This window comes from Urtica dioica, chromosome 7 (genome assembly GCF_054948205.1).
Source record: "Urtica dioica subsp. dioica isolate 48M chromosome 7, U.dioica_male_clone48M_v1_H2, whole genome shotgun sequence".
Classification (NCBI taxonomy): Eukaryota; Viridiplantae; Streptophyta; class Magnoliopsida; order Rosales; family Urticaceae; genus Urtica; species Urtica dioica.
Genome location: NC_142762.1, coordinates 24871857 through 24943399, shown reverse-complemented (window position 1 = coordinate 24943399; position 71543 = coordinate 24871857). Strand labels below are relative to the sequence as shown.

Here is a 71543-nt window from a genome sequence, read left to right as displayed (position 1 = left end):
AATGGTTTTGTTGAATACTGTTGGGTCCATGGTATGAAAATAAGTTTTTTATTTGTTTTTTTTTTATGGTTTTAGTGTTTGCGTAGGTTTTTGTCCCCTTTTAATATACAGTGGGTCCTTAGTGTCGGTAGATTAAATGTATGCTTAGTCTTGGTTGGTTGGTTGGCTATATTTAATAGGAAGCCGGGTTTGTGTTGTTGTTCTTTTTTTTATATTTTTTTTTTTGCAGTTGAAATATTGAACTGCTTTATCTTGAATGTTCATCATGGAGGTACGCTCTTGTTTGCAACAGCTGATTGCGATTGGAGCTATGAAGGTGGAGCTGTAGAGCGCATCGAGAGTGCAGACATAGATAGGATTTCGATGGTTTGTTTGGACAAGCTATTGACGGTGACGCTTGGATACACTACGGAGCCGCTATACTTCATGAAGTCCACCTTGTGTGACAAACTAGAGTGCATATGCTCTGATGAGTTGCTCTTAGAAGTATTGTCAAAGACTCTCAAAACGAAATGGGAAGTGAACATCTATTGTGATCACCCCAATGGTTCTCACCCAACTGGATCGGCAACGGTGGAGGAGGACGATCGACAAGTACAATCCGACCAGTTTGATGTTCAAGTTGATGCAGTGGACTTGATTCACATGAATGAGCTGATCCAACTAGAGAAATATCACAATGAAGATGTTGGAGTGAATCAAGTCCGTGAACTAGATCAAGATGGTGAGCCACATGAATCTGCTGAGCCACATCAGCTTGAAGAATTTGAAGAGTTTGAAGGCTTTGACGACTTTGAAGATGCTGAGGGTGACGTTGAAGATGCCGAGGGTGACGTTGAAGATGCTGGTTTTGAAGCAAGCGAAGACGATGTAGAAGTTGATGGTGATGCTGTTGACCTTGGCCTGGCAGACAATATAGGTAAAGGAATTAACGTCGTTAGTGATGAAGATGATGACTCGGAGGACAGTGATTTCGACATGGATGCGTACATCGGAATTGAAGATTCATCGTCTGAAGAGGAGGTCAGTCCACCCAGTGAAAGCTCTAGTGCCCCGAGGAATTTCAAAAAGAAACTCACCAACTTCGTGGAGTTTAAAGAATCTGAATTAAAAAAACCCGGTCTTTAAGCTGGGTATGACATTCCAAACCGGAAAGCTCTTCAAGGAAGCCATAAGGGAGTACTCAATACACAGTGGTAAAGCCATTCATTTTAAGAAGAACGACCCCAATAGAGCAGAGTGTGAGCATCCGAACTGCAATTGGACGTGTTTTGCGTCATTGTCGAGGCGAACAGGTATGTTCATAGTATGATTGAGAATAGTATAGTCTTTTGATTTGAATTAGAAGAATGTTAGTTAGTTACTGACCTATTGTTGGTTCAAACAGGTTTTTTTCCAAATCAAGACGTACAGGAGTGAACATACATGCCCAAGGGTTAATGTGAATAGGTTTACGACAGCAAAATGGATGTCACGTACGTACATGCAACAATTCAAAGACTGTGATTCATGGTCAGCATCGGATGTGATGAACCAGCTGCAGAGAGACTTTTTAATTGAGTGTAATCGGGATAAAGCCTATAGGGCAAAGAAGCTTGCTCTGATGGAAATTGAAGGGAGCTACAAACAGCAACATGCCAAGCTATGGGACTACAGGGCAGAGTTAGTGGCTACAAATCCCGGTTTAACTGTCAAGTTTCAGACTGAAAATGGTGAGAACGATAAACCGGTATTTAAAAGGATGTACGTGTGTTTCAAAGACTGAAAAGAAGGATTTAAACATTGTAGGCATGTTATTGGGTTTGATGGCTGCCACATAAAGGGTCATCATACCGGTCAACTATTGACGGCCATCAGAATTGATGCAAACAACGACATATTTCCGATCGCGTATGCTGTTGTCGTGTCTGAATGCAAATCCTCTTGGGCGTGGTTCTTGGACTTTCTCAAAGATGACTTGCATATTGTGAATGGCCATCATTGGACATTCATATCCGATAAGCAAAAAGGGCTATAAGAAGCTTTATCAGGGATGTGGGAAGAAGGCTCTGTTCAAGCGGAGCACAGACATTGTGCACGACATTTGCAGAAAAACTTCACAAAGGTAATTTTCTTCTCTTTCTCGTACACATTGAATACACTAAATGTATTTGCATTTGGATACACTAAATACACTTAATCATCCTAGGTACATAAAGGGTTGTTTCTGAAAACAAAGATGATGTATACGGCGTTGTCTTATTCCACGGCTCGTTTCGAAGTCGAAATGGGTGTAATCAAAGACGAGGAACCTGAGGCCTTTGAGTGGCTTATGAGCAAAGGAATTGACCACTGGACTAGAAGTCATTTCAGAACCGGACTTAAGTGCGAGATCGCACTCAACAACTTGTGTGAGAGTTTCAACGGCACGCAAGCAACTCTGTTGGCTAGACAGAAGCCAATACTCTCTATTCTTGAGCGTATTAGACTGTATATACTTCGCAGGTTCACCAAGCAACGACTTGCCAGTGATAAGTGGAAGTCAGAGGTTGGACCACGCATTTTCAAGGTTATTGAAGCCAACAAAGTACTAAGTGCAGAAAATATTGCACATTGTGCGGGTGATTTGGATTATCAAGTGTCTAACATGTAGGGAACCATGTATAAAGTGGATCTTGGTCACTGAACATGCTCGTGTAGACACTGGGATTTGTCTGATACACTAGTCATTCATTTGCTGTAAACCCGGTCTTCCATTTATATTCCTACTATTTCCTTATCAAGCTTAGCGATTGCATTTGCTGCAGGTATACCATGCTCACACGCCATTAGCTACATATGGAAAAGTCATGAAGAACCATTGAATTATGTCTCCCATTGGTACACAAAAGAGTGTTACCGAGAGACATACAAGCACAAGATTTTTCCAATCAATCCTCTAGAACAGTGGCCCAAAACAACATCCACACCCATGGAGATGCTAGAAGACAGGGTCAAGCCCGGTAGACCCAAAAAATTGAGGAGGGTTGATCACGATGAGGTTATTCCTCGCGGTGGAACAAAGATGAGAAGACGCTACGTCGCAACAACATGCAACCAACACATAGTCAAGGTAGAAGAAACAATGATGAAGGACCTCCACTACCATCTCAGCCAACACAACCAACACCCAGTCAACCAAGTCAAAGGATTGGCATCAGGGTAAGCAAATTAGGACCATTTCATTTCAATTGAAAATATGGTCAAATATGTATTTGGTGGCAAATTCTTCTTACTCATTGTTTTTGGATATTTCAGATGAGCCCTCAACTTAGGAATCTCAGGACGGTCAACACCAACAATGAAGCTCAATGCGGGCGTAGAAGATTGTTCACCGAGTAATTTGTAGTGTGTATGAATATGTAAAGTCCTAACCCACTTTTGGAACATTTTAGAACCGTGTAAAATAGCTTTGTAAAGCTAAGTATGGGTTCATATTTTGAAGCATTGGAATTGATCTATAATTTACCTAGATGTTTCAGTTTGATGTATGGGTTCATATCCGCAACCTGGATCATTTTTATTCCGAGAAACCAAACAATTCCCACACAATCAACAATATTACCATAGTTTACCCACGTTACCCAAATTACGACATCATATACCAATTCTCCAGTTCTTACCCAAATACACAAATTTAAGAAGAAAAAAAAAAACAACACTAACCTTATACAGAGCACAACCCAAAAAACATCTTGCTGGGTTACAACCTGTCCTTGACGTCCTCTCCACAGTCTTCTTTGGTCAATTCAGTACCTTCAGAAGATACCTAGAAAGAACTACAGAGTCTTCAACTCTCAATGTCCCATAACCAGACATCATAGATTCTCCTAACAATCATATTGAGATCAATTGTCCTTTGATCTTTAGATTGTGAATATACTGTTTTCAGCAAACCATGAAGAGTTTGTTCATGCAAATCTATATTTGACTCTTCATTTGTTGTTAGATTTGTTTAAGGACTAAAGACTATAGTTTATCATAAAGCTTCAAAAAGACAATGAAGAATGAATGAACGTTTCAACTTTTATTAATTGTTCAGTAGTTACAAGCAAGAGTCTTCGTAAGACTTTATTACATCAAATATACATAAGTAAAGACTACTACTCTTCTTGTGGGAACCATTGACAACACCTTCGATGGCAAAACTCTCGATAGATGAGTCAATTGCTAGTCACCTCCGCGGCCGACCGATCGACTAGCTTGAGATACGACTTGAGAAGCTTGGCATACCGGATTGGGGGTCAAGGGCCTCATGACAACAAGAGCTTGCCCCTCGGACCAACCGTCCACGAACCAGCCGGCGACGCTCTATGTGAAGACACGGCCCGAAGACTCCCTGAACTCCTCAAGCGGCCGGGAGTGAATGGCGCAGTCATCGTCGACCTCCTCGGCTATGCCATCGAAAAGACCCCGACTACATGGCTAAATAAAAAACCAACGGCCCAAACCTCGACCACGCTGTTCACGAAAGTGAACGCGCATGCGCGCCTTCGCGGGGACACCCTCAGGCAACCGTATCAAAGCATCTAGCATCGAGCGAGTACACACATGCACCCTCGAGGGGACACCCTCGGGCGATCACCTCAATCTCAAGGTCCCAAGAGGGACGATCCAAGTTCACCATCCGCGTCTAAAACTCATGGGGAGAAGATGACATCGATGGTCGCGGCATCCGTCGAGGACATCGCACGAATGACATACCTTCAGCAAGGGTGATAGGAACGGCCAAAAGAGACTTGAAAGACCGCCTCAGTTCCCGAAGGGAATCTCATGGGAATGACTTGAGAGAAAGACTCAACACCCGACGCGAGACCGCACGGGGGGTCACTTTGGGACACCAACTGCCCAACGTTGTCCATCAAGCATCCAACAAAAAACGTGTTGCCACACCCGTGGTCTCGGCCATCGGCCCCAAGTCGCGAAGGAAAAGGCGCAGGGCCAAGTCCCCAACGGCCGTCCTTCCCCGACTATAAGGCGATCCTTCGTCCCCCTCAACATGACGCCCGACCGGATCCTGAGCTTGCACAAAAAAAGTTAAGATCGCCGGCTCCACTAAAGAGAGACCTCGCAATACGGGACAAGAGCAAACAATGCGAATATCACCAAGATCACGGACACATGACGGCCGAATGCTACCAGCTTAGGAGGCAAATTGATTCCTTGATCAGGACGGGAATCTCAAAGAGTTCGTCACGTGCGCTAGCAGGGTGACAACCCCGATTGAGCGCCCGACTCAACAAGGGGAAAAAATGCCATCGTCGCTATAGCAACTCCCACGACAAGCAACGACTCAAAAAGCTCGAGCATGAAAATAATGAGATGGTGAGCGCGGTTCATCGACTAAATAATGAGCTCTCATCAACGACAACCACGACCGACACAGCTTTCGTCGTTGAATTCACGCCCGAACTTACTCGACTCGACTCTGTGATCGTTTTATTTCAAACGTGTTATTTTATCATTCCTAAAAGGCCAAATGCCAAGACAACCTGTAACAACCTTCTTCTTACAATAAAAAGTTGTTCTCCCCCTTTTGACGTATTATTGTATATCTCATACACGATACGGATTGCAGGATGTCGAATCGTTTCCTCAAGCACTCGAAGCTGGCCAGCAGAGTGAGCTCGGGATATCGACGTCGGAGCAGTCAACGCCGTCACGAATCACCGACTTCTCGACAGGGAAGGCCAAGGCCCGTTCCTCTTCTCGGGCGATCAGGGTATACACTGTGACCGTCGAAGAACGAAGGAAAGAAGACTCACCTGAGCCCTCGGGGTTTGGCGCGTCATCTGGACCAGTCGGGGCGTCCGCTGCACGCTCCATCGGACCGGCCGAGCCTATCTCACGGCGCGCGCCCGGGCCGGTCAAACGGGCTCCCTCACGCGCGCCCTGCCCGACCGGGCCCGCCTCTAGCGTGCCTGACCCGGCAAGAGCCTCCTCATGCATGCCTACCCCGATCGGGCCCAAGTCCCACGCGCCTGGCCCCGTGCTCACTTCACCGGACGAGCCTCCACCGGGGTCGCGCACCTCTCCAGCTCCATCGGAGCCCAGCCAAACAGGCCCCTCGACGCATGAGTCACTCGGTCCGGCCACACCCAAGTCCCGTGATGCCCCCCGGTGCTCTTCTCGGCCAGGAGCCCCTCACCCAGGCCACGCGGGACTCCCCCGGTGCTCGTCCCGCCCGGGCGCTCCTCGTTCGGGTCGCGCGGGAGATCCCCGGCGCGCGCCTTGTCCGAAACCGGCCTTGCACCACTAAGGCCCCCTCCGGCCAACACCTCCAACACTGCGGCCTCGCCGATCGCTGAATGGTCATCTTCGCCGGCCGACCAAGCTCGTCGCCGCCCGACCAGAGAAATCCAATCCCATGGTGGGGAGTGCATGATGATCGATTGGGGGCAATGAGAATTGATCCCAAAGCTCGTCCAAACTCCCATAAGAGTCAACAAGAAAAACAAAAAAGTCGCCGTCAGGAGACCCACTTGCTGACAGGTGGCCAGGGGACCCCATTGACACGTGGAACACGGGAAAACGTGTCGAGATGTTGTCAATGGTGCCCACAAGAAGAGTAGTAGTCATTATTTATGTACATTTGATGTAATAAAGTCACGAAAACTCTTGCTTGTAACTGCTGAATAATTAATAAAAGTTGAAATGTTCATTCACTCTTCCTTGTCTGTTTGAAGCTTTATGATAAACTATAGTCTTTGGTCCTTAAACAAACTTAACAACAAATGAAGAGTCAAATATAGATTTGCATGAACAAACTCTTCATGGTTTGCTTAAAACAGTATATTCACAATCTAAGGATCAAAGGGCTATTGATCTCAGTATGATTGTTAGGAGATTCTATGATGTCTGATTATGAGGCATAGAGAGTTGGAGACTCTATAGTTCATCCTAAGTATCTTTTGATGGTACTGAATTGACCAGTGCACTTCTAGAGACATTGTAAACAAACCATTTAACCTCTTCTGTCTCGGAGTCATTATATGAATTACATCATGCTTACCTCAATCCTGAAATGAGACATGTCATTTAATAGCTTACGTATTCTCATTTGAGAAAGTCAGAGTTCTAGATTCACTATGTGATATAGACAAGACTTATTGGTGAAGTACTAAGTTATGAAGATGTCATGAACAACTTTGTGAAGATCTCATAGATTTGGAAATCATGTACAAGATTGCTGAAATGCAATGTATATCACCTCATGCTTTCTTCCTTAGAATGTGAATACATGAATTGTCCAGTGTCCAAATTGAGTCGTGACTCTTTATTGGAGTCAGTTGACATTAAGCTAGAACTTGAAAAAGGTTTGTGAACTTTTGAGTAGGATTAGTTCAACAAGAAAGCTAAGTCAAAACAAGTTCAAATGTTGAACTAGACAAGTTTTACGAAAATGATCTAAAGGGTAATTTTGTCCTTTTGGACATAGGATGGTATGAATGTCAATAAATAAGTTTTTTGACATTGTCATATGATTACAATGAAATATGTCACACGGCGACATTAATGTATTGGGCCTTGAGGATTGGGTTTCATTTCATGGAATTTTATGTGAAAATTCTGAATGGGCTTTTTCTTATGTTGTCATGAAAAAATAAAGAAACATCTAGAAGCATGTTCTAGAAGCCTCATTTTCGTCCAACATAGCAAGAGAAAAAGATTTATTTTGTGCATTGATGTATGGAGATACTTGCCAAAAGAAAAAGAGGAAACAAATTTGCTTCTAGATGCAATGGGATTATCGGCCAAGAGAGAAGCAAGCAAATGAGGAAACAAATCCAAGGCCGAGATGGCTCAAGTTGGACGTGCAAGAGGGAAAAAGAGGAAACACACTAAATCCTAACCATACTCAAAAGACTCTAGCGGTAGAAACTTTCTTGGTTACTCACATGTTCAAGAAGACTAGTGGAAGGCGAGCTAAGTGGGGAGACGAGCGTTTTAACCTTCATAAGGCTTCTCAACGTTCAAGCTCCATTCAAGGTTGGTACCGAGTGAAAACTCAAAGTAGTTTTAAAATTTCAAATTATACGCTCATGCAACTTGTCTAGGTTGTAAAAACGTTTTACGAGTTTTAAAGAAATTTTTATATTCCGCCGCTTGTTAGAAGCGATAATCTTTTCTTAAACCCTAGATCTATTCCAACACGGGAAATACCAATAAGATAATAATAAAAGGAGAAGGGCCTACCTATTCGGCGACAAAACGCTCCGACAAGTCAAGAAGCAGCGAATGGCAGTTGAGTTTACCACACGGGCTACGCCCGATGGCTAACTCGGGGGCTAATGTTATCGGTCCGTCCCGAACCGGCAGCGCTGTCGGCCTCGTTGGCCGACCGGAAGGCTCGCCCGACCAATGGCCGGCCCTAATTTTACCTCGGTCATTGGCCGGCCTAGCCTTCACCCGGTCAATGGTCGACCGAACATGTTCCCTCGGCCATTGGCCGGCCCAGCCTTCACCCGGCCAATGCCCGGCCCAGCATGTTCCCTCGGCCATTGGCCGGCCCGGCCTTCGCCCGACCAATGGCCGGCCCAGCATGTTCCTCCGGCCTTCGCCCGGGCAATGGCCGGCCCATCACCTTCCCTCGGCCATTGGCCGGCCCAGCGTTCGCTCGGCCAATGGCCGGTCCACATCCTCTCTCGGCCATTTGCTGGCCAAGTCTCTTCCGGCCAATGGCCGACCCACTTTCACTCGACCAAGGAGTCTTCAAACCACTCCTTCGAATCTGGTAATCCAACTTTGAACACTGAAATGCTGTCGAACTCATACTTCACTCGTTTCACTCATCTTTGACCTCTAAACACTCAAACCCTCCTATCCACCTCAACCCCACTAATGTTGAGCGTCGAAGAGGTAAACAAAGGCAACCCCTCTGTTTCTCTTTGATAGCCTCTTGTTTATCCCATTTTCAGGTACGACGAAGGCAGATACCACCACCACAGCTGCTAAAGTAGACTTGGGATACCAAGTTTAAGACGCTCGAAACCCGAACGCGATCACTTGGTCCGGCTTTGGGTCGAACCGTTGCGGGTGATAAATAGTTGTCCGAAAACGAGCGACAACACGTCTAGTAAAAAATTATTTTTGATAAGAGAGAGAGAGTCGGTCGAGTGAAAGGGAGAAAAGAGAGGGAGAGATAAAGGTTTTGTTTGGTAGTTAACTCAAAAAGTTTTTGTTTTTTATTTTCTAATTTTTGTAATTGTACTGAAAAATTATTTTGCAGTTGTTTTCAAAAAGCTATTTGGTACAGTTTTCATTTTTGTTTTTGAGAAATTGAAAAAACTGAAAAAACTGTTTGGTACAGTTTTCATTTTTGTTTTAGAAAAAATGAAAAAAATGAAAACTATTTAGTACACCTTTTGAAAAAATGAAAAAAATTGAAAACTATTTGGCGGCGATAGTGAAGCTCAGTGGTGATTGAAGAAGATGGTCGGATTTTTTTTTTATTTTTTTCAAGTCTTGAGCGCGGGTGAGGAGAAAGAGGAGAGAAGAGAAGAAAAAAAATTCCAAAAACACTTTTTATTTGTTTTCAATTTTCTTTACTATTTTACAAAACAACTTCAAAATTTTTTAAAAAATTTTTCCGAAAAATTTAACCAAACGCAACTTTCGTTTTTTGTTTCCAATTTTTTTAATCTTGAAAAGTCAAAAACTTTTTTTGAAATGAATACCAAACACAACAAATTTTTTTAAAAATTTGGTCTGAGGGGCTTTTTTTTTATCCATTTATGATCTAAAAGTTTATTTTTGGATATTTTCAAAAATTATGTTCTAATCTTGATAGTTTATTAATTTTTAGGTGCGGGTAAATCATTAACTCTTCCCCCTTTCCCCTACTTGCTGCATCAAAGACTAAATAACAACTCGGCGGGAGTTCGGGAAATAATAAATTCAAAATTGGATAACAACTCGGCGGGAGTTCGAAAAGTGGTTTTGGCAATATCTGCAGAATCGAACACTGATCATTATTTTATTCAAAACGAAAGGGGGTATTATTTCTGTGTACAATTGCAGGAGAAGTAAACATGCCTACAGTCAAAACTCGCTCCAAACGGCATCTAAGGTTTCGGCATCTTTCGCGAACCCTAATTTCCGTAATTCGAGCTTCAGAGGTATTTTTTTCGTTTCTTGTGTCTATATTATTCATTTATGTATTCGCAATTAGGCGTTATTGTTCTGCTTGTAAATTCCTGTTGGTGGAATTTCAGGGTTCAAAGCTTCCATTTTTGAAAAATTTATACGGTGTTCTGGTACATCTGTCTTACGAGTCAGTTCTTGGTTCGAACTGTGAAGATAAGTCGAACGGCTATGGCACTCGGTTTGAGCTCCGTGAATTCGTCATGAAATCGGATGGTCGAGAAAATCTAGGCGAGCTTTTGTTCAAGGAGCTTGAGCGCCGGTTTGGGACGTTCTTCTCTTATCTGCGTAATGTCTCTTCAAGTAGTGATGACGAGCGTGGTCATTCGAATTCTGAAGTGTCTGATTGCATCGACGAACTAGCTCCTCTGTTGAGATGTTGTATGCTGCTATTGACATTGGCCGACCCAGACGTGGCGTTAGAGAAAACTCAGATTCTTCTCGGCATTCTCGAGAGACTGATTCGGCTCGTCCCTCGAGGCGATAAAAACAAATCCGTAACTTTTGAGAAGCGGGTTTCTCGTGAGTTCTTGTCCCGTGATGCCGACTGTACCGCCTCTATTTCCGAAGACTACGTCGCTTTTCTGTCTATAACGGAACCACCTGACCCATGCTCTCCCTTTCTATCTACACTGCTCGAGGTAAAAAGGTTTCATTGTTAGCCAGATAAAAAAATCACTTGTTTATGTTTGCTTGCTTTTTCATCATCTCGAATTAAGCCAGAAGCTTGAAGCATTTTCACTCGCTGATAATGGAAGATAAAAACCATAGTATAGCGATTTCATTCAAATTGTTCTTATTGTTTGTATTGTCATGATTACTAACTGCTCAAACGGTTTGACAATGAAAAAATAAAATGCCATCATTTGATTTTAGGAACTGTTCCTCAGGTATTTGTAGATGAGCTTTTGATGCATAGACATCTAAGAGAGCTTTTTACTCACCTCGCTGCAAGAAGTTCACTCTTTGAGTGCCATTTTCCTAATGACGCAATGGGAAATGTGATGGAGCTAATTTCACTTCAGTTCATTCTTTTACTCTCAGATAAAGATGGGTCTGAGAATTTCCTGAAAAGACTGAGTTGCAGAGTGTGTAATGATCTCCGAGTTTGTGAAATAAGCCTGACTTCGTCTTTATCTCTACTTATCAACCCAACAATTCTATCGGCACCAAAGGTTCTTCAAGCGCATATGATTTTGTTGGTTTCAGAAACAATTGGTGATTCCATGTCTGAGAATAAAAAATGCAATATGAACCTCATGGGAGCCTCATACTTCACAACATTCGAAAGATGTATCAGCCTGTACAATAGATTTATGTCTACATTTCTAATGGAAGGTCATCCGATTGGTGGGAAGGCTGCGTGTACAAGTCAAACTTTACTTGATAGAAGTTTTGCCCCTTTTGAATGTCATATTCAAGAAGAAACTCGAGCAACACTTGATGATGTAACTGCGAGATTCGTCTATTTATGGAATCTACAGAGTCACAAAGTGTACGACCAACAAAGACCCAATATTCTGGCTGACTCAATCGCATATGTTCACGAGTGCCGATTAGACGAGTCATGTAAAGATGATATCTTTGCAAGAATTTTAGATAGCATTGTACTTGGAGCTTTTTCAGACAGTGTGACAGATACTCTATTGTATAAAAACGATGAATCAAGTCCCGAAGATGTGTATCTACTGACAGCTTTGCTAAAGCTGATGCATGTTTCTATGTTAGCAGTTATTCGATGTTTAAGGGTTAGTAATGAAAATTCTGTTTGTATAGGAGAGGCTTCACTTCATAAATACTATGATTCTGTTGTGAATGTCATTGGGACATTTCAACATTTTAGTGTATCCTTATCGAATCAGAAGAAGTTGTTTGACGTCATTGAAGCTAACCCGACCAAGCACAAGACAACCAAGTGGATGCTTTTGCATATATCTGGCATGCTGTCATTTAGTTTTGCAAGCGGATTCGATTTCTTAGTGAAAAATTGTGTCCATCTACTGGCGGCAGTGATGAATCTTCATGCTTTTGGAGGGGGCAATCTTGAGGCATTGCAATCAGTACTCATTCCCAGTACTCCTGATAAACCTGGGGAGGTTAATATGTATACTCTTTTTTGGTGCCGTTTTTCTCTTCACTCCCTCTTTTCCAAACCTGTTTAGTACGATTTACGAGCTGTTGTTTTACGTGGCAGGTTCTAGTATGCCCTAAGATATGTAAAAAAATTGCATCGAGGATTCAGGAGATGCGATCTGGGTTCATGAGGTACCTCTTGCTAGAATGCCAGATAGTCTTTATTTACATTACATTCGATAAACTCAGATTCATCTAAGGCTACTATTAGTTGTTTGGTTGGATGAGAGAATGGATAGATTGAACTTATTAGTGAATTCTCCCGTCGGGCCCATAATCCATCAAAACTCAATCCTTCCCTCTTATCGAAGAAGACCTTAAGATAGAAAATAGAGAAATATAGTACAGGCTGAAGATATGGATGTATCAATAAAATTACATCCCAGCTCTTTGGCCCTGATTCTATGCTTAAGAAGCAAACTTAGTCATGAGGTTCTCCTATAATCTTTTCAGATACATGATTAGGATCTGATCATTACACAACTCCGAACAAATTCTAAACAATTTTTTATTTTTTTTTTTATTTTTTTTTTACGATATAACAGTTCAGAATCTCGTTCAAGCTTCCCCGAAGAAGATGAAAGAGTTCAAACTTCCCATGGTGCTTCTATCCGAAAATGCCGAAGGGAATCTCATGCACGCATTGAAGAAGAAACCGAAGAGACCTGCGATGGGAAGATGTTCCTCGATTGCCTTCTTGAAAGCTCAAGCGGTGTTCCAGATTATGATGACCTGGCAGACTTCATCGAGTGTAAGGCCGGGAAGGATTATTCGAGATGGTTGAATGATAAAGAAAGACATCGGAGGTGGAGATCTAAGAAAATGGCGGTTCTCCGGTGGAGGTCGAGGAGAAAGACCTGGCAACTTGTGAAAGGTTAGGTAGGTAATCCTTAGTTGTTCCAATGTTACCCGGGATTTTGATCTCGTGTGCTTTACTGCTAACAAGTATTTTTAAAAATACTCGAGAATGGAAAGCTCCACCTGAATCTGATATCTTTTTTGTTTTGAGAGCCATTAAGGTATTTGGTTGGAGGCTACTCCACTAATATAAGAGAAATCCATTTACAAAAAATTAAAAAGAGAAAATAATAAATAATCTTGTTAGTCTATAGCTAGTGTTTTACAATTAATGAAAAAAAGGCTGGTATTATTCTAAGTTGCAGAACATTGTGTAAATCTTGTTAGGAGTCCCTTGGTTTTGTAATGAGAAATTGCTTCAACTATCGTCATTTGATAAGTTTTTTTTTTTTTCCAATTTCCCACCGAAAGATTAAATTGGTCAAAAATATTACTACACCACTTGTACAAATACAATTTTACCCTCAACAATTGATGTTAACAATTTATGTCAATTGTTGACATGGATAATAATAGATGTCGATTGTTGACATCTATGTTAACAAACAGAGAACCAAAACTCACAGATATCAACAATAAATGTCAATTGTTGATATCTAAAGTTTTTTTTTCCAATTTCCCACCAAAAGATTAATTTGATAAAAAATATTATTACACCACTTGTACAAATACAATTTTACTCTCAACAATTGATGTCAACAATTTATGTCAATTGCTGATATAGATGTTTAACAGATGTCGATTGTTGACATTTATGTCAATAAACAGAGAACCAAAACTCACAGATATCAACAATAAATGTCAATTGTTGACATATAAATTTTTTTTTTTTTTTTTTAATATCCCACCAAAAGATTAATTTGGTAAAAAATATTACTACACCACTTGTACAAATACAATTTTACCATCAACAATTGATGTCAATTGTTGACATAGATGTTAAACCGATGTCGATTGTTGACATCTATGTCAACAAACAGAGAATCAAAACTCACAGATATCAACAATAAATGTCAATTGTTGACATCTATATCAACAATAGATGTCAATTGATGACATCATGTTAATGATAAAATTATATTTTTACAAGTGATTTACTAGTATTTTTGACAAAATTAAGCTTTGGGTGGAAAATTTGAAAAACTTATCAAATGGTGGTAGTTGAAGCAATTTCTATTTTGTAATTCCAACTACTATATACAACAGATAATCTGTTAGATGTTTATGTTCTGTTTGCTATCCGTGTTATTTATTTACAAACCGGCGTACATATAATATAATATATTTTTTATTCTTGAATAGAGAAATTGAAGAATTCTAAAGGGAGATTTTATTTAATCCTGTTGTAATACAGCATGTTAATTAAAACAAAGTGTAGAGTGAGCAAATTAGTATTGATTTTATGATTGTTGTCCTAAAACTAAAATTTTGATTTTCAGAGTCAGAATCTGGCAAATCCAACATAGTTGGCTTGAAGGTCCTGTAGCAAACTAGGACATAGAAGAGTCAAAATAAAGGCATACCTAGCAAGTAGTTGGCAAGTATAAGGATTTTAGAGAGAGAGAGAGAGAGAGAGAATTGGGCGGTACTCAATATATTTGAATCAAGCTAATTGATACATTGAGATGCAGAGTATTTATAGTCTACTGAACTATAGTAAAACACAATAACCAATACGAGAAATACACGTGGCTAACTAAACTAAGACTGCTCCTTAATAGCCCCCCTCAAGCTCAAGTTGGAGAGACTTTCAACTTTGAGATTGCTGCGCAGAATCGGAAACTTGGAGCTTGAAATAGCCTTCGTCAGTACATCAGCCACTTGATCACAGGATGGAACATGCTTGACTCGAAGCAATCCCTGTGACACCTTTTCTCGAACAAAATACAAGTCCATCTCAACATGCTTAGTACGCGCATGGAGAACTGGGTTCGCAGACAACATCACTGTGCTGAGATTATCACACCACACATCAGGAACACGTGATTGTGGCAGGCGAAGCTCAGAGATGAGAGCAGACAACCACGTGACCTCAGCAACCACTCCAGCTAGACTACGAAACTCAGCTTCAGCTGACGAACAAGAAATAGTGTGCTGCTTCTTGGACTTCCATGACACCAGATTACCCCCAAGAAAAACACAATGACCTGAAACTGATCTTCTATCCTCAGTGTCCGAGCCCCAATCAGCATCACTGAATGCTGTGACATCAAAATGCGAAGTTTTTGTGATATGTAGACCATAATCCAACGTGCCTGCAAGATATCGCAAAATCCTCTTCACAGCCACCCAGTGAGACTGAAGAGGAGCGTGCATGAATTGACACACTTTGTGGACTGAATAGGCAAGTTCAGGCCTGGTGATAGTGACATACTGCAGTGCCCCAACAATACTGCGATACAACTGAGTATCATCCACACTGTCACTACCAAAATTTGTCAGTTTGAGGCCACTCGTCATAGGAGTATTACAGGACCTGGCAAATTGCATCTTGGCTCGCCCAAGCAGGTCTTGAATATACTTGGTTTGACATAGAAGAAGCCCCGAGTCAGTGGAGATGACTTGAATCCCAAGGAAGTAGTCAAGTAGTCCCAAATCCTTCAGTGAGAACGCATCACTCAACTGACGAATTACCAACTCGACCGCAGATGAATCACTCCCAGTCACAAGAATATCATCAACATATACCACAATGAAAATCTGAGATATAGCTGAAGACTTGATAAACAGTGACGGGTCAGGTTTAGAAGCCACAAAGCCCATAGTGGACAGAGCTGAACTCAACTTTCCAAACCATGCACGAGGGGCCTGTTTCAAACCATAGATTGCCTTCTTTAAACGACACACACGAGTTGGATATTGAGGATCAACAAATCCCTGAGGTTGAACCATATAAACCTCCTCATCCAGCTCGCCGTTTAAAAATGCATTATTCACATCAACTTGTCTAACCGGCCATGACTTTGACAAGGCTAGAGTGAGAATCACCCTAATTGTGACATGCTTGGCTACCGGACTGAAGGTTTCATTATAGTCAAAACCTGGAGTTTGACCATATCCCTGAGCCACTAAACGAGCCTTGTACCTGTTAAGTGTCCCATCTGCATTTTGCTTCAGTTTGAATATCCACTTACTTCCTATTGCTCTTCTATCAGCAGGAAGATCAGTCAAGTACCAAGTATCATTCCTCATAAGCGCCAGATACTCATCAGACATCGCACCTATCCATTGACTACTAGACAGCGCCTCTGACACACTTGCTGGCTCCACAGCCACAGCAAACACTTTGGGCTTAAAAATACCAGACTTGGCTCTAGTGGTCATGGAATGAATGTTTGGACCAGGTTGAGAACTCAAATTCCCAGCAAGTATAGCATCCACCTCAGAGTCTGGTCTGGTTTCAACCACCAGAGGACTTGGTACCCCTGAAGAAGAAGAAGACTGAGGTAGAGAGTCAACAACATCAGTGCATGGTAAATTTGGAGAGCAAGTTGACTTAACACATTGGTCATGACTCACTACCGAAGAGACAACAGGAATGGACAAGGATGGACCAAGAGAACAATTAACCGGCTGAGATGAGGATTGTGACTGAGGGTTAAACATTGTGGAATAAGGGAAAAAGGACTCATCAAATATCACATCTCTGGAAATATAAACCCTTCCAGTTTTGTCTATACACTTATAACCCTTATGATTTTGACTGACACCTAGGAAAACACACAAAGTTGACCGGAAAGCCAGTTTATGTTGATTGTAAGGACGGGTGTTTGGATAGCAAGCACAGCCAAAAACTCTGAGATGAGTGTACTCAGGTGTTTTGTGAAAAAGAGACTCATGAGGTGTGGATCCACTGAGTACTGTTGTTGGGAGTCTATTGTACAGATAGACAGCGGTTTTGAAAGCTTCATCCCAGTATTTAAAAGGCATAGATGAGTGAGCCAATAAGGTCAAACCATTTTCCACAATGTGTCTATGTCTTCTCTCAACCATACCATTTTGTTCATGAGTATGAGGACACGGTTTTCTATGAATAACCCCAAGAGACTCAAGAAATTTTGTGAATGGTCTATACTCCCCTCCCCAATCAGACTGTAAACATTTGATTTTGGCAGAATGTTGCAACTCAGCCTGGACTTTGAAGTTTTTGAATATCTCAAATGCATCAGATTTGTTTTTAAGAAAATAAATCCAGGTGTATCTAGTATAGGCATCAACAAATGTCATGTAATACCTAAAACCATTTTTTGAGACAATAGGAGAGGGACCCCAAAGATCTGTAAACACCAGTTCAAGAGGAGCAGTATACACAGTATCAGATGGAAAATAAGGAAATTTGTGTATCTTTCCAAAGCAACAAGCAGAACATTTTTCAACTGACAAATTGTTTGTAGAGACTGGAATATTACACTGAGACATGACTTTGTGTACAACTTTACTGGCAGGATGGCCTAGTCTGAAATGCCAAAGTTTGAACAACTCAGATTTAGGTACAGACGCAGAAATAAATGCTCTACACTTTGGACTGGTTTTATTACAAGTATGAGCAGAAATTGAAGGAGTTGACGAGATTTGTGAGGAGAGCTGAGACTGAGACTTGGTAGACTCTGAGACTTGAGGACTGCTAAGACGAACTTGAGTCTTGTCAAACACATATAAACCATCCTTAAGCTGTCCCTCCAATAGAATATTCTTGGAAATCTGATCCTTAACACAACAATGAAAAGAATGAAACTCAAAAAACACATTGTTGTCACGACAAAACTTAGAGACACTTAGGAGGTTTTTAGTAATTTCTGGCACATGTAATAAGGACCTAAGATCAAGAGAATGATGTTGATAAGGAGACTTAAACTTAGAATGACCAATATGTTTAATCAACAAGCCCTTACCATCACCAACATGCAGTTGCTCAGGTCCAAAGTACTCTGACTTTAGCTCCAGATTGTGCAGATCAGCAGTGACATGGTTCGTTGCACCTGAATCTGGATACCAGTCTGAGTCTGTAGAGTACCACTGCTGCTCTTGATTGAACCAATCAGAATTTTGAACATCTTGAGGAGACACAGCAGCTAGGTAACCCTGTGCGTGACCACTGGACTGACTTGGAGCAGATTGCTGAAGTTGAGCTGGTCCTTTGAAAGACTCATCAAACCTGTAAAAGCATCCAAGAGCCAGGTGACCTAATTTGCCACACACTTGACATTGAGGTCTGGTTGAGGCTGATCTTCCATAGCCACGACCACGACTACGGAACGATCCATTTCCACGAGAATAGCCAGATCCTCTGTATCCTCCAGAGTTAGGTTGAGACTGGAAATGCTGAGGCTGATTGTAACCATAACTCTGATTATGAGACATGTAACCAGGTTGACTTCCTCTGCCTCCTCCTCTGCGACGATCTTGAAAGGAGTTGACCGACGAGTAGTTCGCCGTCATCAATGACGAGCTCTTCTGCCTTGGAAGATCAAGATCATCATTCTTTCGTTCAATTCGAGCTTCATGAGACAGAAGAAGAGCCTCAATTTCTTCAACAGTAAACTCGTCATTTCTAGCAATTGTAGACACTACAAAAGTCTCATACTCCTCTGAAAGACCTTCACAGATAGCTTCGACATGGTCCTTGACAGAGATTTCATTTCCAACCAGGTTAAGTAGATCTACGAGCTTTCTAACCTTCAGCAGGTACTCGTTCATAGTGAGGTCATTTTTCTTTGTTCGCTGAAGTTGAGACTTGAACTGCGAAACCTTAGCTCGAATTTGAGCAGCAAAGTAGATCTGGATTGTACTCCACACTTGAGAAGCTGATTCACATTTCACCATTCGCGCTAGAACTCCTTCAGTCATTGAAGAGAACAGCCATGAAACAAGAAGCTGATCTTGTCGCTGCCAGAGTTTATACTCAGGATTAATCCTCTCGAGTTCTTCATCGCCGAGCTCAGCATACTTCATCGGAACACCAGTGCCTAGAAGAAAATCTTCTAGATCGTGTCCTCTGACAGTCGCGAGCACTTGCTTACGCCACACTAGGAAATTGTTGATGTCGAGCTTGATTCCGATGGAATTGTTGAAGACAACTGGTGCATTTCTGGTCTGATTCATCATAAGAGACGAATCGCCGAGATCTGTGACTGAATCCGCCGCCATGATCGAGATTCCCTTTCCGAAGCCGGACTTAGGGCTCTGATACCATATAAGGATTTTAGAGAGAGAGAGAGAGAGAGAGAATTGGGCGGTACTCAATATATTTGAATCAAGCTAATTGATACATTGAGATGCAGAGTATTTATAGTCTACTGAACTATAGTAAAACACAATAACCAATACGAGAAATACACGTGGCTAACTAAACTAAGACTGCTCCTTAATAGCAAGTTTGTTACAAATTCTAGGTTAAAATGAATGTTATTGAATGGAAGTGATCACACAGTGCGAGGATATCGCCCCGACCTGATTCTGGGTCGATCGTCTTTGGTTAAGAAGTCCACCAATCCGGGCACAATTTCTTTAAATAACTACCTTACGATGGCCCCATGTGCGTCTCCACGGTTGGTCCATCAACATGCAAATAGTTTCATCTTTCGTGGCACTTTCAATTAACATAGGCTTTGCCACCACTTTTATTCATTGTCACGTTTCTCATAGTTACGTGCACAGTTACAGTCCCTGAGACGATTAACAAAAAAATTAGTGCCACATATACTAATTTTTCTTTTTCCAACATAACTATTTTCTTTTATAATATCTATTTTTCGTTATTTAAAAAAACGTTTAATTACACTAATGCCCATAAATTATTGACCACCTAACAAAGTAGTTTTGTTGTCGCACGAAAATGAACAACGATCTAAAGCTTCGGACGGTTCGACCCAAGGCTGAACCAAGTGGTCGCCCCCGAGCCAAAAGTGTGAACTCTAGTCTCGAGTGGAGGTTTCCTCCAGTCGGAGGTATTCTCCAAGGAGAGAATGGGGCGTGTGGGGTGTGTGATTGTGCTTCTTGTGAGTTGCCTACGTAACCGCGTTGTGGGATCAAGTCAGAACGTAGTTCAAGGTGTATGTAATGCTGTATGAGGCGCGGAACCTGGAGGGTGTGCTCGACAGAGGAGACAGAGCGCGGAGGAGTCCTCGGAGACGTCTCAGAACTCTAGGATCGAGTGACCCGAGAGATAATGTGTGTTTTTTTACTCTTTTGGAGACGTATGAGATTCTCAGTAAAGAATTCCGGGCGCGTTGGACGCAAAGGGGGTTTTCAGTAGAAAATCCTAGGAACGGCTTGCGCTCTAGATCAAGCGCTCAATCAGAGGAAATTATGTTCGGACAGTCTCCGTTAGCGTTTCAGAACTCTGAGAGTGAATAATCTTTGAGAGGAATGAATGTGTCTCTCCCTCTCACTGAGAAGGAGTATTTATAGTGAATGAGGAGGTCTGTGAGTTTCGACACGAGGACTTGTGACTCTTTGGGACCTCCGCCCTGACAATCGACCCCTTGAGCGGCGTGTCTTCTTGATATTTCTGGTTTTCTGAGAACGACCGACAACAAGTTCTTATTTTTTTTTTCTTTTCACAATCGTGCTCTTGAACTTTGATATTCTTTTAAAAATCATCCCTCCGTCTATTTTCAAACATTAGTTTTAGGTCACGTTTTTGTCACGTGGTACATGAAATTAGGTTATTAATTAATTATTATTATTATTTTTAAATAGCCTCTCTCTCTCTCTCTCTCTCTCTCTCTCTCTCTCTCTCTCTCTCTCTCTCTCTCTCTCTCTCTCTCTCTCTCTCTCTCTCTCAGGTTAATGAGAGATAGATATTATTGGGTTACTAGGATTATTAAGACAGAAACATTGAGGGGAGGGAATTAGTTGTATGTCTTAACAAGTCTTAACTTTTTTTTTATTAATACCACAACACAACTATAGTAGACTTGAAGTATTAGATAAGTAGTGCTGAGCTGTAGAGGTGGCGCGTTGGCACTATAAACACAAACTTTTGAATCGGAGTTTAGCCAACATTTCCTATCATATTCATTTGTTTTTTCCAACTCGAATAAAGCATCTCGAGTTTTAAGAACTTGAGATTTAATTGTCTTAATACTTTCAATACGACTTTACTAACGAGTTTATGATAATGACTTGAGTATAAGACTAGATATATTATGTTTTTTAAAATTTCATCCTTTAATAGAATAAGAAAATAAAAATTAAATTTGTTGAAGAACTCAAAAACAAGGTACGGCTTGAACATAAGAGTTTGTAACATCACAAATTATTAGATTAAGAGTATGAAAAACAAAAAGAACAATGCTCTAGGATTTATATCTAATAATTTTTTGCAGGACATGTCGGTGGCTCCCGCACGGATGTTTCGCCAACAACGACGTCGGATTTCTTGCTATTAGACGTGCTATGACTTCTCTCCATACCGATGACACCTAAATTATACGTGCGTATGTTTTGAATTTGAATTTGAATCGGAGAAGCTAACCCTAGCTCAGTTGATTTGGGACTCAGTCGATTTGGGGGTTCTCTCTTTTTCGAATGGTTTTATTGAATAAAAATGAGAACTGAAAATAAAATGTAAAATCAAAGCAATTCTTTTACTTCATACCTCGTCCAAGGACATTCTCGTAAACTCGTTTAACTCTGGTACCATGTGACTACCACGTGACCATTTAACTGACGGAGTGGGCTTATAATACACGGAAGACCAATAAATTTTGTCGGTCGTGATATTGAGGTCCAATAACCTCAACTTTATATCATAAGTCATCTTCTGTCAGTGAGGTCATAAATCAGGGGGCAATTATACAATTTATTCTTTAACAAAATGACATTAATTTTCAACTTGCGACGTGACTGGGATACAAGGGTAGGGCCATCGATCCCGCGTTCGGATTTACTAGAAGCCCAGACTCATGATCTAGAGGCTGGATCTTCATTATCTCCAGTTGAGGAGCCTAGGCGGGACGGCAAGCTGTTAGAGCTACGAGGAGCAGTGAGAGACCTAGCTGGTGCGTATGATGTCTTGTCTAAGCATAGTGCCAGAATTATCGACCCAAAACTTGCATCGAAGTTGAGCCAGATTGAGAGCTGCTACGAGTTGTCGTTAGCGAGCTCCCCGTATACATCCGAACGCACACCCAAGGCATGGCGACGATCATCTAAGGATCCTTCATCTTCATCGGCTGACCATGGTAGAGGTCGCCGCGCTTCTGATGACCCCGCATATGGACCAGCTGGAAGACACAGAGGACGCGAACGTTGAAGAACTCTTAAAGTTGATCGCGGTTATTAGTCTTTTTACTTGTACTTTTTCTTATGTTCATATTTTTATTCTGTTTTTATGTTGTTTATACTTGTGATTAAACTTATATGTATTTTGTTATGAATAACTTTTGATTTCATTTTTTTGAAAATTAAATTAATTGAAATCTGTAGATTTTAATTAGAATATGAAAAAAAAAATTATATATAACAATAACATTAGAAGTGACAATCTGCTTCTAAAGTCGCTTCTAAATGTTTCTCGCGAAATGACGGGAAAAGATTAGAAGCGATCTCTAATGTTGCTTCTATTCCGTTTCTGCGATTTCGCAGGAGCCATTTACGGTGCCAAAAATATGGAGTTAGAAGCGCGACAGAAGCGACAATTCGCTTTTAAAAATGTCGCTTCCAATATCTAGAAGCCACTTTGTCGCTTTTAAAGGTCCAATAAAAGCGATTTTTGACTTTATAAGCGATATTTTTCGCTTCTAAAAGCCTTTTATAGTAGTGTTATTTGTTAGACTTATCACGAGAATATTAAATTTGGTCATGTTTCTTAAAAGGAAAAGTGAATTTGGCCAGGAGTTAATTTATACACGTCTTTTTTGCTAATTAAACTTAGTGTTGGAATTGATCTAGGGTTAAGAAAAGATTTAACGCTTCGAGCAAGCGGCGGAATTTAAAAATTTTCATTTAAACAAGTAAAACGATTTTACTAACCTAGACAAAGAGCAAGCACATGTTTATTTTTAAATTAAAACTATTAAAGAGCATTACTCGTTTACTAACCTTTGTGAAGCTTGAACGTTGAGAAGCCTTAGGAAGGTTGAAACGTTCGTCTCCCCACGCTGCTCGTCTTTCTTCGTTCTTCGGAAAACTCGAGTAACCACGAAAGTTTCTATCACAAGAATCACTCGAGAAAGAAAGGAATTACTGTGTGGGCACTTTTAAATACGACGACTCAAGAACAAGTCTAAGAGTCGAAGAGCTAAAACACTAGGTCAAATGTGGACCTAGGTGTCAAAACAAAAACGAAAAGAACTAGAGAGAGAGAGAAGGTTGGGTGGCCAAAATGTCTAGAGAGAGAAGCTCTCAATCTCTAACTTATGTGGGATGAGAAAACAATGAGAATGAAGCCTCTATTTATAGGGGAGAGATTACCTTCATAAAGGTAGTTTCCTCATCTATAGAATATCACATAAGATCATGAGCAAATATTGGCTTCCCTTTCTCTCATTTGGACATGCAACCTATCCCATGCAAGTCCTTGGATTTGTTTCCTCTTTTGTTTTATCCTTAGTTGGCCGCCCAAAATATTTCCTTCCAGAGGAAATTTGTTTCCTCTTTTTCTTTTGGCAAGTATCTTCATATGTTAATGCACAAAGTAATTCCCTTTTCTCTCTTGGTATGTTGGACGAAATTGAGATTCTAGAAGGAGCTTCTAGATATTTCTTCATTCGTTATGACAACATAAGAAAAACCCATTAAGAATTTTCAAGTTAAATTCAATGAAATGAAATTAATCCACATGACCCAAAAATCTCATCATGGCCGAGTATTTCATTTGTCATCATATGACAATGTCAAAAAATTTATTGACATTCATTTCGTCCTATGTCCAAAAAGACAAAATTACCCTTTAGACAATTTTCGTAACACTTATCTCGTTCTTGTTTTGACTTAGCTTCTAGTTTAACTATTCCTACTCGATATGATTTGTGACAATGACCTCATGGATCCAAATGAACAAAGCTTGAGCTAACATACTAGGGCTCAAAAGTTCACAAACCTTTTTCAAGTTTAGCTTAATGTCAACTGACTCCACTAAAGAGTTGACACTGAGAATCTCTCAGTTCAAATGAATTTATTTTCTACTCAAGGATTCAACTTAATTGTGATGAGTGGATCCATTGAATATTATCTATGTTTACCCTTCATGAATATCATTAGCTAGTCGGGATTTACAAAATTACTATTTTACCCTTCTAACTGTTATTTCCTCAATTTCTTTGTCGCTTGTGAATAAGTTAGAAACAATGTATTGACGAGGAGCTAACAAGTCACATTGATTCATACAAAAGAGTCATGACTCAATTTGGACACTGGCCAGTTCATTTATTCACATTCCAAGGAACAAAACATGATGTGATATACATTGCATTTCAGCAATCTTGTACATGAATTCCATATCTATGAGAGCTTCACAAAGTTACTCAAGACATCTTCATAACTTAGTATTTCACCAATAGGTCCTGTTCGGAATCTCATAGTTAATCTGAACTGTGACTTTCTCAAATGAGAATATGTAAGCTATGAAATGACATGTCTCATTTCAGGATTAAGGTAAGCATGATGCAATTCATACGTAGTGACCTCGAGACAAAATAGGTTAAATGGTTTGTTCTTATTTTGTCTCTAGAAGTGCACTGGTCAATTCAGTACCTTCGGAAGATACCTAGTAGAACTATAGAGTCTCCAACTCTCAATGTCCCATAACCAGACATCATAGATTCTCGTAACAATCGTACTGTGATCAATAGTCATTTGATCCTTAGATTGCGAATATATTGTTTTTAAATAAACCATGAAGAGTTTGTTCATGTAAATCTACATTTTGTCTCTTCATATGTTGTTAGGTTTGTTTGTGTACTAAATAATAAAGTTTTATCATAAAGTTTCAAACAGACAAGGAAGAATGAATGAACGTTTCAACTTTTATTAATAAATAAGCAGTTACAAGCAAGAGTTTTCGTGAGACTTTATTACATCAAATGTACATAAGTAAAGACTACAACTCTTCTTGTGGGCACCATTGACAACACTTAGTGTTAGTTAATATGACTAAATTATGAGCTTTAATCTCATTGAATCCTTTCATTCACTTGAATATAATTTTTGCTGTTGGACACCAACGAAATGATAAGAGAATTCGGCCATTAACGTCGTGTTAATGCGTCTTTTTTTTTACTCCACATTTCATGGATCAAATGACATCTAAACACTTGATATGGCTATAAAAAGGGGTGCTACTATCGGCCATGACATACGAATTCTCACTCAATGCATTCAACCAATAATCAACCAATCATCCTACTATTTTCTATACTTAATCTGAGAATTCAATGAAACTTTTATTGAATTTTTTATTTTTTACTTTTTATTTTTATTTTTATTTCTAGTCATTTGTTTTACTTTTTCCCATACACAAATTTTATACATATTCGTTGAGTTACTTGTAGATTCTTTTTATAGTTGCTCTTTCATGTTGCAGTTACCACTGAAAGGAAAAAGAATGCTTGAAGCTCAGAGTCCTACCCCTTCGTCAAATATCAAACACGTTTTAAGAAGTTTTTACCACATGCTTGTTTATTGCTTAAAATTAGAAACATGTTATCTTTATATAAATTTCTTAAAATGTTGTTATAAGATATATGAGATTTTTGTGTTCCCTATTAGCCATATTGCTAATAATAGGAGGGAAAAGAATTAACCAAATTGCATAAAATAATTAAATAAATAATAAACTAAACTATTGAAATAATTACGTAGACATGGGATACAAAATAAAATAAAATAAAACAATTAGACCGGATATCACCAAGAAACCAGTATAGAAATGAAAATGAGAACACGTCGAGACTTGTTCAACAATTTTCTTAAAGCGTTATTGCTCACCCACCGGATGCCGGAATAATGTGAGCAACTGCCTCCCAAGATACAAAGACGTACGAGAAGAACACACACGAACTTGTTAAACTCCGGCGAACTTGAACACGTGCCGAAAGCCACCACCGCCGTGAGAAAATTGAGAGGAAAGTTGGAAGTGTTTGAGAACCACTATTGATTGTTCTACTTTTTTCATGAGAAGTGAGAGGTGCTTTATATATAGGCAACGTTTAGCACCTTAGTGTTCCACCAAAAATGTTTACAACAATCAAAGTAATACATTAATGCCTAAAACGTTCAAAGTAATCAAAGGACACATTAGTACTCTCACAACCATCAAGGATGAGTTACAAACGTGTTTGATCTATGATGCCAATCAGCCCATCTCATATTATACACTAATGACCAAATAAATGTGTATAATGCTTATAACAAGATTCAGCCATCAAGGTCTTTAATGCATTAACCTCTCAGCATTCAAAAGCATAACAAACTGCTCAAAAAATGTTCACAACCATTAAGGCTAGCTCACAGACGTTTTGGCCACAATTAAAACCTCTTAAATTTCTTTCGACCCACTTTATTCCAAAAATCCCCCACGTGAATGAAATTGAGTTATGTCCACACAAGACATGACCCGTCTTGAAACGGTGATAGCTTCTATGGTCAATATGTGCATAGGATAGGTAGGTATAACCCTTGAACCTTCCGTCGTAAAAATATGCCATGTTTACTAACTACTCAGTAGACATGATGTCATTGAATTGTTAGTCGTTTGTGTATAAACGATAAACATATTTCACACAGATATCTTTCAGAACAAGATTTGTTGTCAATAGTGCCAACAAGAAGAGTTTTTTAGTCTTTACTTATGTACATTTGATGTAATAAAGTCTCATGAAGACTCTTGTTTGTAATTGCTTATTTATTAAAAAAAAGGTTGAAACGTTCATTCATTCTTCCTTGTCTGAAGCTTTATGATAAAACCTTAGTCTTTAGTCCATAAAAAAACCTAACAACACATGAAGAGACAAATGTAGATTTGCATGAACAAACTCTTCATGGTTTGCTTAAAATAATACATTCGCAATCTAAGGATCAAAGGACTATTGATCTCAGTACGATTGTTAGGAGAATATATGATGTCTGGTTATGGGACATTGAGAGTTGGAGACTCTATAGTTCTTCTAGTTATCTTCCGAAGGTACTGAATTGACCAGTGCACTTCTAGAGACAAGATAAGAACAGACCATTTAACCTCTTATGTCTCGAAGTCACTACGTATGAATTGCATCATGCTTACCTCAATCCTGAAATGAGACATGTCATTTAATAGCTTACATATTCTCATTTGAGAAAGTCAGAGTTCGGACTCACTATGTGATTCCGAACAGGACCTATTTGGTGAAGTATTAAGTTATGAAGATGTCATGAGTAACTTTGTGAAGATCTCATAGATATGGAATTCATGTACAAGATTGCTGAAATGCAATGTATATGACCTCATGCTTTGTTCCTTGGAATGTGAATAAATGAACTGGCCAGTGTCCAAATTGAGTCATAACTCTTTTGGATGAATCAATGTGACTTGTTAGCTCCTCGTCAATACATTGTTTCTAACTTATTCACAAGCGACAAAGGAGTTGAGGAAATAACAACTAGAAGGGTAAAATGATAATTTTGTAAATACCGACTAACTGATGATATTTATGAAGGGTAAACATAGATAATATTAAGTGGATCCACTCATCACAATTTAGTTGAATTCTTGAGTAGAAAATAGATTCATTTGAACCGAGAGATTCTCAGTGTCAATTCTTTAGTGGAGTCAGTTGACATTAAGATAAACTTGGAAAAGGTTTTTCAACTTTTGAGTCCATGTATTTTAGCTCAAGCTTTGTTCATTTGGATCCATGAGGTCACTGTCACAAATCATATCGAGTAGGAATAGTTAAACTAGAAGCTAAGTCAAAACAAGAACGAGACAAGTTTTACGAAAATTGTCTAAAGGGTATTTTTGTCTTTTTAGATATAGGATGGAATGAATGTCAATAAATTTTTTGACATTGTCATATGATGACAAATGAAATAAATTTCACTCGGCCAAGTTAAGTTAATTGGGCCTTGAGGATTAATTTCATTTCATGAAATTTTACTTGAAAATTTTTAATGCGCTTTTCTTATGTTGTCATGAACAAATGAAGAAATATCTAGAAGCTACTTCTCGAAGCTCAAATATCGTCCAACCCAAGGAGAGAAAAGAGGAATTATTTGTGCATTGATGTATGAAGATACTTGTCAAAATAAAAAGAGGAAACAAATTTCCTAAACAGGAAAGTATAATGGGCGGCCAATACAAGGCAAGGGAGAAGCAAAACAAAAGAGGAAACAAATCCAAGGTGTCATAAAGACTCCTTGGCCGTGTGACATAAGAAGGAAAAGGCAATATTTGCTCATGAATATGTGATATTGTATAGAAGAGGAAACTACCTTGTTGAAGGTAATCCATCTCCTATAAATAGAGGCCTCATTCTCATTGTTTTCTCATTCCACATAAGTTAGAGATTGAGAGATTCTCTCTCTAGACCTTGTGGCCGCCAACTCCTCCCTCTCTCTCTAAGTTCTTTTCGTTTTTGTTTTGGCACCTAGGTCCACATTTGACCTAGTGTTTTAGCTCTTCGCCTCTTAGACTTGTTCTTGAGTCGTCCTGTTTAAAAGTGCCAACACACTAATTCCTTTCTTTCTCGAGTGATTATTATGATAGAAACTTTCGTGGTTGCTCGAGTTCCCGAGGAAAGAAGAGAGACGTGCTGCGATGGGAGACGAACGTTTCAACCTTCCTAAGGCTTCTCAACGTTCAAGCTTCTCAAAGGTTAGTAAACATATAGTGCTCATTTATAATTTTAATTTATATTTACTCGCTCTTTGTCTAGGTTAGTAAAATCGTTTTACTTGTTTAAAAGAAAATTTTTAAATTCCGCCGCTTGCTCGAAGCGTTAAATCTTTTCTTAACCCTAGATCAATTCCAACAAGATTCAGTTCTCATGGTTATGTTCATTTCGGCCCTGAAACATGTGCCTGGTTCTGCTAGAGTTTATAAAGAATTAAGCCCAATTAATTCTCTTTCGATGCGGTCCCACTTCTCTCTCACATATGTGATTCTTTACCAAAAGTAATCCTGCATTACTTCATCAAAATCTCAAAGATTCGATATCATAGAATCATTTAAAGCTCAACACTTAACTCGTATGTGTGTCACTGTTTTTATCATAGGAATAGGACTAAGGGGTCTTCCCCCACAGTGATCTCACTTCAGCTTGACAATTAGGTTGTCCCTTTGAACAAAGATTTTGGGATTTCCAGTCAACATGGTTGGGTTTTCTTTGCCTAGACTTATTGTTCATGGGCTTAAGTCCTATTTCTTTAGATGTCTTCTCTAAATTGTCCATATATAACCCTTAGGTTAGTGGTCCTCAATATTCTCTATGGACCTAACATAGTCAATTCCGTTGACTCTAGATAAGAGAAGTTTAACTCATGGTTTAATGTCATACATAAAATTTTTTGAGATATACCATAATTTATCACATTATGTGCTCAACCAATTACGAATTGGTTATTACAATATAAACATATTGTAGGCACAAGTCAGGAATATCCTCTCCAAAATAAAATGGCATCTAACCTCTTTGTCACATTTAACAATGTAAGAAACTCATATTCCATAGTAAATTGAGTTATCACAGTTTGTACGGAGGATTTTCAAGACACAACATCATCTATCAAAATGAATACAAATCCACCAACGGATTTCAGATATCCAACTCGCATTAGTGAATCATTCAATGCCTTTTGGAATATGTCTTATGGACGTAGTTCATAATGACGAGTACATCATAGATACCTCAGTAATCTCTCGATCACTTTCCAACGTTCAAAACACGGAATACTCGTATATCTAGTCAATCTACTCACAGTGTAGGCTAAGTCTAATCATGTACAAATTACTAAGTACATGAGACTCACTAACACTCCCACATATTAAATTTGAGAGATGTTTTCCATTTTATTCTCAGACAAGCATTGTCTAACTCCAATATGACATATAGAACTTCTAGAATAGTCATATCCAAGCTTGTCTAGAATTGAGTCAACGAGGTGTGACTGTTTCAAGACAATCTCATTGGACTTTCATGTAGATTAGACACCCAATATTACATTTGAAAGTCCAATATCTTTCATATCAAACTTACGGTTTGATATATAATCTGTATTTGACGGCCATGCAATTTTTATCACCCATAATAAACATGTCATCAACATATAAACACAAAAACATATCACATGTTTAGTGTATACTCATTTGTCACACTCTTGGATCTAAAATTCAAATGACACATTCTAAAGGTGTCAAGTTTCTCAAGCCATTATCATGGCATTTTGATGAAGTCATAAAACTATATGACTAACTTTATATACTTTTCTTTCTTGCCTAGACTCAATACAACCCTTAGATTGTTTCACATATATTTCTTCCTCAAGATATCTATAATGGAAAGTAATTTTACATCTTTATGATGAATTTCAAGATTACGCAACGTGGCAATTGAAATTATTATTCTAATAGATGTTATTATCGTGACGAGAGAATACGTATCAAAGTGGTCAAGACTCTCTAAGTGTCTTATGACCTTTTACTACAAGTCTCATTTAGTAATTAACCATGTAGACTAAATGCACATCAATACCATTATTACAAACTAATGGCAATGGTTACAACTTTGTAAGAACGTTTCATACATTCAACATGTAACCACCATGGTTATTCAGCATTTATCCAAGCTTATAAGTGCTCCATAAATTCCATTCATAACTTTAACCTTCAAGGTCAATGAAGTCACAAAACCGTTCACAAACGATGAGCCATAAAGTTAAAGCCTCTTTTAATTTCTTTCAAACACACTTTATACCAAGTGTTTTATTGCTTAGGAAGAAGATTAACCGATTCCAAATGTGATAGAGTCTTTTTCACTCCTTATGGTGTAAGTCCATAATTGACTCTCAAAAGAGTTCGACGAGTCTTAATATGTTAGAGGTCAATTCTCTAGCACATATGTTAGAAGTTCATAACCAAATGGCATTTCTACTGATGCTTAACCGTTCCGTCTAAGTCGTTCTAACCTGTACCTCTTCTTCGGGCTCATGATCAAGTTCTTGAGTAATTTCTTCAATAACCTCAATATTTAAATAAGAGGAGCTCGGTTCATCTTCCTCAGACTTATAACGAAATACATGTTCGAAGAACGAAGCATTTTAGATTTCATAAAAAAAATCATTGTGTTTATCAAAGTTTTTGAACCATACACACCAATACACATATCTAAAATGTGTATATTCAATAAAGATGCAGCCAATGCCTTTGGCTCACTCTTCTATTTCCTTGAGAGCAGTTGCCATCACTCAGATAGAGTACCCCCCACATTCGAAAGTATTTGTAGGAAGCCTTCTTCCTTTAAATAACTCGAATAAGGATATAATATCCTTCATCCATATACCTTATTCAAAAGGTAAATTACCAACATGATGGTTACCCCACATGTCTTATGTTAACTTAAACAACACTACATTCACCAAATAAAGTGTGATTCAATTGTTAGGCAAAGTCATAGAATATAGGATAATATGATGGATTGACGCTGTGAATAAATTCATGTTGGGCGTAAAAGCACCAAATGGTTCATCATATTCACCTCTATAGTCATTTTGCACCATATTAAACTTTTATAGCATTTACTCTCAACCTTCAACTTTAAACAAGGCAAATTACTCAATTGTCACAAAATAGCTTAAAAGAAAATAAATTATTTTGTACTTTCTTCAAAGAAAATCACAAAATAATTATTTTTACCTTTGTTGGTCCATAAACTATAATTGAAAATTTTCCAAACTTTCAATATTACGAAAGAATTTTCTCAATTATTGATTCAACACAAATCTCAATTATGTGTTCGAAATTAATGTTTGGTATTCAAATAAATTATTTTTTGCATTGTCTCAATACCCACATGACATAGTCATTCCATACACAAGAAGACATGCAAAAATAATAATTTTTAGATGTGATGACAAAGTCATCTTTCACATAATGCACATCAATATTCAAACCACTCATAGTAAGAATTAAAATATAGGTCTCATAAACCAATTCAAACAAATGGTTAAACAATTTCTCATAAATAAGATTCTCTCTTATTTCAGGCATATAAGAAAAATTGAACTCATCTCATCTCGGGATAGCGCAACTCATCCCATGACAATTCAAGTATATTACACTATGACTTATTCAAGTCCATGTCATAAATATATTCATGTACAGAAAAATGTAGTAGAAAGCCACAAACATTAGGAGTTCCAAACTACTAAGTTTACGTAAAAATCACGGCAACAAAGAGGTTAACCACAACCTCCGCCGTTTTGGTTTCCAAAGTTTTTATAATACGGTTATCAACAATCCGTAAATCTGCGACGTAATTGTCACTTGGAAAATATATACCAAAGAACTTTGAAAATACTTCCTTTAAAATTTCCCTCCATTTACTTCAAGCTCGGTTGAGAATATACTTATTCTAGGCAATCAACCATGTAATAAGATCTCCTAAGTGGTCAAGAACCTTTCTTCGGAGCCACTGTTGATCTCTTTGAATCAAAGAAAAACAATCTCGTTATCAAAACATAACTCGTCTCACAAGTGTTAATTTTGCCCAAGCGTTTCATTATAAAACTCACATCCTAAGTCTATATAATAACCAATAAAATCAAAATTAATTACCAGTTATACAACATGTATTATGAGTCACCAAGACTCTTCAATGTATAATCTAGACAAACTTAGTCAGATTATTCAAACATGAATATGCAATTTAATTGCAATATTATGAAGTTCAAAACTCATGAACTTCCTTGGCTATCTAGCCAAAATCAACACTGTGGGCACAAGTGCCACATAATCATTCCGAACAAACCCACAGGTTCATTCCCAACCTTAGTTGTCATTTACATCTACGTCGTAACCGCCATCGAGTTGTTTCTTTAGAATGTGGGATAAAGAATATCGATCGTAACAAAAGAAAAGCCACATAAATCCCTCTGGTGTAAATTTGATGGAAGATTAAAAATCTAACATAAAATTTACCACCATCTTTGAACTCACAAAAAACAACACTCACTACTACAAATACAGTTTTTCGGTGCGGATGACTTTTGGGTGCGACTTTTCGCACCTAAAAGTCGCACCAAAATTACTTTCAGGTGCGACTTTTCGCACCAAAAAGTCACTGAAGTAACCAAAAAATTTCGCTGGTTTTTTTTAAATTTGGGTGCGAAAAATCGCACCCAAAAGTTCATCATACCTTTGGGTGCGACAAAATCGCACCCAATAGTCCACACCATACCTTTGGGTGCGACAAAGTCGCACCCAAAAGTCCAAAACATTTCGTCTAAAAAATTAGCGGGATTTTGTTCCCTCTTATTTCATTTCTAAAATTTCACTTCTAAAACTTTATCTTGCGAAAAGAAAAGAAAGAAAGGAAAGGAAAGAAAGAAAAGAAAGAAGAGAGAAATGGAAAGAGAGAGACCGAGAGAATGAGAGAGAGAGCCGAGAGAAGGAGAATGGAGGAAGAGAGCGAGGGAGTGAGCGACGGGGGTGAGCTCACCGAGACCCGAAACCATCTCTAGCGCGCGCGTCTCAACCGAGAAAACAAGGACGTCGTGAGCCGCCGAGGACGCCGGACCGAGAGGAGACGCCGGAAAACGAGGTTGAGAGCACCGGAGGGTTGATTTCATAGCCATAAAGGTGAGAATTTGTTTCCCCCAAATTTGAATCCGAGATTAGGGTTCTTAGTTTGTTTTGAGATTTTTGAATTTCTTGGATGATTTCGGGAATTGATTGAGTTGTGATGATTGATTGAGCTTGATTGTGATTTTGTTACTCGGATTCATGGATTAAAAACATTGTTTGGAGTTTTTCTTGAGATTTTGGCTGAATTTCAGCAAGTTAGGGTTTATGTGGATTTCTAATTTGGGGGTTTTTCTCTTGAGTGAGATCTGATTATTTTGGCTTAATTTCAACAAGTTAGGGTTTATGTGGTTTCGGTTTTGGATTTGGCCGTTTGTGTATTGGATTATTTTCGGATTTGTGGATGATTTGGTCTTGGATTGGGATGATTTGGTTTTGGTTTCGGTTTATTGAAATTTTCAATCGATGCTATCTTACTGCATTATTTCTTTTTTGTTTTTTTTTTTCTATTTGTTAAACAAATAAAATTGAAGCTGTGTGCATTCTGCAGTTTGACGTCAAGACTCTTTAATGCTTCCCAAACCAAGCATGGAAATGGTCAAAGTATTTTTTTTTTTAAGAGAGTCTATATATATATATATATATATATATATATATATATATATAAACACGGCTTCTTACACATCACTCGTTGAATTTCATATCTACAGAAAATATCAGCGAGAAGTGTAGTGTGACTCATATTAGAGGGTCCACGGGGGAGTCACGCTCGGGCCCATGGTGGTTCGGGAGCCCGAGAAGCCGGCGGCTTTCGCTTCGTTTTCGGCGGAGGACATGGCTGTCGACGGCGGAGCTGGTTTGTTCGACGTGAAGCGGTATGGAGAGTCGAGCAACGCGTCCGCGGCGGCGGTGGTGATCGGAGAAGGACGGGTTCACGGGGGAAGCAACTTTGTCATGAAGTGGATGTAATTCTCTCTATCTCTACTCTGTGTGTGTGTGGGTTAGTTGTTTTAATTTTTATGGCAGGGTGTTATTGGGGTGTTGTGCCCAAAACTTTAATTTGCATGTTCTTGAGTTCAGTCGAAGCCGAGGAGAGTCTGTGGTGGTGTTAGATATAAAAAAAAAGTCGTCGACATTCATTGGTTCCTAGTTCTCCTAGAGAACCAACAATCAGTTTTAGATCTTTTGGGGGGTAAGGACCGTAAGGTTATAACGTAATAGAGGTTTAGGACACAAACCCACAATAACCTTAAACAATGTTAACCGAAAAATATGTCTCAGCTGATTTTTTTTTTTTTGGGTGATTATAGTATATTTTGGAGACTAGTGTGTACCCAAGAGAGCCAGAACCAATGAAGGAGCTAAGTGAAATCACTGCAAAGCACCCAATGTGGGTTATAATGTGATTCCTACTTTTGGTATCATTTTATATATCGTACATCTCTGACATAATTCAGTTCCGTATGGTTCGGTTAGGTTTGAATAAATAGGAACTGGTTCGCCACCTCGGCGGACGAGGGACAGTTCCTGACGATGCTCGTGACATAACTACTTCGGTTCGGTTTGGTTTTTCTTAAATAGGAATTTTATGACCAAATCGGCGGACGAGGGGCAATTCCTGATGATGCTCGTGAAGCTCATAAACGCGAAGAACACGATGGAGATCGGCGTCTACACCGGCTACTCCCTCCTAGCCACTGCCCTCGCTCTCCCCGAGGACGGAAAGGTAATTTTTTACCCTTCCATTCTGCGTTATATATGATTGCGACAAATGTAATTGATTTTAATTAACATTTTTGTTACAAATATTTTGCGGCAGATTTTGGTCGAGAAGGCCGGCCTGGCCCACAAGATCGACTTCAAAGAGGGCCCCGCCCTCCCCGTCCTTGACCAGATGATCGAAGACGTAAGAACTATTAGAAATTTTCTTACAATAAATATTTCTAGATATCAGTACAAAGACTATATAATAAACAACAATTAAAAAAAAACTATTACTAATAAGTAGCGATTCAGAATTCATTGGTCGTTTTGTTTAATATTGGGTGGTTAAAGGTAGTCTGAAGCCATTTAATTACTTAGTCGAGTTTGAAGGCCTGAGGTCTTTTCGCTTCTGTTTACTTCCTTTACAAATCTCAAAGACAATATTCAATATTACTTATGTTTTGTGTCATCCTTTTCTTTGCAGGATCTTCCTGGAGCACTTGATGACGCTGCAATCACCGAGGCTTTGACCTCAAATACATCAAGTATTTATATAGGCATTTTCCCCCATCTATATAGCCATTTTAAAGTTCAATATTCTCGTTATTATGTTGCAAGTCCAATCTACACCGAAGGAGCCAGTATATGTCGGAATAAGTAGTGTATTTTATAAGTAGTCCAATCTACTGATTCGATTTCTTTATTTGAAAGCTATTTTCTTACATGTGCAGGTTCGGCTATGGGATTCAGAAAGTGGACTTTGTCTTGGGGTCGGTAAAGGTCATATGGGTGCCGTTGGAGCCGTTGCTTTATCAAAGAAAGGGAAACCCTTCTTCGTGAGTGGTAGTAGGTGAGCAGGCATACACATAGAGAAGGAATATGAGCAATAGACTAGATTTGTATTCATAAATTAGCGACTGCACTGTATTCTTTACAACGAGCAATAGTTTGTGGGACTTATTTTATTGACTAGCACTTGGATTTGAGTTGCATGTTGTTTTTCAAATTACTTATATTGTTGGGATTGATGGATATTATCTTTATATGCTTTGTGTGCCTAATGGGACGAGCCAAAGTTAGACTTATATTGTTGGGATATGATATTAAAAAAGTTTGAGGCTGAAGATCTCTTGTTCATACGTATGTTGAGGATGTGTTTCAAAGTTTGAGGCTGAATGTATTTAATTGCTTTTTATTTTTATAAATAAATTAAGAATTGAAGTCACTTTTAAATCAGGTGACAACTAAAGCATGTTTTTCCAAAGATTTAAAGTCACTTTATAATAGAGTGACGTCTAAAGCACTATTTCTTGTCATGGCGGGAAAGTATTGGGTGCGACAAAGTCGCACCGAATGCTCTTTTACCCGCCTTTTTCACAGATTTTGGTGACATTTTAGGTGCGACTTTAGGTGCGGAAAGTCGCACCTAAATGTCGTACCCGAAAGTCAAGACTTTTGGGTGCGACTTTTCGCACCCAAGATTTTTAGGTGCGGGCTTTCGGGTGCGGAAAAGTCGCACCCAAAGTCGCACCTAATGATATCTTTGGGTGCGAAAATTGACTTTTGGGTGCGAAAAAAGTCGCACCCAAAGGTCTTTTTTGTACTAGTGACTAGAACGTGGCTGAAACTAAAAAATTTAGACCACGTCCATGGTTATGGATTTCTCATTCAATTGAATCCAACACTCCATAAAAATATGCCATTAAAGACTTGACAATAAAAATTCCAACACAAGAAGTTGGAATCTCAATTCTTATCCTTAAGGGCCATTAGCACATTTTAGATAAATTCTAGCTCCTCGGAGTTCGGACCGTACCCACGGCCAAAAATCTCATTAGACCGTCATGGTTATAAAACAAAAATTAGAATTTTCTTTTTTCGATTTAATGGGATTTCAGCCCATATCGGCCCACACGGCCAACAACATCATGTCGGGCACTCGTGCCACGAACCACATGGAATATGACCCTCTGGTTTATTTTTGGCCGTAGCCAACGACACATTTTAAACCCAAAAAATTTGGGATTTAAATAGCCCAACGGTTAAGTCATGTGGAGGTGGCACAAAAGCCAAATCCGAAGGCACCATTTGATCAACCAAATTAATTGTAGTCTTCCATGTCTACAAAATAAAATTAATAAAATTAGTTTCGTGAATATTTCAAGTTCAGGAAATATACAAACCGTCTCCTACAACCGATGCAAATTTTCTAGAACAAAAAATAACGCTTTAAGATTGTTAGCCATATTGCTAATAATAGGCGGGAAAAGAATTAGACAAATTGCATATAATAATTAAATAAATAATAAACTAAACTAATGAAATAAATACATAGACATGGAATACAAAATAAAATAAAATAAAACAACTAGACCGGATATCACCAAGAAATCGGTATAGATATGAAAATAAGAACACGTTGAGGCTTGTTCGACAATTTTCTTAAAGCATTATTGCTCTCCCACCGGGTGCCGGAATAACGTGTGGAACCGCCTTCCAGGATACAAAGACGTACAAGATGAACACAATACCAACTTGTTCAACTCCGGCAAACTTGAACACGTGCTAGAAACCACCACCACCGCGAGAAAATTGAGAGGAAAGTTGGAAGTGTTTGAGAACAACTATTGGTTGTTCTACTCTTTTAATGAGAAGTGAGAGGTGCTTTATATACAGGCAACGTTTAGCACCTTAGTGTTCCACCAAAAACGTTTATAACAATCATTAATGCCTAAAACGTTCAAAGCAATCAAAGGACACATTAATGCTCTCACAACCATCAAGGATGAGTTACAAATGTTTATTTGGTCTATGATGCCAATCAGCCCATCTCATATTATATACTAATGACCAAATAAATGTGTTAGCTCACACACGTTTTGGCCACAATTAAAACCTCTTAAATTTCTTTCAACCTCACTTTAATCCAACAGTTCCAACACAAAGAGTTATGTCAAAATATTTTCTAATTTCTATTTGTTATTTCTAACAATTTGAATAACCTAGTTTGGAGAAAGGTAAATACAATGGTGATTTTAGTAATACCTTGTATTTTCAAACTTTCTATAACACCTTTTTTTTGTTTTAAGTTTTAGATAAGTCCGCCCCTATGCTAAATGAATTATAAAAAGTGAAAAAGTTATATAAAGTGAAAAAGGCAATTAAAATTGTAAACAACAAGAGAAATTCTATGTAAGTATATTTTTTTATGATTATAAAAACAGTCAAATGATTTGGTTCACTTTGTTTCGGTTCGAAATTACAGCTCAACACTAAAAAAATGTAGAACACCAACACTACTACAACAACTATAAAATAGTGGAAATTGGATGTGATAGTGCATTTTTTTTAAAAAACTAATCGAAAAACAACGTGTATAAAATTTTTGTTAAATGCGTTTTAGGGTTGACACTTAGAATAGTCGGTGGTTCGATCTTGAGTATGATCACATATGGATTGGATGTGGTAAATTTCTTCTCTTGTCACCGTCTTTGTCTCGTCAACGAATCTTTTTCGTGCTTCTCATACCCGTCATGCCCATCGCGTTTTTGAGGTCTTTGGATCTTCGAGTCTTTCACATTCTTCGCGTTCTTCATTGAGTTATCAGATTCTCGCTATGTCGAGTATTTAATACTTTGAATCTCTCCCCGGAACCTTGCCTTTAACCCTCAAAACCTCTATCGTGTGCTCCCCTTTATGTTCCTCGTCCAATTCCTTCGTCTCTAACCTTCAACCCCTTTAATCTTCTGTTTACGTCTTCCCGTCCTCGCGTTCTTCATGTTCCTGGTTGAGTCATAAAGTCTTTGAATTGTTCTAGGATCTTCAAGTCTTTCACGTTCTTGACAATCCTCGTTGAGTCTTCGGATCCTCATATCTTTACCTAAAACATGAGAAAACATTAATATAGACATGCATAGAGTTCTCTCTTAAAACGCGCTTCGACACTCAATATTAGTCGTGTTGTATCATGTTCTTTATGAAGTAAAGAACGATTTGTGCCCATTGTTATAGGTAAAAAATCGCCCTTGGGAAAGAAACAAAATACGATGGATTTCGAGGAATGTAATCATTCCTCGCCACCACAGAACCAGCCTCTGGCCGGCCTTGGGAGGGACAAGTGATGGCCCCGCACACTAATAGGCGAGACCCGGCCCAAAAAGGTAGGCCTTGCGAACTCGAAGCGAGGTTCAGCCTGCCGAGGCAGGCGTCCTGAGCCACAAACGAGGCCCAACCCAAAAGGGCAGGCCCCGCAAGCTCTAAGCGAGGCAGGCCTCGCGAGCCAAAAGCGATACTCAGCCCAAAGAGCAGGTCTCACAAACCATAGCAAGACCACAACCAATTGGGCTGTCTAGCAGCCCATGGCCATGCCGATCAACAGAGAGGCCTCATCCACACAGGTGTTGTCAATGGTGCCCACAAGAAGAGTTGTAATCTTTATATTATGCATTTGATGTAATAAAGTCTCATGAAGAATCTTGCTTGTAATTTCTTATTCATTAATAAAAAGTTGAAACGTTCATTCAATCTTCCTTGTTTGAAGCTTTATGATAAAACCTTAGTCTTTAGTCCATAAACAAACTAAACAACTTACGAAGAGACAAATGTAGATTTGCATGAACAAACTCTTCGTAGTTTGCTTAAAACGATATATTCGCAATCTAAGGGTCAAAGGACTACTGACCTCAGTATGATTGTTAGAAGAATCTATGATGTCTGGTTATGAGGCATTGAGAGTTTGAGACTCTATAGTTCTTCTAGGTATCTTCCGAAGGTACTGAATTGACCAGTGCACTTCTAGAGACAAGATAAGAACAAACCATTTAACCTCTTATGTCTCGAAGTCACTACGTATGAATTGCATCGTGCTTACCTTAATCCTGAAATGAGACATGTCATTTCACACCTTAGTATTCTCATTTGAGAAAGTCAGAGTTCGGACTCACTATGTGATTCCGAACAGGGCCTATTGGTGAAGTACTAAGTTGTGAGAATGTCATGAGTAACTTTGTGAAGTTCTCATAGATATGGAATTCATGTACAAGATTGCTGAAATGCAATGTATGTCACCTCATGCTTTGTTCCTTGGAGTGTGAATAAATGAACTGGCCAGTGTCCAAATTGAGTCCTGAATTTTTTGGATGAAACAATGTGACTTGTTAGCTTCTCGTCAATACATTGTTTCTAACTTATTCACAAGCGACAAAGGAGTTGAGGAAATAACAGCTAGAAGGGTAAAATGGTAATTTAGTAAATCCCGACTAGCTGATGACATTCATGAAGGGTAAACATAGATAATATTCAGTGGATCCGCTCATCATAATTAGGTTGAATTCTTAAGTAGAAAATAAATTCATTTGAACCGAGAGATTTTCAGTGTCAACTCTTTAGCGGAGTCAGTTGGGATTAAGCTAAACTTGGAAAAGGTTTGTGAACTTTTGAGTCCAAGTGTTTAGCTCAAGCTTTATTCATTTGGGTCCATGAAGTCACTATCACGAATCACATCGAGTAGGAATAGTTAAACTGGAAGATAAGTCAAAACAAGAACGAAAATTGTCAAAAGGGTATTTTTGTCTTTTGAGACATATGATGAAATGAATGTCAATAAATTTTTTTGACAAGTTCATTTGATGACTTAATATCACTCGGCCATGACTTGATTATTGGGCCTTGTGAATTAATTTCATTTCATAAGAATTTTATTGAAAATTCTTAATGGGTTTTTTTTCATGTTGTCATGAACAAATGGAAAAGCTTCTAGAAGCCCATTCTAGAAGGACATAGGCACCCAACATACCCAACCAAGAGAGAATATTTTGTGCATAAATGTATCAAGATACTTGCCAAAAGAAAAAGAGGAAACAAATTTCCTCTATGAGGAAACAAAGAGAATCGGCCAAGGAAACCAAGAGGGAAACAAAAGAGGAAACTAATCCCTTGGGGATTGACTTGATGTAGGCGCCCATATTGGAGATTTGGGCAATAAGGGATTGCTCATAAAGGCTTGAAAAATAAGAGGAAACTACTTTTTTCCAAGGCCAACCCTTCTCCTATAAATAGGCACCTCATTCCTCTCATTTCATTCATTCCACACAAGTTAGAGATTGAGAGACTCTCTCTCTAGACATTATGGCCGATCCTCTCTCTCTCTCTCTCTCTATCTCTCTCTCTCTTCATTTTCGATTTCTTTGTTTTGGCACCTAGGTCCTCATTTGACCTAGAGTTTAGCTCTGCGACTTCAAGACTCGTTCTTAAGTCGTAGTGTTTAAAAGTGCCCACTCACTAATTCCTTTTCTCTCGAGTGATTTAGTGATAGAAACTAGGGCGGTGCAAAAAAACCGTAAAAACCGTAAACCGGACCGGACCGGGAATTTTTAAACCGCCGGTCCGGTTTAAAACGGTTTTTTTTTTCCCCGGTCCGGTCCGGTCCGGTTTACTCAATGTAAACGGTCCGGTCCGGTTTTTTTTTTAAAAAAACCGTTAAACCGGACCGGACCGGTTTATTTATAAAAAAAATTTAAAAAAATTTAAAAAAAATTAATTGATGTCCAATTAGCCAAATTAGGCATTTGTGCATGTATTTAACTCCCAAATATGATTATATGTTTGTGTTTTGGTGGAAAATTAATGGTTTTTTTTAAAAAAAATTATGTTAAACGGTTCAAAACGGTCCAACGGTCCAAAGCGGTCCGGTCCGGTCCGGTCTAAACGGTTCAAAACGGTCTAAACGGTTTAAAACGGTCCGGTCCGGTCTGGATGATTTAAAACGGTCCGGTCCGGTCCGGTTTTTACAGTTTTTTGGTCCGGTCCGGTTTGGGTTTTTTTGAACCGTTTTGAACGGTCCGGTCCGGTTTTTTGGCCGGTTTTGGACCGGACCGGACCGTGCACAGGCCTAATAGAAACTTTCGTGGTTGCTCGAGGTGCCGAGGAAAGAAAGAGGGACGTGCTGCGAGGGGAGACGAGCGTTGTAACTTTCTAAGAGCTTCTCAAAGATCAAGCTTCAAGAAAGGTTAGTAAACTTCTTAGCTCATAATAGTTTTTAATTACATGTACTTGCTCTTTTGTCTAGGTTAGTAAAAACTGGTTTTACTTGTAAATTTTTTTTTAAAATTCCGCCGCTTACCGAAGCGTTAATTATTTTCTTAAACCCTAGATCGATTCCAACAACAGGGGCGGCCCATATCCCTAGTATCGCGTCATATGGCAAGGCTCAAAAGCCCCCGCACGAGCCCTCCATGCGAAGCCTCGCTGAGGCATCTAAAACACTGTCACTGGGACAAACTAGGCTCTTTGTTGTAGATGACTTTTGGATGCGACTAGCGACATCGAAAAGTCGCATCCAAATGAGCAACGGATGCGACTAGTCGCATCCAAAGAAGTCACAAGAAATCATTAGTCGCATCCAAAGAAGTCACAAGAAATCATTAAAAAATCGCTCAGTCGCATCCAAAAGTCAAAATTTGAAGCGAGATTTAATTTTCCTTTTTTTCGTTCAGTTATTGATGTGGCATTGTTTTAATTATTTATTTTATAACTGACTTTAGGATGCGACAAGTCGGATCTTATGGTACCAATGGATGCGATAAGTCGTATCCAATATCTAGGTTTTTTTCTTCTTTTTAAAGCTTTGTCTTCCTCAAAGGTCAAACACCATCTCTCACATTCTCCGCCTCTCTCTTCTCTCTCTCGACTGAAAACACAGCTCCACCACTACCACCTCCTTTCTCATCATCAAAGAATGACCACCACTACCCCCCATTCTTTCTCTTTTCTGAAAACCCTGCTCAGACCACTTCACTCTTCTCTGCTTCTCTTCTCCGACCACCCCATCACCATCACTTAGAGCACCACAACCATCATTGCCTTGGACATTGTCCATAGCACCACAGATGATCGCGACGCCACCACAGGCACTATTTTTTGTACCGACCACCACGCGACCTCTCTGACAACCACAAATCCTCCCTCTCTTTCAGTACGAACTCCTTCTATCTTCTTCCACTTCTCTTACCAAGGCCATGATAACCAAGGCCACACATGAAAAAACCCTAAATGTAATTTTAGGAGTTCTATCCGCCGGCGCCAAGGTCAACGAAGTCGCTGTCTCTACTCTGCTCTTGCCCAAGTCAGTGTCTCACTCCCTCTCTTTATCTCACTGACTATCTCTATCTCTAAGTCTCACTCTCTCTCTTTCTCTCTCACTCTCAGTTTTTCTTGACCACACCGCCGAGACCGAGCCTCGTCGACCACCAGACCTTTCGCTCTCTCTCTTTCTCTCTCTCTCAGGTACCTATCTCCGTCTCTGTCTTAATCTCTAAATCTCTCTACCTTTCTTCGTCTCAAACTCCCCGAACCGAAGTGAAGATCGCACGCTTGAGCCAAAGCCGAGACCTGACGCCGAGCCGAAGACCACGCTATATCCATGCTCGTGTGTGTTTTCAGTGCCTCTCTCTATGTCTATATCTCAGACGCATACAACCGGGTCAGCATCATCGCTCTTCCTTCGCGAGTCCACCAAGCCACACCACTCTCTCTTACTTTTACGTACTTTTCCTGTTTCTGTCTCTTTCTCTCTCTCTCTGACTCTCTCTCTTTAACATCGTCTCTACTTCGTCGGCTCTCTCGTCGCTGCCAAGTGAGAGACCACCTCTGCCTCTCTTCGTCGCTGCCAACATGTTAGTATTTAGATTTTTGTTATATAGTTTAATTATTATGTTATTATAAGTTAATGTTAATAATTACTAAATTAGTATAAGTTGATGTTAATATTTACTAAATTACTTTAAAATATGTAAATGTTATTGTTAATAATTACTAAATTAGTTAATAAATGTGTAAATGTTAATAGGTATTAGTGTAAACAAAACGATGAACATGAAGAACAGAAGAAATAGAATCCAAAGTACGAATCAACAATATAAATACAACCACTCGAATAACAAACAAGATTCAAGAGTTTTCTGAGTTTTGTTTCGAAACCCTAGCAGAGGAAGAAATCCCACAAAGAAAATAGATAGACACAAGAAAGTGGAAATGTACTGTTTGAAGTGGATTCGCAACAAATAAATAAGAAATCCCCGTTGGTGTGTCTATTCAAGTTTTATAGCAACATAAGTCCAATAGATTCCCATTTAATGCACCGTCATTTCACATCAAATCGTATCATATCAAACCCAATATTTCATTTTAAAACCACTTGAGATTCTCGAGGAATAATCGTTACGATTTAAACAAAATAAAATATTGTATCCTAATAAAGTGCGCTCCACGTGTCACTGCGTAGTGTAATATCCGAACTCGGTTCTTCAATGAGCTCGCTCGAGAGTTAGTTCGTTCGAATCATCTAGAATAGTTACAACGAATTGCCTCTAAGTTTATACACTATTACATAATGAATACACCGAGCGACTGACTGTTGATGTTAGACTTCATCCTCCATTAATACATAAGGATTTGGGCCCAATATAGTTGTCATTGGGTCCAAGCCCACGAAATTGACTCATCATTGACGTTGGGTCGAATGCGTTCAGCCCGATACTTGAGTCTGCAGATTAATCCTCAAAGAAAGGTGTGCCAGTTCGATCAAGTCAAAAGGTGCAACTGCTCTCCTGAAAACCCGGGCAAGGTGCATTCACTGCTTCTTAACTACCCTGCTCAAGAATAGATCTTCAATGACAAGTGTCCTCTAGGATAACAATGACCTCCGTAGAAGATGTATGACGTGTCCCTGAGAAGACCGGAGCTCGCCAACTACCTTGCGACTATAAATATATGACTATTAAGCCTTTTACAGGCATGTGACATCATTATTATTATTCTTTATTCTCTGATAATTCTTGTAATTGTTCCAGTTGTGAAAGTGTTCTTAATACAAAGCCCCAAGCTGTTCTTTGATTCCTCTTATTATTGTTCAATATTTCATGTTTGCAATCTTAATTTCTAAAATTGGATTTAATCTCGTTACGGAATTCTGAAGCCCATTTCAATAAATCTAAATCGATTGTTTCATCTACGAATTTTGGATACATTTTTTTGTGTGATTCTTCACGTCAACAATTAGTTTTTATTTATTTATTTTTTTATGTAAAATTATAAAGGGTATATCACAAGTTAGTAAATTGTGGTTGATTATGGTTGAAATTGAAATTAGTTAGGTAATAGTATTAGTTTAGTTTTAGTTCACATATTTTTTTTTAATTAAGTTCAAATTAATGAGTTCTTATATTACATGATTGGATTGAAATGAATCATTTGTTTTGTTAGACAATTGAATTAAATTGTTGTGACTGAGCCACAGAGGCTCGGTTTAGGGTTTAATTGATTAATAGGATAGTTCTGGATGATAATTATATGTTTTTAAATGAATTTGCATGTTTTTAGTTTGTTAATATTATAGGGGAAACTCTGCCGAAATTTTAGTAGAATATATATAATTCCAAGAAAGCTGATGTCTGCCCAGTTTGCAACGAGAGCAGATGAAAGACTCTCGGGAAAAAAATAACGAAAAAGATATTGCGATATTTTCTCCTGAAAGACCGATCGAAGTGGTTGTACATATGTCGACAAACAACGCTTCATATATAGTGGCACGATAGAGAGCGTGTAAGAAAAGAAGGCGTTTTGTAACATTCTGCTGATGGAGCAACGTGGAAGAATCTAGACCAGAGATACCTAGATTTTGCTTTAGAGCTGCGGAATGTGCGGCTTAGACTCGCTTCTCATGAGCTCAACCCGTTTATGGATATGAGTTTAGCATACATCATGTGGCCAGTGGTGCTGACTGTGTATAACTTGCTGGTGTGGTTGTGCATGAAGAAAAATTACTTGATGTCGACGCTTCTAATTTCTGGACCAAGCTCACCCAAAAAAGACATAGACGTGTTCTTGTAGCCAGTTGTTGAAGAGCTGAAAGAATTGTGGGAAACTGGATTCTAGGTGTGAGAAATGGACTTTTGGATGCGACAATTGTCGCATCCAAAGCATATTTTTGTCATAGTGTGTGCCATGCACGCCCTCAACCCATAATCCTATAGACATGGACTCCATCTTCTCATTCTGTAAGTCATTCCTTACCTGAGAAAGCTCAAACTCTCTCAATATTATTCTAAACACTTCCGACCCAAGAAGACGTTTTCTCTATAACGTAAATATTACACTAATACTAATGTTGAGTGTCAAAGAGCGCAAAGAAGGGAAACCTTTTGCTCCCCTCTAGTTCATTGTTTGTTTTCCTCTCACAGGGTACGAGTAAAGATCACCCCGACTACTCCAAGAGGTCGGTGATCTCAAGCGTTTGACGATACCAGTCTAGGTGCAACCGTATGATCCGACCCTAGGTTGAACCGCTAACAGCTCACAGTCAACATTGAGGCTCAATGTTGTTGGCACAAAAGACTAGGGCTACTGGCAATGTGGTCATGGTGGCTTTAGGTTCTCGTCAAAGGGGAGAAAGGAGTTGGCGGCTATGAGAAGGAGCTGGCGGCAAGGTTTGGATGACTGGCTGGGGGTTGGCAACCAAGGTGGTTGTAATTAGTCAAATTGCTACCGTCAATTAAAATTATAGTTTAATTATTCAAACATAAAAAAACTAGTCCAACTCATATCTACGTCTTCATAACATTACATAGCGCATTTGTCTTATTTGAGTATAGATTATTTTCTTAATTATTATAAATTTCGGTTAAAATCTTAACAGGGACTCTAAATGTATGTCCAATTGTCCCATTATAAAATGCGAAACTGATCTCTAATACTTAAAAGACAAATTCAATTTCTCAAATACCTCTTTTAGTTTTTATTAAATAATCACTTTTATTATAATATTTTCCTTGTTTATAGTTTAATTTGTTAATTAAAATTTAATTTAACCTTCCATTTTCTAATAACATATTTTCATAAAAAATAAGAACGTCTATATATATATATATAAATTGTTATTTGTCGTAAGTTCAAAATTTCGAAATATGAAACTAAGTATAAACGTGTGGTCCGAATTTAAGTTGGGACTTGGACTTTAGTTCCGGAGAAAGTTATTATTCAAAATGTTTCAGATTATAAAAATCTCAATACAATGGCTGGGGTGGCTACAACGAACCTAGTGGCTCTCCACACACTTAATCCAAATCCACGTTTTCCAACTTCTCGAGCTCTTCATTCTAAATGCAAACCCTATCTTCGTCTCCAAACCAAGAACCGAGGATCCCATATTGTCGCTTGTAATCCCTCGGAATCCTCCACTGCAGAGGTAATAATGCCTAACCGAAGTGTTTCTTCTTTTAAATTCTGTAGATCAAAATAATAATTAAATTGGTTTCTTTTCTAGAACAGCTTGACCACTTTGGTATTAGATTTACAGGAAAATCATTGATTTTATGGTATGAATATACTCGTTGGTCCACTTTAGCTACTAGCAATGTCACTTCGTCTTTCACTGAAGATTTAAATTTGATTGTGTCGTTCATTTATCATTTGGGGGTAAAAACGAAGGAAATAAAAATTAGTGGCTAAGCAATTCAGGCTTAGAATTTGGTGTCATAACTTAGTTTGACCTACCCCATTCAATTTCTTGATTGATAGCTTACAGCAAAAGAATAAGCTCACAAGAAAGACTCTGGAAAATAAGTTTATTAGTATAGTGTTACAAGTTAACAATGTCCTAGAACTATCTAAAATTTTCCTTTGATCCAAAGTACTGGTATGGTCAGTTTAGTTTTTGTTTGAAATTTACCTCTGCGATTGATCTTGTTAACGTATCGCCATTGTTTAGGATAAGTTGCCTGTTGAACCTGACTCGGAGAGCAATGAAAGCACTTCCCAACCCACGAGCCCTTCAGAAGGTTCTAGCTTACCTGAACTTCCAACCAAAGGCATCAATAAGCGAATCGCAGTGGCGTCCACTCTCGCGGCCGTTGGACTCTTCTTCTCGTCTCGGCTAGATTTCGGTGTCTCTTTGAAGGACTTGACAGCGGCTGCGTTACCGTATGAAGAGGTAATTCATACACAGCCTGACTATATGCGATTCTTTTTACAATTTTTTTTTACTACTCTCCTCAGTCATGGGGTTTTATCTTTTATCAAACGTGCTGCTTGATAATTTATCAATAATTTGCCAAAGGGACTACAGAATATAACTTTGAGTTGTCATCGTTTTATGTATTTCTTCCTGACCACGGTACCACCATTTAAGAATATCTTACATAACAAGTAAGCATGTGAGCCAATGTTTTTATGTTATTACCTGCCGAATTTGTTTAGCAGTGTAATTTTTTATTTTTTTTTATTTTTTGCATGGTGATGTTTTTCAGGGGATTTATCATGTTTTTTTGTTATTTTTTTATGGAGGCTCTTTCAAATGGAAAGCCTACAGTTGTTGAATTCTATGCCGACTGGTGCGAAGTATGCCGGGAGTTAGTGCCGGATGTGTACAAAGTTGAGCAACAATTCAAGTAATGTACATTTTACACTCTTTCGAAAATTATAACTAATTGTAATGTTCTTCCATTCCTAAGCTCTCTGGCTGAATAGAAAAACCAATTTAACTCAAATTATTCAAAATCTACTATTACTTTGATGGTGCGCTAAAATGTTAAAACCTTTTCTCCCTTATATTTTGACCATTACAATTTTTGTTTTTATTTTTATTTTTATTTGTAAACTCTAGATCCCATGCCAAGCATAGAATTGCTTTCAATTTTTCACAGGGACCGTGTGAATTTTGTGATGCTGAACGTGGACAACACGAAGTGGGAACAAGAGCTGGATGAGTTCGGGGTGGAGGGGATTCCACACTTTGCGTTTCTCGACAAAGAGGGGAACGAAGAGGGAAACGTAGTTGGAAGGCTCCCAAGGAAGTATCTTCTCGACAATGTTGCTGCACTCTCTCGCGGAGAATCCTCAATCCCTTACGCCCGCGTTGTTGGACAGTTTTCGAGCGCTCAATCCAGAAAGGTCCACCAAGTTCCTGATCCCAGGAGTCACGGCTAGGACTTTACTTTATGTCCTCCTACAAACGTCAATCTGATCTATGTAATTAGGCACTTGAATTATATGTAATCGCATTCACATATTTTATATGCACAAATGGTAATGTAATATACATTATAGAATGATCTACTACTTGTTACCGGTCGTTTTCGGAACACCGGAAATTCAAAAACAATTTGATGCCGGCCGGGCTTTGCCGGCCGGAAGCCCAACAAGCCCCGGCCCACCAGGCCCGAACGCCCCGACGCGCCCACGGCCCGGCGCAGCCGGTGCGCGCGCACCTGTGTCCCCGGCCCTGAGGCCCTCGGCCTAATGGGCCTCGGCGCGCCCTATTGCGCCTGGCTCACGCGCACTCCGCGCCCCGACCTCCCGGCCCGCGCGCGCGCTCCCGCGCACCCCGCCCTCCCGGCCTGCGCGCACCTCGGCACCCCGGCCGAGCGCCCCTGCTGCCTCAGCCGGGTGTCCCTTCCACCTCGGCCACCTCGGTCGAGCGCCTTCGCCAGCTCGGCCACCTCGGTCGAGCGCCTTCACCAGCTCAGCCGCTTCGGCCGAGCGTCTTCGTCAGCTCGACCACCTCGGTCGAGCGCCTTCGCCGGCTCGGCCACCTCGGCCGAGCGTCTTCGTCAGCTCGGCCACCTCGGTCGAGCGTCTTTGCCACCTCGGCCGAGCGTTCTGGCCACCTCGGCCGGGCACGCCGTGCCCAGCCAAGCCCCGCGCCTGGCGCGCTCCGCGTCCGTCCAGGCGATATGTCTCACGCGCCCTGCGCCCTCTTAGGCGTGGGGCCTCGCGCACCTCGCTCCCGGCCACCCGGTAGGCCTCTCTCCACAACAATAAATACCCCCCCCCCCTCCCCTTGGGGAAGGAAAGGACCCCGTTTTTTGGACACAACTTACATCCTGGTTGATGCCAATAACACTTCTCTTCCCTCGAGAACTCTCTCTCGCCCTCTTGTGACATTTCCAAGAGCGCGCACTCCTCCTCCCTCGGCTCAGAAAGTCAAGGACCCCCTCCACGAGAGGGAGCGCGCTCCTCTTCTGCGACCCGAGCTTCTGCAGCACATACTGCCCTCCTGCTTCTTGGCCCTTGAGCTAGAATTCCGAGCTACGAGCACGCGACCCCTCTAAAGCCTTCATTAGAAGCTACGAGCCGGGTCCTACTCTAAAGCCTTGGATTCACGAAGCCTCCGAGCCCAAGATAGCCTCCCCACACAAATTGAACTATGTTCTGACCTGATCCCTACTAAAGGGTACGTAGGCAGCCAACCTTTGGCACGGTCACACCCCCCAAAACACACCTCCGGGTTTGGAGGGTGCAGCTCGGTCTACGAGCTCCCATTTTTGGCCCGGGCGCGATCACTTGGTCCGGCCTTGGATCGAACCGCCCGAGGTATTTAATCGTTGTTCATTTTCGTGCGACAACATTTTGTCGCTAGAAGGAGGGGACTTCCCGACTTACACAGCCCGAAATCCCTTCTACAGCTCGACCCCTTTCTTCTCGACTCGAGAAAGACATGAGTGGTCAACCACCCGTTCGTTCTGAGGGCGTGAACAACCCCGAAAACGCAACCGCGGTGAAGAAATACTTCATGCGCTCCCGAGCGCAAGGCGACGATGAGTCTCTCAACGACGAGAGCCACACTCCCTCGCCCCCTCCACCTCAGGACAGTCGGGACGACCGAATCCTTGAAATGGAGGAGAAAATCCGCCAACTAAAGATAGCCAATGCCGGGTACCACCGCCGACTGGCGGGCAAGGCACCTGCACACGGCGCCCCCCACGGGGAATCTGAGGACCTCATGGACGAGGGGCATGATTATGACCCCGACTATGAAGGCTTGGAAATTTCGGCGGACGTCGAGACTTCTCTCACCAAGGACGGGGAACTCCCTGTTGAGATCGAAGCCGGCCCGTCAAGAACGAAGGCAATACCGGTCTCCTCTCAAGAAGAGACCTCCCGACGTTCGGCCCATGACCGACTCGGTCAAAGAGGCAATGTCAGGGAAGGTGCTACGACTCGGCGAGTAAGGCGCGTGGCTCGAAGCTCGCACCCCCATACCGCCGGGCCAGATCTTAGAGATCGACTTACCGCCCAACGGAACAACCGTGGCGAAGACCTCCGGGAGAGGCTGAGCACTCGTAAGGGTCACAACCCTACGGCCCCAATCAATGGGGACCCTCGCACGGCTCAAGGGTCGAACGAAAGGCGACAGGTGACTCCTCCTGAACAAGGAGCGACCCCCAACACTGGCCTCGACGTCGTCACTATGATTCACAATCTCCGTAACGAGGTGCGTGACCTGCGTGAAGGCGGCTTGGCTGGTGATACATACGGGGTCGTGGAAGAACATTCCTCTCCCTTCACCGCCCAAATCTTTGCTGAGGTATGCACGGGTAACTTCAAACTCCCGAATCTCCCTCCATACATTGGGAAATCTGATCACACGTATCACATCCAACATTACGAGACTTGGATGACGATGCAGGGCGTCTCACCTGGGGCTCTATGCCAAGCTTTTAGTCTTACCCTCACTGGACCCGGTTTCGAGTGGTTTAAGAATCTAAGACCAGGGAGCGTCCAATCGTTCAAAGACCTGAAGGACACGTTCCTGGCACGATTTGCTACATCCATGGTCCAAAAGAAGACCAAGATGTACTTATGGTCAATCAGGCAAGAGAATAACGAGTCCTTGAGACAGTATCTCACTCGATTCACCACAGAATCGAACAAGGTCGACCGCTTTGACGACAGTGACGCGATTACAGCCATCATCGAGGGCTTGCGCACTGGAGACTTCCTAAAGTCCGTCGTCGGCAGAGTCCCTTCTACGATGGCCGAGTTAATGAACCGAGCCAAAACCTTTATGGGGGTAGAAGATTACCTCGACGGCCGCAGGAGCAGCAACCAAAGCTCCCGCCGTCGGGACGAGTCCGGCAATGAACCTGGCAATCCCCGTAAGAGGATAAACAAGGGATGTCAAGCTTCCGATAGCCGACCCCCTACGTCTCAAAAGCCGCGTCTCGCGAGCAATTTCAGAGACTACTCGGGTTACACTCCCTTAAACGCCCCGGTAGAGCAAATCTACGCTGTGGCGCGTGACAAGTTCGTCGCTCCGGCTCCAATAAGAGGCAACCCCGCATCTCGCGACCGGTCCCGCTATTGCGAGTTCCACCGGGATTACGGTCACACGACCGCTCAGTGCTTCCATCTTAGGAAACAAATTGAGACGTTAATCCAGAAGGGAGAACTCAAAGAGTTTGTCCTTCGCTTGGTAGGAGCGGCAGCCTCCACCGACAACAGGCCACAGCCTGAAAAGGGCGGAGGGACCAACCCAAACACCGACCGCACGGCGGTCACAGCTACGGCTGATGCGCAACTCCACGTCGTCACCACCATACTAGGTGGCTTGCAAGACGGGGACTCGGCTCGGCAAAGTAAAAAGCTCCTCAGATTGCCTCCCATGAAGGCCTTGCCGGGCAGGTTAACCTCACCTACGAGGAACCTCCGTCCGTGCCTTACGAGACGATACAATTCACCAATGAAGAGGCCAAGCGAGTTGTGCACCCGCACAATGACGCTATAGTCCTCAAGGCCCAAGTGGCCAACAACTTGGTAAAAAGAGTTCTTATTGATAACGGCAGCGCGGCCGATATAATCTTTAAGACCACCCTTGAGCGCATGAAGCTCGGGGGGCTCCGCCTTGTCCCAACTCAGACACCCCTGTTTGGGTTCACGGGAGAAAAGGTCATGACTGAAGGAATCATTGATTTACCAGTCACCTTCGGAACTACCGGAGGCATCGAAGTCGTTCACATGGTCCCCTTTCTTGTGGTCGACCAGGAGTCGCCCTACAATGTTATCATTGGGCGACCCACGTTGAACAGACTAAGGGCTATCACGTCCACTTATCACCTACTAGTGAAATTCCCCACCGAAGAGGGAATTGGCGTCATGGCCGGAGATCAGACCCAAGCGAGGATATGCTACGTCCAGGGCGTGGACGGCAAGCCCGCTGAAGAAAGGGTTAACACGATCTACCAACTGGAAGACGACTACCCGTGTGATAAAAAAGACGCACGGCAACTCGGGGAATTAGACCCACACGACGATATCGAGAGGTTGAAGGTTGACACCCCCGATGATCTCACTTCGATCGTTCTCGACGAAGCTAAACCTGACCAGGTAGTGAAGATCGGTGCACAACTCCCTCTCGCCATCAAAACTCAACTCGCGTCCTTCCTTCGGGAGTTTAAGGATGTCTTTGCATGGACACATGCAGACATGCCCGGCATAGACCCCGATGTGATTGTGCACCGATTGAATGACGACAAAACCATCGCAGAAAAGGTGCAGGCTAGACGTGCGTTCAACCCCGAACGATACCTAGCAATAAACGAGGAAGTCGAGAAACTTCTCTCCGCTGGTTTCATCCGAGAAGCCAAGTACCCAAAGTGGGTGGCCAACGTGGTCATGGTCAAAAATCCCAACGGGAAGTGGCGCATTTGCATAGATCACAAAGATCTTAACAAAGCATGCCCGAAAGATTGCTTTCCGCTCCCACGCATCGAACAACTGGTCGACGCCACGGCAGGACATGAACTCCTAAGTTTCATGGACGCCTACTCGGGCTATAACCAGATACGAATGCATGAGCCCGATCAGATCAAGACAACCTTTGTCACTGATCGCGGCCTCTACTGCTACAAGGTCATGCCTTTCGGCCTTAAGAATGCAGGAGCTACTTACCAACGATTGGTAAACCGGATCTTTGCCGACCTAATCGGCAAGACCATGGAAGTATACGTGGACGACATGCTCGTTAAAAGCCTGTTGGCTACCAACCACGTAGACAACCTGAGGGAGATGTTCTTAATCCTCCGCCGGTACAAAATGAAGCTCAACCCCAACAAATGTGTGTTCGGGGTCGAATCCGGGAAGTTCCTAGGCTACATAGTTAGCCGTCGGGGTATCGAAGCGAACCCCGAGAAAATCAAGGCACTCATTGACATGAAGTCTCCACGACGTGTCAAGGAAGTCCAAAGTCTGACCGGTCGGATTGCCGCCCTAGCGCGCTTTGTGGCCAAAGCGACCGACAAGTGTCAACCGTTCTTCAAAGCAATTAAGAAGACGGATGGCTTTGAATGGACGGACGAGTGCGAAAAGGCCTTCCAAGAAATGAAGGCCTACTTCGGGACACCTCCGTTCCTCTCCAAGCCAAAAGAAGGCGAGACGCTTTACGTCTACCTCGCCGTCTCCGAACGAGCTGTGAGCGATGTGCTGATCCGTGAAGAAGATAGGGCTCAATGGCCCATCTTCTACATAAGCAAAGCCCTGCTTGACGCCGAAACGCGTTATACAGAGATAGATAAGCTCTATCTTGCTCTCCTCGTAGCCGCCAAAAAGCTACGCACGCCCATACTTCCAGGCTCACCCAATCGTTGTCCGAACCGGACACCCAATCAGTAAGGCTCTTCAAAAGGGAACATCGACTCGCATGGCGATCTGGTCCCAAGAATTGAGCGAGTATGGGATTGAGTTTCATCCGAGGCCGGCAATAAAGGCTCAAGCCTTAGCTGATTTCGTAGCAGAATTCTCCTACACTCCCGACATGGGAAGAGCAGAAAACGACTCGATCGACGACTTGTCGGCTCGAAAGAGAAAGGTCGACCCTACAGGTCCCATCTGGGAATTACACGTAGACGGAGCATCTAATGCCCAAGGAGCAGGCGCCGGCGTGATTTTGACAAATCTCGACCGTGAAAAGTTACGCTACGCCCTCCACTACGGATTCCAGGCCTCAAACAATGAGGCCGAGTACGAAGTCCTCATCGTAGGGCTAGAGCTCGCTCAAAAGCTCAACGTACAGAATTTACGAATACACTGTGACTCGCAGTTAATCGTAAATCAGGTAAAAGGCGACTACATTGCCAAAGAACCTAACATGATCGCCTACTTGGCAAAGGCAAATGCCAAGCTAGATGCCTTCTCCTGGTTCGAGATCGTCCAGATCCCACGAGAAGAGAACTCCGAGGCTGACGCCTTAGCTCGCCTCGGGTCCGGTATCGCCGAAGACGGGTTGGGAACCATCCCAATCGAGTCTCTCTCGCGACCATCCGTCTCACGTGACGAGGTAGGAACGATTGAGAACGCCGCTCATCCAACTTGGATGACCCCGCTTACGGACTTCTTGCGAAGAGGGGTACTTCCCGAAGACCGCAAAGAAGCCGAAAGGCTAAAAGCCCTCGCATCCAGATACGTGTTGAGAGGCGAAGCCTTATACAAGCGCGGGTATTCAACCCCGCTGCTCCGATGTCTCAACAGCGTCGAGTCGACCAAGGTCCTCCGCGAGATCCACGAAGGCCTCTGCGGAAACCACGCCGCTGGAAGGTCCCTCGCGCTCAAAGCGCTTCGACAAGGCTATTTCTGGCCGACGATGAAAAAAGACGCCTACGACTGGGCGAGAAAGTGCGACAAGTGTCAACGCTTCTCCAACGTTCCACGACAGTCGCCATCTCCCCTAAGTAGCATCGTTGTTCCACGCCCCTTCGCAAAATGGGGCGTAGACATTATCGACAAGCTTCCCAAAGCCTCGAGGCAATACGAATACGCCATCGTCGCTATCAACTACTTCACCAAGTGGGTCGAAGCCGAGCCTCTGGCCAGGATCACCGAGGCCAACACTACGAACTTCATCTGGAAGTCCATAATATGCCGCCACGGCATCCCCGCGTCAATCGTGACCGATAACGGCGCGCAGTTCGACAACGCGAGGGTTAGAGAGATTTGCGCCCAACTAGGGATAAGCAAGACATTCTCATCCCCGCGACATCCACAGGCTAATGGCCAGGTGGAAGCCGTCAACAAGACGATTAAGAGCAACCTCAAGAAAAAGCTCGAAGCCAAAAAAGGCGCATGGGCTGAAGAACTGCCTTTCATCCTATGGGCCTATCGAACGACCGTTCGAAACGCTACCGGAGAGACCCCCTTCTCCCTAGCTTTTGGGGTTGAAGCGGTGGTCCCCGTGGAAGTAGAAGTCCCCACCTATCGGGTTGACGCTTTCGACGAAAAAGAAAATGATGAAGCCATGCGCCTCGAACTGGATCTAATCGACGAGAAAAGATCCGAGGCTCTCACCAGACTCGCTGCACAAAAGCGAAAGGTCGAGAGATACTACAACGCCAAAGTCAAAAGGCGGATCTTCGCCGTCGGCAACCTTGTACTCAGACGCGTGTTCCAGAACACCCAAGTGCAAGGCGCCAGAGTCCTAGGCCCAAATTGGGAAGGACCGTATAGAGTCCGACAAGTCATACACGACGGGACCTACTACATCGAGCACACGGACAGAACTCCAATCCGGCACCCGTGGAACGCCGAACACTTGAGGCAGTACCACCAGTGATCAAGTCACCCCATTATTGCTTTGATTTCCCTTATTCAATAAAGGCCCATGTACCACTGTTCAAGGATGTTACATGTCAGCAAAATCAATAAAAAATAAAGTTTGCGGTTTCTTTTACCCACTTTACAAATAAAAAGTTTTTAGTAATCATGGCACGGCCTGTAAACTAAAAACTTGGGGGGCTGATGGGTCCTGCGACATACAAGAATTCACGGCAAAAAAAAAAAAAGAAGAAGAGGTAAAAACCTTAAGCTCCCCACTTCCGGGATGAGGCTTAGGTCGACCTAGCTCGGCAAGCTCGGTCGCTCACCAGAGTAAGCCCAACGAGGCCGGCGTCGAGTCGAGCTCGCTCCCCGAGCTCAAGTTCGCTCTTCGAGTCGAGCTCACTCATCCAGTCGAGCTCGCTCCTTGAGTCGAGCTCAAGTTCGCTCCTCAAGTCGAGTTCGCTCCTTGAGTCGAGCTAAAGTTCGCTCTTCGAGTCGAGCTCGCTCCTCCAGTCGAGCTCGCTACTCGAGCTCAAGTTCGCTCCTCAAGTCGAGTTCGCTCCTTGAGTCGAGCTAAAGTTCGCTCTTCGATTCGAGCTCGCTCCTCGAGCTCAAGTTCGCTCCTCAAGTCGAGTTCGCTCCTTGAGTCGAGCTCAAGTTCGCTCCTCAAGTCGAGTTCGCTCCTCAAGTCGAGTTCGCTCCTTGAGTCGAGCTCAAGTTCGCTCTTCGAGTCGAGCTCGCTCCTCCATGTGAGCTCGCTCCTCGAGATCAAGTTCGCTCCTCAAGTCGAGTTCGCTCCTTGAGTCGAGCTCAAGTTCGCTCTTCGAGTCGAGCTCGCTCCTCAAGTCGAGCTCAAGTTCGCTCCTCAAGTCGAGTTCGCTCCTTGAGTCGAGCTAAAGTTCGCTCTTCGAGTCGAGCTCGCTCCTCCATGCGAGCTCGCTCCTCGAGATCAAGTTCGCTCCTTAAGTCGAGTTCGCTCCTTGAGTCGAGCTCAAGTTCGCTCTTCGAGTCGAGCTCGCTCCTCCAGTCGGGCTCGCTCCTCGAGCTCAAGTTCGCTCCTTGAGTCGAGCTCAAGTTCGCTCTTCGAGTCGAGCTCGCTCCTCCATGCAAGCTCGCTCTTCGAGATCAAGTTCGCTCCTCAACTCGAGTTCGCTCCTTGAGTCGAGCTCAAGTTCGCTCTTCGAGTCGAGCTCGCTCCTCCATCTGAGCTCACTCCTCGAGCTCAAGTTTCGCTCATCAAGTTGAGCTCGCTCCTTGAGTCGAGCTCAAGATCGCTCCTCAAGTCGAGTTCGCTCCTTGAGTCGAGCTCAAGTTCGCTCTTCGAGTCGAGCTCGCTCCTCCAGTCGAGCTCGCTCCTCGAGTTCAAGTTCGCTCCTCAAGTCGAGTTAAAGCTCGCCCTTCGAGTCGAGCTCGCTCCTCCATGCGAGCTCGCTCCTCGAGATCAAGTTCGCTCCTCAAGTCGAGTTCGCTCCTTGAGTCGAGCTCAAGTTCGCTCTTCGAGTCGAGCTCGCTCCTCCAGTCGAGCTCGCTTCTCGAGCTCAAGTTCGCTCCTCTAGTCGAGTTCGCTCCTTGAATCGAGCTAAAGTTCGCTCTTCGAGTCGAGCTCGCTCCTCAAGTCGAGTTCGCTCCTTGAGTCGAGCTCAAGTTCGCTCCTCTAGTCGAGTTCGCTCCTCCAGTCGAGCTAAAGTTCGCTCTTCGAGTCGAGCTCGCTCCTCCAGTCGAGCTCGCTCCTCAAGTCAAGTTCGCTCCTTGAGTCGAGCTCAAGTTCGCTCATCAAGTCAAGTTCGCTCCTTGAGTCGAGCTAAAGTTCGCTCTTCGAGTCGAGCTCGCTCCTCCAGTCGGGCTCGCTCCTCGAGCTCAAGTTCGCTCTTCGAGTCGAGCTCGCTCCTCCATGCGAGCTCGTTCCTCGAGATCAAGTTCGCCCCTCAAGTTGAGTTCGCTCCTTGAGTCGAGCTCAAGTTCGCTCTTCGAGTCGAGCTCGCTCCTCCATGCGAGCTCGCTCCTCGAGCTCAAGTTCGCTCCTCAAGTCGAGTTCGCTCCTTGAGTCGAGCTCGCCCCTCCATGCGAGTTCGCTCCTCGAGCTCAAGTTCGCTCTTTAAGTCGAGCCCGCTCCACAAGTCGAGCTCGCTTCTCAGGTCGAGTTCGCTCCTTGAATCTAATTCGCTCCTTGAGTCGAGCTCGCTCCTCAAGACGAGCTCGCCCCTCAAGTCGAGTTCGCTCCTTGAGTCCAGTTCGCTCCTCGAATCGAGCTCGCCCTTCGAGTCGAGCCCCGAGTCTACGAGTCGATTAATGCTCCTCGTGCCGACTCTTCAAAAAACAAAAGACGCCGGCCTAACCCGGCGCAACCGCGTTCGCTCACCCCAGGGTGAGCGGGCCCAAAAGACGTCGGCCTAACCCGACGCACAAGGCCTAAGTCCTCCACGGGGGCAAAAACTTAGGAAGCTCGGATCCCGACGGCCCTTCGTGCATACGGGTTCGAGTAAAACGTCGGCCTTCCCGGCGTGCCGTAAGACGCGTAAAGGCGCAGGTGAAAGACGTCTCTCGAGACGCAGGTAAGTCGCGTAAAGGCGCCGCCTCAAAACCGAAAAAGGCCAAATTTGAGCCAAACTAAGGTTCGCTAGCCTTAGGGCACGAACATCAAAAGACGCCGGCCTAACCCGGCGCATGTGGTTTGAGTAAAAGACGCCGGCCTAACCCGGCGCAACCGCGTTCGCTCACCCCAGGGTGAGCGAGCCCAAAAGACGTCGGCCTAACCCGATGCACCCGCGTTCGCTCACTCCAGGGTGAGCGAGCCCAAAAGACGTCGGCCTAACCCGGCGCGCCTATGTTCCGACGCCCAAGGGCACGAGCACCAAAAAAGATGCCGGCCTAACCCGGCGCACCTATGTTCCGACGCCCCAGGGCGCGAACACCAAAAAGACGTCGGCCTAAACCCGACGCAAAGCGCGTTCGCTTGCTTCAAAGCGCGAACCCAAAGACGCCGGCCTTACCCGGCAAGCTCAATCGCTCAAGCAGCACGAGCTCAAAGACGCCGGCCTAACCCGGCGAGCTCGGTCGCTCAAGCAGCACGAGCTCAAAGACGCCGGCCTAACCCGGCGAGCTCGGTCGCTCAAGCAGCACGAGCTCAAAGACGTCGGCCTAACCCGGCGAGCTCGGTCGCTCAAGCAGCGCAAGCTCAAAGACGCCGGCCTAACCCGGCGAGCTCGGTCGCTTAAAAGCACGGGCTCCAAAAGACGCCGGCCCAACCCTGCGCGACTTACACGTCCTGTCGCCAATGGCACGGATGCAAAGCCCCCGGGGACTACCCGGTACGACCTCTTCGATCGCCGAAAGGCACGAAGCGAAGTCACTGGGCCACGATAGCCCACCAAAAGAGGCACGTGCGAGTAAAAATTGCTCGGAAAATGAGATAGCATTCAACGTGAAAGCAACAAAAATATCTCATAAATAAAAAGAGCTAAGGCTCTGATAAACACGTGCTGAATAAAAAGTGCGTGAAAAATAAACAAAATCCTAGAAATAGGAAGAAAAAGCAAAGCGCTAAACATGCGCGCTGTAAAAGAAAGCCACTCGGCTCAAGGAGCACCCTCGTCCAACAAAGGGAACAAGGTGTCGAAGAAGTCGAAAGTGACCCCCCGAGCCTCGTTCTCGGCCGCGGTCGCGTCTCGACATTCCACTGCTCCGACACGACGGGCTTCCTCGGTCCCTATGTCGTAGTCATCCTGCAAGTCGGACGCTCTCCGCTCCGCTTCAGCAATCCGGGACGAGAGTCGAGCGTTTTCCTCCGCCAGAGAGTCGCGCTCGCGCTCCGTCCTAACTCGCGCCGCCTCGCTCGAAGTAAGCTGGCGGTGCGACGTCTCCAAGGCGTCGGATCGAGAGTCCAGCTGCCTCTGAAGGTCGGTAACCTCAGTGCGAAAAATCTCCGCTGATCGGGTTGCCACCTCGCAAGCCCGCCGCTCTTCGGTGAGCTCGCCCGCCATCTTGGCCACTGACAGTTGGGCTCCGTCGCGCTGGCCTTGTGCGATCTGGAGTTCCACCCTGGCCCCACGGAGCTGGTCTCGAAGCATCTCGGTTTCCACCCCCGGGTGCGAACCTCTCTCAACCTGAGCCAACCTAGCCTTCGTCCGGGCGAGCTCCTCCTGGGATGCCCCTAAGCGCCGGATGAAGTCATGCAAAATCCTGTCGCTTCGCACGGCCCTTGCATACGCCTGCGACGACAAAAAAGCAAAGGTCAAAACTAAAAACCTACGCTTACAATAAAAGCAGAAGTACTGACCCTCTGAGCGTCGGTAACACCCGCCTGGAAGAAGGCGATTCACCCTTCGACACCACGCCCTTCCACCAGGATAGTGGGGATCCCTCAAGGTGGCGAAAACAGTCCCCTCGGGCCTCTATCGCCTCCAGCTCCACTGCCGAGTTCGCCCTTTTGGGTTCGGAACGCTCATCGGGAGGTGCCGATGTCGAAGCCCTCTTCAAAGAAGCCCGAGACTCCAGATCGACTAGACCGGCGATCTCAACGAGGTCGCCCTTCGCCTTGCGGTCAGCAACCCTAGAGCGAATCTCTGCCATTGACTCGGGGTCCCGAGAAGCAAGGGCCTGCCTCCTAGCTCGCCTCCTCGCAGCTACACAAAACAAAGTGACAAAGGTCAGGTTCCCGTCAAAACAACAAGTTTTGCAAAACCATAAAGATACCTCGGGAAGCAGGAGCGACTGATTGAGCCTCGGGACTCGGGGGCCTACTCGCCCGGAGCGCCTCCTCGGTGCCCGGAGCAAAGGGCGGGAACCACCCGGTGAGCGCCATCAGCTCGGGGGAACGGAACCGCTCGCCAGCCTTGCGGGCTTCCGACATCCCCGATATTTCTCTCACAAAGGTGAGCTCCGCTGCCCCGTCGTCCGTTGGAAAGTCGGCCATGCGGCCGAAGTGAAGGGGCGCCTCGCCGAAAGCGTCCGAGGTGACCCATACCCACGCCCGGCGGCTAGGCGGGTCGCAATCTTCGACCAGCCTCACGTTGCCCCGGGCACGGGCCATATGGAATCCCGGCTGCCCCGGCGCCGGGAAGACGGCGACCAGGTTACAGAAGTCGTCCACGGTCATGGCACGTTGCGTCTGGCAGTGCCACTCCATGAAACATGTGGCCAACAGGCGATAGAACGCCGGGCTCATCTGACATGCATGGACCCCGAGCCGGGTCAAGATCTGCTGGACGATCGCGGGGAACGGGAGACGCAACCCGCAGACAAGACTCCCGATCGTCACGGCCGCATACCCGTCCCTGGGGCGGGAGGGCCTATCCTCGGGGGCAGGTCTAAGCAACCCTACCAAGGGAGGGATGTTATACGCCTCCCGAAGCATGCCGAAGACTCGGGAAGTGAGTGTGCTCGCAGCGTCGATTCCCTTACAGTCTAAGCCGACGGGGGCAACAGAGTCGCCTACTCCGTACATACGAGTCCTCTCCAGCGATCGGGCGTAAGTGTAACCCGAAGCCTCCGCGGACTCGAGGACCGGCCATGTCGTCGTCAATACCTCGCCATCGTGTCTCTCCTTCCCCCTCACGGGAGGAGCCTCCGAGTCCTCCTCAGGGGCCTCCGAGCCCGACCCTTGGGGATCATAGGAATAGATCTCGTCCAAGAAAGACTCGGACGGCACAATCGCAAGCTCGACACCCGATGCGTCCAAGTTAGACGCCCGGGGGAGCTCGGCACTCACCACCGCTTCACCCCGCTGCTTGAGCAGGGGGGCGTCAAAGGACGCCTCGCGAGAGACCAGGTTGATCACCTACCTTGACGAACGCGGGCCCTCGGGCCCCTCGTCCTCCCCTTCGGGGCCGCACCTCGTAGGTGGGCCGCTCCCGGGCCCCGCCAGCTCGGCGATCGCCGCGGCATCGGTCTCCAACTCCGCGAGCCATTGGTCGGCCGCGCCAGAGTCTTCCTCGACGAAGATCGGAATCCCGTCGAGCTCCTCAAAGGGACCCTTGGCCGCCCCCCCCCCCCCCCCCCCAAAAAAAAATTGGGAGAGGGCAGGTAGGGTCGACCTCGGGATCATCAACACGGACAACAAGCTCACTCCCCATCAAGAAAAAAAAAAAGAAAAAAAATGGGAGAAGGTCAACTGCCCGGGGGAAATTTCAAAGTCAAAAGAATTTTTCCGATCACACCGCAGGCCGCCAGTATAAACAAAAGAGAGCGGGAGCTCTCCTATTTATATAGAGGAAGGAGCAAACCCTGCTCCTTCCCCCTGTGCGCGCGACACAAGGCCCGGCCCGCGGGCCGGCCTCGCGCGCGCACCAGTCCCTCAGCGCCAGGCCGCGCGCGGGTCTTGCGGCCCGACTGGCCCGGTCCGGCCCCCAGGGGTCCGACCACAAGAGATATGCGTGCGGACGATCACATGTGATCAAAGGTAAAAATACCTCAACGCCCTTCTCTTTTCTAAAAGTTCACGACTTACGTCCCGTAAGCCGTAAACTTGGGGGGCTAATGTTACCGGTCGTTTTCGGAACACCGGAAATTCAAAAACAATTCGATGCCGGCCGGGCTTTGCCGACCGAAAGCCCAACAGGCCCCGGCCCACTAGGCCCGAACGCCCCGACGCGCCCACGGCCCGGCACAGCCGGTGCGCGCGCACCTGCGTCCCCGGCCCTGAGGCCCCCGGCCCAATGGGCCTCGGCGCGCCCTATCGCGCCTGGCTCACGCGCACTCCGCACCCCGACCTCTCGGCCCGCGCGCGCGCTCCCGCGCACCCCGCCCTCCCGGCCTGCGCGCACCTCGGCACCCCGGCCGAGCGCCCCTGCTGCCTCAGCCGGGTGTCCCTTCCAGCTCGGCCACCTCAGTCGAGCGCCTTCACCAGCTCAGCCGCTTCAGCCGAGCGTCTTCGTCAGCTCGGCCACCTCGGTCGAGCGTCTTCGTCAGCTCGGCCACCTCGGTCGAGCGTCTTTGCCACCTCGGCCGAGCGTTCTTTCCACCTCGGTCGAGCGTTCTGGCCACCTCGGCCGGGCACGCCCGCTGTCGGGCACGCCGCGCCCAGCCAAGCCCCGCGCCTGGCGCGCTCCGCGCCCGTCCAGGCGATATGTCCTACGCGTCCTGCGCCCTCTTAGGCGTGAGGCCTCGCGCACCTCGCTCCCGGCCACCCGGTAGGCCTCTCTCCACAACAATAAATACCCCCCCTCCCCTTGGGGAAGGAAAGGACCCCGTTTTTTTGGACACAACTTACATCCTGGTTGATGCCAATAACACTTCTCTTCCCTCGAGAACTCTCTCTCGCCCTCTTGTGACATTTCCAAGAGCGCGCACTCCTCCTCCCTCGGCTCAGAAAGTCAAGGACCCCCTCCACGAGAGGGAGCGCGCTCCTCTTCTGCGACCCGAGCTTCTGCAGTACATACTGCCCTCCTGCTTCTTGGCCCTTGAGCTAGAATTCCGAGCTACGAGCACGCGACCCCTCTAAAGCCTTCATTAGAAGCTACGAGCCGGGTCCTACTCTAAAGCCTTGGATTCACGAAGCCTCCGAGCCCAAGATAGCCTCCCCACACAAATTGAACTACGTTCTGACCTGATCCCTACTAAAGGGTACGTAGGGCAGCCAACCTTTGGCACGGTCACACCCCCCAAAACACACCTCCGGGTTTGGAGGGTGCAGCTCGGTCTACGAGCTCCCATTTTTGGCCCGGGCGCGATCACTTGGTCCGGCCTTGGATCGAACCGCTCGAGGTATTTAATTGTTGTTCATTTTCGTGCGACAACACTACTCAAGAGCAAAGACTACAGAATTATCATCGACAGTATGAGCTCTGAGCTGTGAAAGTATGATGCAGTTTGCATCTCAAAATCAATTGACAATGAGAAGAGTACCTACGAGTTTTATAAACTTTGTTAGTTCACATTCTAACGTTGGATTCTGAACATGAACAATCTTATATTCATATCCGCATCGACAACTTCTACTAAACTTTTCCATGTTGGAATACTGATATAACTATGCCTCTTAGGGCCATAGAAATCCTCAATATGTGGATGTATATCCTCAATTTCGTAGATCGAACAATATGTTGCTGTATATCCTCAATAGTCAATGAGTAATCACATGTTTATCATATGAACACGACCTATTGGGATTAAACAAAATAATCAGCCATGCGCAAAACAAAAATCTTAGTGAATTATTAACATACATACATATTCCGTTGATTGTATTTTGGGTAGGTTAAGTAACCTGAAACAGCCAATCTCTTTTAAAATTATAACCCAACAATTAATATATTTAAAAAAGTAGCCAATTTGTTAGAATAAAATTCCAATATTCCAATAATACCCTTAAGGGTTAATACTATTAACTGTCTGAGTAAATAATATTAGTGGAAACAAAAATAATAATAAATTTAATTAAGCATAACAAGAACAGTAAATCTTATTAATGTTACCAAGAACAACAGTAAATCTTATTAACAGTAACAACAACAATGAATTTTATTAACGTTAATATTAACAACAATAAATGTTATTAACTGTAACAAGAACAGTTAATTTTATTAACGGTAACAAGAAAAACAGTAAATCTCATTAACAATAACAAGAACAGTGAATCTGATTGACGTTAACATTAACAACAGTAATCTTATTAACTGTAATAAGAACAACATTAAATCTTATTAACCGTAACACTAAAAATAGTAAATTTCATTAACTGTAACTAAAACAATAGTAAATCTCATTAACTATAAAAGCACCATAAATCTAAACAATATTTACCATTGGAGAAATTCAACATAAATTTTGGGACAAAAACTCTAATAAACTAATTTGGATATGAATTTCTATCCACTAAAACTAAAACTATATATTACGTATATTATTCCAACAACCTTTTAAAGGGCCGTTATTGTATTTTTTAAACATTTCTCTTAAATACATGTATATATACATATATATATATATAGAGTAAAAGAATATATATATATTGTGTCAAAAAATAAATATATTAGACATACGTATAACTAAACTTTTAAAGATATAATATATATATTCCAATAAATTTTTAAAATAAATATCATACATATATATTAGGGCAGTGTAGCGAAATAGCAAAAATGAAACTATGAAATTTATTTTTAGCCTATGTTTAACAATTTTTAGGGAAATAGCCAACAGACTTATGTGACAATAATTAAGGTCTGATTTACCCTTATTTATTAACAAATTCATCACTTTCTCTCTCATACTTTTTTCCTACATTTTTTTTACATAAAAACTTCAAAAAATCATATCTATCTCATATGAACTCGAAATTGAGTGATTCCAAATCCTACGGATTCGTGACGCCGAGATCTTCAAAAATAGATCCATTGTGTTTGATGAAAAATCATTTTTAATACCATAGATGTAGAAAAATAACGTTATTACCTTAAATATGGAAATAACTGGAAATTTTTTAAATTATCAAAAAAATAAATGGAAACGTAACTATGATGCATTAAACATAATTTTTCATCAAACACAATGGGTCTATTTTTGAAGATCTCGACGCCACGAATTTGTAGGATATGAAATCACTCAATTTCGAGTTCGTATGAGAAAGATATGAATTTTTGAAGTTTTGATACAAAAAAAATTATTTGAAAAAAATAGGAGAGAGAAAGTGACGAATTTGTTAATAAATAAGGGCAAATCAGACCTTAATTATTGCCACATAAGTCATTTGGCTATATCCCTAAAAATTGTCAAACATAGGCTAGATCCAAAATTACATGTTTAAAATGACCTAATTACTTACAATATGAATGAATTGAATTGAAATCAAACAAAATTGAATATGATATATTATTATGAGATGATAGTAGTTATTGTGATTGTGAATCGAATTGAATTAAAATAAAATAAAAATGAATATGATACGTTATTATGAGATGATAGTTATTGTGATTGTGAATTGTAATGATTCGATATGAATTCATTTGAAATAAAACAATATTGATGTGATACGATATTATGAGACTACAGTTATTATGACTGTCAACTTTAAATTGTGATTTTTCAATATGAATTGAATTGAAATCCAAAAAAATTGAATATGATACATTATTATGAGATGATAGTTATTGTGATTGAGAATTGAAATTGTTCAAAATTGAATATAATATGTTATTATGAAACTATAATAATTGTGATTGTTTGATATGAATTGTGATTCTTATTGTTCCTGTTAAGTCAATTGATATACTATTGACTATATGTTATCATACGTGAATTGATATTTATATGAATATACTTTATTTTATTATATCATATTTCCTAATATCAAGTTTATGTTTTTAGTTATAAATTTATAATTTTACACATATAATATTAATCGCGTTTAAATGGATTGTAATCATACTATTACTCGTAATCGTGTTAATTGGATCATATTCGTGTGGGTCGTAATTGTGATTCGTGTCGACAATTTAATAATCGTGTTAATCGGTTTTTTATCGTGTTACCGTAATCGTATCGTTTTGAACCATTATTTAATCGTGTTAGCGTGTTCGATCCAATTAAGAATAGACTCATTTATTAAGATTCAAATCTGTTTTAAATCGTGTCGTAACCGTTTCATATTTCGTGTGCGGATCAAATTGCTATCCCTAGTTAAAAGTTAAAACCATGTTATATTATTAGCCAAAAGTATTATACGAGATGTGTGAACTCAAACTTTTTCTTCTCTGCTAATCAGAACTCTTCATCAATACAATGTGGGCTCTAGTGCGGTTTTTCCAGTTACGAATGTACCTTTTTTGTCCCCACCAACCGTACACGCTTATATACCTAACCAGTATATAAAGCTTTCTCTCTCTCTGTCTCTCTCAACAGATCAGTAAAAAGACCACCGTCCTCACAATGCAACTTTCAAACTCGAAACCATAATACCATATTCCTAGTTCACGCTGTTCTATACAACTCATCACAGAACAAAAACACCCTCTCCCCATCGCAGTCTTCACGACATATATATACTGTACATGGTATACTTGAACAAACACATACAAAGCTTCAGTGTAGAGAATATGAAGATGGCAAGTAGGATTCACCACGGGTACCACACATACACGTGCACAGCAAGCGGTAGTAGCCCCAGCAGCGAAACCCGGAGATCATCCATGGAAGTTGCTTTGACCGCCCCACGGTGTAACCGCACGAGCCTGAGAGCGACCAGTGGCAATCGCAAGCGTCGTCGCCGTTGGAGCATGATTGCGGTGGGCGAGAAGGAGGAGAGAGAGGGTTTGGGTTTGGGATCGAAGTGGAGGGAGTACCAGGGAGTGAGCAACTGGGAGGGGCTCCTCGACCCACTGGACGACCACCTCCGCCGCGAAATCCTCCGCTACGGCGCCTTCGTGGATGCCGCATACAAGTCCTTCGACTCCGACACCTCTGCCTGCCGCTTCCCGAAGCGCTCCCTCCTTCTCCGCTGCGGCCTCCTAGGCTCCGGGTACCGCCTCACGCGCCACCTGGCAGCCACCTCTGGGCTCCCATTCCTCCCCCAGACCTCCGCCTGGATCGGATTCGTTGCCGTCTGCCGCGACCTGCGCGTCATCTCCCGCCTCGGCCGCCACGACGTCGTCGTCTCCCTCCGCGGAACCGCCACCCCACTCGAGTGGCTCGAGAATCTCCGCGCCTCCCTCAGCCCCGTCGACGACAATGACGCCAACGCCATGGTCGAGAGCGGCTTCCTCAGCCTCTACACCTCCGGCGGCACCGCCAGCCTCCGCAACACGCTCCGTGCTGAGTTCGACCGCCTCCTCTGCGCCAATGATGACGGCCCTCCTCTCAGCGTCACCATCACCGGCCACAGCCTTGGCGCGGCTCTGGCCACTCTGGCCGCCTACGACCTCAAGGCCTACCTCGGCCACCGAGCCCCTCTCCTGACCGTCATTTCCTTTGGCGGGCCCCGTGTCGGGAACCGAAGCTTCCGCGCCGGGCTCGACCGGCGCGGCATCAAGGTGCTCCGCATTGTGAACTCTGAGGATGTGGTCCCGAAGCTGCCGGGGTTCTACCCAGCTTGGGTGAGGACGCCGTGGGCCTACGCAGAGGTCGGGGAGGAGCTCCGGCTCTGCAGCCGTGACTCTCCCTTCCTCGCTGCCGGAAATGGCTTCGACTTTGCCGCGTGTCACGATCTACGGACTTACCTGCACCTCGTCGAGAACTTTGTTAGCTCCAAGTGCCCCTTCCGCGCCACCGCCCGACAGCTCCTCTGCGCTCCCTCTACACATTCTACCATCACACATTAATATTTTTTTCCCTTGTTTTTGTCCGTATTCCACTTACTTACATTCATATAACTGGTACGCATATATTCTAGATAAATTTTCAAGGCAGTGTATTATAGACTTGCAAGATTCTTTTTTTTTTTTTTTTTTTTTTTGTAAATCCATATGTTCAGATCTGAATTCAGTCGCTGGTTAGATATTAATTTCAGGTTACTTTTTACTAGCGTAACATCACATAAAGGTAATTCTTGTCTATATTCTCCTAGCATTACCAACTTCGACGACTAACACGTGTGCCGACCCCATATTTCCCGAATCTAACCAACCACCGACGGATTACGTGTGTGGTTATCTTGTGTGTAGTCTTCGTTGAAGTGAGTGACGTCCGCAATGATATATTACCATTCCTCTGCCGTCCACGCCTAACGCGTTTGAGTGATTAATTCCCCTATTGCCCTCCTGCACAGTATTTTATTCTCAACGATTGATTGTGATCACCCCACTTAGACAGTATACCGAAGAGTCACCAATATATCACATATCAGTATTTGCAATGATGAACAACGATTTCAAGTTTCAGACGGTTTGATCTAAAGTCCGGACGAAGTGATCGCACTTGAACAACTTGAAAGTCACAGCTGCTGCACTTCTAACTCGAAAGTGTTCTTCACTCATCGCGGAAATTTGAGAATGAAAAAAAGAGAAAATCAAGCTTAGAGGGGCGCATAGGCAGTGCCTCTGACGTGAGTTCCGACGCTCAATATTAGTCTGATTGTTATGTGAGGTGGGGAGCCAATATTCGTTAGTTGAATATTTTTAGTAAGATGTGCTCGGCAGAGGAAACAGAGTATGGAGAGTCCTTGGCAGCGTTTCAGAGCTCTGGAATCAAGTGATCTTGAGAGGATCACTCGATTCCAGAGTGCGGAGGGTCCTGAAACGCCGTGATTTATTTTCCGTCTCTCTCAACATCAGTGATGGAAAATCAATTCTATTTCTCAACTAGGGATCCCGATGTATATTTCGCTTACTTGCTTCAGGGTCCTGAGCATGTGGGGAGCCATCTCTTCGCAGGATTGAAGAAGATTCCTTTACACGCGGAGGAGGATACAAGTGGGATAGAGCAGAGGCTCGATGCGGGCGAGGCGGAAGCGACTACGCATGTCGCTCAGCCTTTGGAGCGAGAAGATGTGCGTGCGCTGACTAAGTGTGGCGCAGGCGAGGAAGAAGCAACGCATCGCGACTCGTGATCAACTTGGCGCATCTCATATAAATAAAAGGATCAACTGCTCCAAAATTTCTAAAAAGCAAGCGCTAAGACAAGTGTGGTGAAAAAGGGAAATTCCTAAGAAAAGCAATGCTCTAAACACTTGCGCATGAAAAAATGACTATTCAAAGTTGACATGCTCTTCATCTCCACCACCAAGAGGTTCAACCTCATCAAGCGGCGGGAACAAAGAGTCGAAGAAGGAGAAAGTAATCCCATGAGAGACATTCTCGGTCGCGGTAGCTTTTCGACACTCCACCGCCGTAGCATGCCTAGCTTCCTCGACCCCGATGTCGAAGTCGCCCTACAAGTCGGATGCAAGTTGCACCGCTTCAGCCTTCTCCCTAGCAAGTCGAGCAATCTCCTCCATTAAAGAATCGTGATCGCTCTACGCCCAGACATATGCACCCTCACTCGACTTGAGCTGACCTTGTACGATGTTCACCTCATCAGTCCGGGTGTCCAATTGGCGTCGTAGATCTTGAACCTCACCCCGGAAAACTTCTGTCGATGGGGTCGCCACCTCAAGAGCTTAACGCTCCGTAGTTAACTCTCCAACTATCCTCGCAGCCGCCGAATGAGCACGATCGCACTGGTATCGGGCGACTTCAAGTTCCACACGAGTCTCTTGGTGCTGCTCACGAAGACTCAAGAACTCCGCCCTTAAGTGGGGACCACATCGGCCCAAGATAGCTGAGATTTTGTTTGAGCAAACTTTTCTTAAACGAATCCTATGCATCGAATGAAGTCGATAAGGATCTTCTCACCCCGCACACCATGTGCGAGCACCTAAAGCGATTGAAATCACAAGTCATCAAAGGTGCGACTTGCGTAAAACATGCAACAAGATAAGCAGGGGAAACTTATCCTCTGAGCATCAGCTACGCCATTATGGAAGAACTACTCGTCGTTCCCCGACACGACATCCTTCCACACCTTCAAGGGAGATTCCCAAAGGCCTCCAGAGAATTTGCCTTTGACCTCTAAAGCCTCCGCCATAACTATCGAATGCGTGTGCTTCAAGTTTTCACACGGTAACAACCTCGTTTGAAGCTTGAGCGTTGAGAAGCCTTTGGAAAGGTTGAATCGCTCGTCTTCCCACCTAGCTTGTCTC

General features: G+C 43.0%; 4 protein-coding genes across 7 annotated transcripts; all 4 read left to right on the top strand.

The window, feature by feature from the left end:
- Positions 1-9877: 9877 nt before the first annotated feature.
- On the top strand, positions 9878-21625 carry LOC149390511 (2-isopropylmalate synthase). Of its 2 annotated transcripts, XM_089618614.1 has the most exons (6): positions 9878-10136; positions 10233-10802; positions 11052-12257; positions 12356-12426; positions 12840-13173; positions 21483-21625. In XM_089618614.1, exons 1-5 carry the CDS (start codon positions 10050-10052, stop codon positions 13171-13173), a joined length of 2268 nt encoding a protein of 755 aa, XP_089474740.1. In that variant the 5' UTR covers positions 9878-10049; the 3' UTR covers positions 21483-21625. The 2 variants fall into 2 exon arrangements, 1 of the variants encoding a protein (XP_089474740.1); XR_016300006.1 differs by lacking the exon at positions 21483-21625 and having other exon boundaries at positions 11052-12265; positions 12840-12948.
- A 12017-nt stretch (positions 21626-33642) lies between these two features.
- LOC149390510 (caffeoyl-CoA O-methyltransferase-like) lies at positions 33643-36692 on the top strand. 3 transcript variants are annotated; one of them, XM_089618585.1, is made up of 7 exons: positions 33643-33928; positions 34422-34474; positions 34582-34836; positions 35453-35597; positions 35691-35777; positions 36060-36132; positions 36307-36692. In XM_089618585.1, the coding sequence occupies exons 3-7, from the start codon at positions 34649-34651 to the stop codon at positions 36351-36353; spliced, it is 540 nt and encodes a 179-aa protein (XP_089474711.1). In that variant the 5' UTR covers positions 33643-33928; positions 34422-34474; positions 34582-34648; the 3' UTR covers positions 36354-36692. The 3 variants fall into 3 exon arrangements, with proteins under 3 accessions (XP_089474711.1, XP_089474712.1, XP_089474710.1); XM_089618586.1 differs by lacking the exon at positions 34422-34474 and having other exon boundaries at positions 36060-36120; XM_089618584.1 differs by lacking the exon at positions 34422-34474.
- A 10898-nt stretch (positions 36693-47590) lies between these two features.
- Positions 47591-49667, top strand: HCF164 (Thioredoxin superfamily protein). Its single transcript, XM_089618655.1, has 4 exons — positions 47591-47816; positions 48339-48560; positions 48914-49017; positions 49273-49667. The coding sequence occupies exons 1-4, from the start codon at positions 47643-47645 to the stop codon at positions 49553-49555; spliced, it is 783 nt and encodes a 260-aa protein (XP_089474781.1). The 5' UTR covers positions 47591-47642; the 3' UTR covers positions 49556-49667.
- Positions 49668-67683: 18016 nt separating this feature from the next.
- Positions 67684-69260, top strand: DAD1 (alpha/beta-Hydrolases superfamily protein). Its single transcript, XM_089620754.1, has one exon. It carries the CDS (start codon positions 67921-67923, stop codon positions 69184-69186), a length of 1266 nt encoding a protein of 421 aa, XP_089476880.1. The 5' UTR covers positions 67684-67920; the 3' UTR covers positions 69187-69260.
- The last annotated feature ends 2283 nt before the right edge of the window (positions 69261-71543 follow it).

Coding starts and splice junctions, on each gene's coding strand:
- DAD1 (XM_089620754.1), top strand. CDS start 67,921: ATGGTATACTTGAACAAACACATACAAAGCTTCAGTGTAGAGAATATG.
- LOC149390511 (XM_089618614.1), top strand. CDS start 10,050: ATGCCTACAGTCAAAACTCGCTCCAAACGGCATCTAAGGTTTCGGCAT. Junction 12,258..12,355: donor CTCCTGATAAACCTGGGGAG/GTTAATATGTAT, acceptor TTTACGTGGCAG/GTTCTAGTATGCCCTAAGAT. Junction 12,427..12,839: donor ATGCGATCTGGGTTCATGAG/GTACCTCTTGCT, acceptor ACGATATAACAG/TTCAGAATCTCGTTCAAGCT.
- HCF164 (XM_089618655.1), top strand. CDS start 47,643: ATGGCTGGGGTGGCTACAACGAACCTAGTGGCTCTCCACACACTTAAT. Junction 47,817..48,338: donor CGGAATCCTCCACTGCAGAG/GTAATAATGCCT, acceptor GCCATTGTTTAG/GATAAGTTGCCTGTTGAACC. Junction 48,561..48,913: donor CTGCGTTACCGTATGAAGAG/GTAATTCATACA, acceptor TTTTTTATGGAG/GCTCTTTCAAATGGAAAGCC.
- LOC149390510 (XM_089618584.1), top strand. CDS start 34,649: ATGGTGGTTCGGGAGCCCGAGAAGCCGGCGGCTTTCGCTTCGTTTTCG. Junction 34,837..35,452: donor AACTTTGTCATGAAGTGGAT/GTAATTCTCTCT, acceptor TTTCTTAAATAG/GAATTTTATGACCAAATCGG. Junction 35,778..36,059: donor TTGACCAGATGATCGAAGAC/GTAAGAACTATT, acceptor TTTTCTTTGCAG/GATCTTCCTGGAGCACTTGA.